Consider the following 72,089-nt stretch of genomic DNA (forward strand, 5'->3'; position numbering starts at 1 on the left):
GTTGCCTGCCTGCCAGCGTGTGTGCCAGACTCACTTGCCAACTAGTGCCACCACTCATATCTGTTGTAACAGTAGTGTAAAAATTTTTTAAAAAAACTTTTTTGACTGTGAAACATCAGTCTGCTAGTGTAATCTAATAGCAGTTGCCTGCCTGCCAGCGTGTGTGCCAGGCCCACTTGGTATCCAACCTTGTGCAAATGGGGAGTTTGTGGTTGTGCAAATGGACTGTTTGCAGTTGTTTTCGGTGCGTTAAACAGGGAGTTTGGTCTGTCACTGTGAAGCGGGCGTAACCCTTACACTACCTGAATGATACAACATCATACCTGATGTTTTAAAGCATGTTATTCCAAACAATTTAGGAATTTTAGGTGATTTATGCCCTTTATGGATTAAAAACAGACTCTGCATCAACTATGTAATTTTCCATGGGAGTTTTGCCATGGATCCCCCTCCGGCATGCCACAGTCCAGGTGTTAGTCCCCTTGAAACAACTTTTACATCACTTTTGTGGCCAGAAAGAGTCCCTGTGGGTTTTAAAATTCGCCTGCCTATTGAAGTCAATGGCAGTTCGCCCGGTTCGCTCCCTTCGCAAACTTTTGCTGAAGTTCGCGTTCGCTGTTCTCGAACGCAAAATTTTAGGTTCACGACATCACTAATTGGAATGTAAAATTTTCATAATTACTTTCGGCGCAGTTGGTCCTGAAGTTAGCGCCCGTGGCCCATCTGATTTTGGTCTGTGGTTCGTTGTACATTTTTACTTATGTTTGAATCTGTGCTGCCTATTTTGACCTTCTGTTTGTTAACCCTTCTGTACCCAATCGACCTGTCCTGACTCTTGGCTTGTCTTGCGTTTTGCCTGCTGTATTTGCCTACATTTGTATCATAAATTTATGCAAACAAACAAATAAGCACCATTATTGTGTGTATTCCACTAACTGAGCTTATTTTAGTTGAATCCTTAACCTTTTTTTCTGAGGATGAAGTATAAATAGCAATAAACAAAGTTGTCATTTTGTTCATGTGGGACACTCCCTCGTGTGTAAACTGAAGTACAGTTTCTGCTGGATTATTTAAACTACTAAATGTGTTTAGAGTTGTCTGACCTATAGCTCTACATTACACAATAGCTGAGGTGTTTATTAGAACAGAGATTGTGTTTATTGCAATGAGGTATAGAAACCTATTTCCTGATTTTGACCCTTAGTAATATTTTGTAGCCATATATAGTTGTTCCTTGTATTAAACATAACATTTATGTATAGACCTACACAGGTTGAAATATATGACTGAACATTATACTCCTGAAATATAAAACTTAAAATAAAAAAAAGAAAGAAAGAAATGTTTTGTATATGTATAGCTGAATAAAAGGTTTATGACTGTTCTCATTTTTTCCATTTTTATTTAGTCTTTGCTTTTTGATCTTGGCTCACCATCCAAAAACTGATACCTATAGCTTGGGCAATTTAGCCATTGCATTGAGCTCTCAAGACATCTACTCCAAAGGGGAGTGGGCATTTCAAATATTCCTTATGGGTGCCTCTCATAATTACAGAACCATGTACCTTTAAGCTCCCTTGTGTCAGCCGTATAGGATCAGCCCAGGATTTAACCCAACTGCCAGCGTGAAAAGTAAAACACATGCTAGCACACTGAGAAATAACCAGGACGTGACCCACTCAGGAAACAAAATAAGCAGGATACAATGTACTCACAAAAGAAGTAGAAACTCTGTATATTTTCTTGAGGTCTGGATTGCTACACAAGAGATAGCGGATGAACCCTTTTAGTAGGATAAACTTTCGGTACTTGGAAGGAAAAAATTATAAATGTCTCTTTAAGCAGATTTGCAATAAAAATGCATAAATGTCCCTTAAAGCAGGATTGCAACAAACAAATGATAAGCGTCCCTTTAAGCAGGTTTGTATCCAAGAAATTATATATGTCCCTTTAAGCAGGTTTGCAACAAATAAATGATAAATGTCCCTTTAAGCAGGTTTGCAGCAATCAAATTATAAATATCCCTTTAAGCAAGTTTGCAACAAACAAATGAAAAAATGTCCCTTTAAACAGTTTAGCAGCAAACAAAGAATATATGTTCTTTTTAGCAGATTTGCAGCAAACAAATTAAAAATGTCCCTTTAAACAGGTTAGCAGCATACAAATGATATATGTTCTTTTTAGCAGGATTACAGCAAACAAATGATAAATGTCCCTTTAAACAGGTTTGCTAGGATTGAGGCAAAAGCAAGGTCAGGCAGGCAATGGTCAGTATATCCAGGAGACGTTTTGAGGGTCTAGGCAAAAGCAAGGTCAGGCAGGCTATGGTCAAATACAGATACGGAATTAAGTACTCACAGCACCGGAGACAAGCTTACAACCGGGCCCCGAGTAAGATCTCCCGCCGTCATTTAAAGGCAGGGGAGAGGAGCCGTGACATCAGAGGGGAGTATCATAGAACGCGTCATGTTGCTAGGCAGACGTAATTGCAGGCAGAGGAGATCCGGGAGCCGCGGCGATGAACGGACATAATCGTGACAGCACCTCCCCCTCAAGGACCCCTCCGGGGGGACAGGACCAGGCCTAGTAGGGTGAGTCTCGTGGAAGGCCTTAATTAAGGCAGGGGCGTTCACCTGTTGGGCTGGCTCCCAGGATCGCTCCGTGACTAGATAACCTTTCCAATAGATGAGATAGTACAATTTGTTGCCACAAAGTTTGGAATCTAGAATGTGGCTGACTTCAAATTCAGGTTATCCATGAATCAAAAGAGGTGGAGGTTTGGACATAGGTTTAGAATACCTATTAGATAACATAGGTTTCAGAAGAGAAACGTGGAATACAGAATGAGCTTTGAGAGTTTTGGGAAGAGCAATTCGGTAAGCAGTTGAACAGACTTGACCCAGTATTCGGAAAGGACCCACATATCGTGGTCCCAATTTGGTTGAAGGTTGTTTGAGGCGAAGATGATGTGAAGAAATCCAAACCTTATCGACCAGGCTGATATTTGGGAGCCTTCTTCCGTCGAAGATCTGAAAAGAACTTATAACGATTAGAAGCTTTGGAAAGAAGAAGACGTATCCCCTGCCAATGACGAGTTAACCTTCGGGCAGATAGATCAGAAGCAGGATTTTCTGTGGAAGAAGTATGCAGAGGAAAAGTTCTGGGTTGATATCCATAGGCCGCATGAAAAGGAGAGGTCTGAAGAGAGGAATTGTATCGGGCGTTATGAGCCAATTCCGCTGGTGGGAGATAACAAGTCCAATTAGAATGATGATGGTCCACATAATGTCTAAGATAAGTTTCAAGGCACTGGTTTACCCTTTCGGTCTGACCATTAGATTGTGGATGATGTGAAGTAGACAAAGAGATTGTTGTTCCAAAGTGTTTACAGAGTGATCTCCAAAACCGGGAAACAAATTTTACCCCTCTATCCGAAACGATATCCAGAGGGAACCCATGTAATCTCACAATATGTTAAAGAAAAAGTTCAGAAAGTCTTTTGGTAGACGGTAAGCCAGGTAAAGGAATGAAATGAGCTGCTTTAGTGAACCTGTCGACTATCACCCAAATAGTGTTGTTTCCAGCTGAAAGAGGAAGGTCGGTAATAAAATCCATGAATAAATGGGTCCAAGGCTGATGAGGAATGGGTAACGGTTGGAGCAAACCAGAAGGAAGTTGACGAGGAGTCTTATTAGTAGCACATTGTGTGCATACTGAGACATAATCTTTAACATCTTGAGTGAGAGTAGGTCACCAGACATGTTGTTTGAGATTCCGAGCGGTGTTACTGATGCCTGAATGTCCAGAGAGAGGACTATCATGAGCCCAATGTAGGATCTTGGAACGAAGACGTTCAGGAACAAAGAGTAGACCATCAGGGGGTTTGCAAGACAAAGGAAGATCCTTATGAGCAGATTGTAAATCTTGTAACCAAGAAGTTGATAACTGGGCTATGACTTTATGAGGTTGAAGGATTGTACCAGACTCAGGAGTTGAAGTAGTTTGAAATTGTCTGGAAAGGGCGTCAGCTTTAATATTCTTAGAACCGGGTTTATAAGACAGATTGTAATGAAAACGTGAGAAGAATAAAGACCAACGTGCTGGCCTGGAATTCAGTCGTTTGGCAGTTTGGAGATATAGAAGGTTTTTATGATCTGTGAGTATGGAAAAGGGTAACGAAGTACCCTCCAGCCAATGCCTCCATTCGTCCAGGGCCATTTTAATGGCAAGCAACTCTTTATTGCCTACGTCATAGTTTAATTCAGAAGGAGTAAATTTCTTGGAGAAGAATCCTACAGGATGAATCTTTCCTGTGTCAGGTATTCGTTGGGAAAGAACAGCCCCAGCAGCAACAGAAGAAGCATCCACTTCTAGGATGAATTGAAAATCTGGATTTGGGTGGCGGAGGATAGGTGCAGAAGAAAAAGCTTCTTTGAGAGACTCAAAAGCCTTAAGAGCCTCAGGGGGCCCTTCTTTACAATTTTGCCCTTTTTTAGTGAGAGAAGTAAGAGGTGAAGTAATTGTTGCAAAACCTTTGATGAATTTTCTATAATAACTGGCGAAGCCTAGAAAATGTTATAGAGCTTTAAGAGAATCAGGTCTAGGCCAATCCAAAATGGCAGAAAGTTTAGTTGGATCCATTTTGAATCCAGATTCAGATATTACATAACCCAGGAAGGGTATGGATTTTTGATGAAATGAATATTTCTCCAGTTTAGCAAACAAATGATTGGCTCTTAAATGTTGAAGTACCTTCCTGACGTGGTGCACATGATCTTGGTAGTTTTGAGAAAAAATCAGGATATCGTCAAGGTATATGATGACAAAAATATTCAAAAAATCCAGACAAATCTCATTCACAAAGTGTTGAAAAACAGCAGGGGCATTACACAGCCCAAAAGGCATGACCAGATACTCGTAATGCCCAAATTGAGTGTTAAAGACTGTCTTCCATTCATCGCCCTTGCACATACGGATAAGATTGTATACACCACGAAGATCTAGTTTGGTAAATATTGTGGAACCTTGAAGATAGGTAAATAATTCAGGAATAAGGGGTAAAGGATAACTGTTCTTGATGGTAATTTGATTTAGACCTCTGTAATCTATACAAGGTCGCAGTCCGCCATCCTTCTTTCCCACAAAAAAGAATCCAGCCCCTACAGGAGAAGAGGAGGGTCGAATAAATCCTCTAGCTAAATTATCTTGAATATATTTTTCCAAAGCTACATTTTCAGGCCTTGAAAGTGGGTAAGTCTTGCCTCGAGGGTAAGGAGCCCCAGGAAGGAGATCAATGGGGCAATCAAACGGACGGTGAGGAGGAAGGTGTTCTGCTTCTTTCTTGGAAAAAACATCAACAAAGTCTTGATAAGGCATAGGCAAAGAGCCAGAGGTGTCGGTAGTGAGAGCGATAGTAAGTGGTATTTTAGTAAGTACTTGAAGACAATTAGTCTGACATGATGATACCCAGGAGGTGAGTTCACCATGTGTCCAAGAAAAGGTAGGGTTATGTAATTGGAGCCAGGGAAGACCCAAGATTATGGGAAATTGAGGAGTAGAAATAACGCCAAAACAAATTGTCTCAGAATGAAGTACTCCGACAGAAAAAAGTATGGGTTTAGTAGCAAACTGGATGAATCCGGAACCCGAAGGATCTCCACTAACAGTAGAGACAGAAACTGAATACTTTTTTCGTAGTAAGGGTATAGTGTGAGTAGACACAAATGTGGAGTCAATGAACACCCCTCCAGCACCAGAATCAATAAGAGCTTGGGTATGCTTAACTCAGTTCCCCAGACAGAAGTTAAGCCCTGGCTTTTACTGGCCTGGTAGGACAATCCCTTAATAAATGCCCTATAAGGCCACAGTACAAACACAGGCCATGAGAACGTCTTCTCAGGCGCGTTCAGTTTCTGTTAATTTTATGGTTCCCACTTCCATAGGTTCAGCCTGATCAGGAGAAGGAGAGGTAGGCGTTACTGGGTTAGAAAAACGAGGAGCCAGACGAAAAGGAGATCGAGTTGATGACCTCTGAGTTCTTTCTCTTTCTTGTTGACGTTCACAATATCTGGAATCGAGACTGATACAAAGATTAATCAAGGCTTCTAGGGATTCTGGAAGTTCCCGATACACCAATTCATCTTTGAGACGCTAAGAAAGTCCTTTACGAAAAGCTGCTCTAAGAGCTCCCTGATTCCAAGTAGTTTCAGACGCAAGAGTGCGGAACTCAATGGCATATTGAGACACTGGTTGGCCTCCCTGTCATAGGTCTAAGAGAGAAGCTTCAGCAGCGGAAGACCTTCCAGGTTTGTCAAATATGTTTGAAAATACAGAGAGAAAAGCATCCATATCCAAAAGTATAGGATCATTCTTTTCTAGCAAAGGTGATACCCAGGCCAAGGCTTTTCCTTTCATTAAGGAAATGAGGAATGTAATCCTAGAAGAGGGAGTAGCAAAAAGGGTAGGGCTGTTTCGAAAGTGAAGACGGCATTGATTCAGAAAACCCCTACAGTCTTCAGGATTCCCATAATATTTGTCCGGAAGAGGTATCCTAGGACTCAGTTGTCCTTGTGACTGGTTGTTAGGGATCGAAGGAGGTGATGCCTCCATAGGATTAGGATTGGGAGGTATAGGAGCAACCAAGCTTTGTAATAATGTAGTTATTTGATCTAGCTTTGAGTCCAAGGATTGCAAGTGGGTAGCATGAGATCCCAGTAATTGTCCATGGTGGGCCACGGCCATGGATAATTCAGTGGGGTCCATTTCTGGCCCATTTGTAATGTCAGCCGTATAGGATCAGCCCAGGATTTAACCCAACTGCTAGCATGAAAAGTAAAACACACGCTAGCACACTGAGAAATAACCAGGACGTGACCCACTCAGGAAACAAAATAAGCAGGATACAATGTACTCACAAAAGAAGTAGAAGCTCTGTATATTTTCTTGAGGTCTGGGTTGCTACACAATGATAAATGTCCCTTTAAGCAGGTTTGCAACAAATAAATGATAAATGTCCCTTTAAGCAGGTTTGCAGCAATCAAATGATAAATGTCCCTTTAAGCAAGTTTGCAACAAACAAATGAAAAAATGTCCCTTTAAACAGTTTAGCAGCAAACAAAGGATATATGTTCTTTTTAGCAGATTTGCAGCAAACAAATTAAAAATGTCCCTTTAAACAGGTTAGCAGCAAACAAATGATATATGTTCTTTTTAGCAGATGTACAGCAAACAAATAATAAATGTCCCTTTAAACAGGTTTGCTAGGATTGAGGCAAAAGCAAGGTCAGGCAGGCAATGGTCAGTATATCCAGGAGACAGTTTGAGGGTCTAGGCAAAAAGCAAGGTCAGGCAGGCAATGATCAGTATATCCCGGAGACAGTTTGAGGGTCTAGGCAAAAGCAAGGTCAGACAGGCAATGGTCGATATATCCAGGAGTCAGATTGAGGGTTTAGGCAAAAGCAAGGTCAGGCAGGCAATGGTCAAATACAGATACGGAATTAAGTACTCACAGCACCGGAGACAAGCTTACAAACGGGCCCCGAGTAAGATCTCCCGCCGTCATTTAAAGGCAGGGGAGAGGAGCCGTGACATCAGAGGGGAGTGTCAGAGAACGCGTCACATTGCTAGGCTACGTGACGTAATTGCAGGCAGAGGAGATATAAAAGCTGCAGACACTGATGTTAGAACACTGTCTTAGGGCTTGCAGTTCTACTTGGATACCATGGGACCTTGTTGAGGAATGCATTTTAGAGTTTCTCTGCTGCTCCATTTTCACAGTCTGGACTGGCTCATTACTGCAGTATAATCTCATCAAGGCCTACTTCATGTCTTCAAGAGCAAATAGGTTGAAGATTGAATCTTGGACTTTTTGAACAACTTGCCTATAAGTTGTCGGCCTTTCCAGGTTTGCCAACAGTTTGCTCCTTTTTGTCAGAGAAAACTGGCTTACACAGAACCTCTGAATAGTCCCTTTTATCCCTAAAGCGGAATCACTAACTTTTGCTTTTATGTAGCTGTGATTATCTCTTCCATTCATGACCTGCTGATAAGCTCTACAAATTCCTTTATCAAGTCTGTTTATCTGCTTCTTCCTTGTCTTCACCACACTATTTACGTTTCTTGGCAGTGGGAAGGCATCTTCATTCAAAAGTGCGACCAAGATATATTCTCTCCCATTAACTAAGCCTCAATGAACTGTTTCGGTATGCAGCTTTTGATTTAAAAAGTTCTACCATTTATTTTAAGTAGGGAAGCTTAGGAAATAGATCCTTGAGAACTTCAAAAAGGATACATTTAATAATTAATTTACCAATAATGGAAAATAGACTGTGGAAGAGAATGATTCTTTATAAAACCCTTGTACTGACTACTAGGAATGAGACTAGCTACAAATAATCAGTACTCTGTCCATTAACCCAGAAGGTGGGTTTTACCTGAGTTGACTTTCTAGTTTTCTCACCTATTGTGGGGGGTGGAATTCACTTTTGCTTCCTCTTCCACAAATTTTTCATCAGAGTAGAAAATTAATTTTTAAAGTGGAAGCTATTAAATTTCTCCCCAGCATGAGCATGGCCCTACAAAATAATTCCAAATTTCCTTTTGGCTAAAGTGCAAGACTCTTGAAGCAATGATATCAGGTAACATAATGCTACAAAAAAATGCACAATACCATACAGAATAAATAATTGGCACTTGTAATGACAGACATGAAGGCTAAGTCATAACACTTTAAAAATGCTTGGCATACTTAACCTTGACAACATACCTATATAGAAGCAGTACACAATAGTATTGCTTCAAACAACAGGTGGTTTTACCTGGAACTACTTAAATACATGTATAAGATTACAATTAAGCACACTGATTAAGAATGTTGTTTTGAAATTCTAAAACTAGATGGATTATTTTTTGTTGGCTGACTGATTTCACATTTTTTATGATGAAACAAGTAATAGTTATTTTATTGTATAAATAGTAATATACAAAAATCTTTAAAATGTATCATTGAAATTCTGATCTGCTAGTATATCATGGGTGCAGATTAGAACACTCCTGCACAAAATGTATTGGAGCCCTGGTCACCACATAATGCTAGGGCACACAAAACACTGAGGTATCCCTCAGCTTAGACAGCTGACTGCACAGGACAGGACACAGTGACAAAGAAGCTACATAATATAATATGAAATACCAAGCAGACTATGAGGCCCATTTATCAAGCTCCGAATGGAGCAGTTATGAACCAGCAGTCTAAAAACCGCTGCTCCATAACCCTGTCCGCCTGCTCTGATGAGGTGGACAGGAATCGCCACAATTCAACCCGATCGAGTACGATCGGGTTGATTGACACCTCCTTGCTGGCTGCCCATTGGCCGCGAGTCTGCAGGGGGCGGCGTTCCACCAGCAGCTCTTGTAAGCTGCTGGTGCAATGCTGAATACGGAGAGCTTATTGCCCTCCTCATTCAGCGATGTCTGTCGGATCTGATCGGCACTGTCGGATCAGGTCCGACAGACATTTGATAATTCAGCCTCTATTACTTTACTGCTAAACTGAACACAGCTCCATTCACAGTGAGTGATTTTGCTGAACGGGTACTTTACAGTGACAATGAGAAAATAAAAACAGATTTGATTCAAAGAGGCCTACTTATCAAGCCATCAACTTACTTGCATTCAACGGCACCAATACGCTCACCTGACATGGCCTAACATCGCCGCCGCGGACCTGAATACGCTCTCCATATTTAACAAAAAAGCTGTAAAAAAGCTGTGCACTAAGTACAGGGCGATGAGCAGCGGACTTTTGTTGACTAACAGTCATCGATCTCGCTGCTATTCGGCTTTTTCCCAGCTTTATTTATATACTGTCACTAAACACTGCCACTATACTAAACTGTTTAACCCCTATCTTGCCACTCCCGGACCACGCCGCAACTCTAATAAACTTATTAACCCCTATCCCGCTGCTCCCGGAGCCCACCGCAACTCTAATAAACTTATTAACCCCTATCCCGCTGCTCCCCGACACCGCTGCAACTAACTAAATGTATTAACCCCTATCCCTCCTCTCCCGGAGCCCACCGCAACTAAATAAATGTATTAACCCCTATCCCGCTGCTCCCCGACACTGCTGCAACTCTAATAAACTTATTAACCCCTATTCCGCCACTCCCGGACCCCGCCGCAACTAACTAAATGTATTAACCCCTAAACCTCTGGCCTCCCACATCACTAGCACTTACTAAACCTATTAAACCCTAAACCGCCAGCCCCCCACACCACCATAAACTAAATTAACCTATTAACCCCTAAACCTAACAGCCCACTAACTTTATATTAAATATTAACTCATACCTATCTTATAATAAATTAAAACTTAACTTTTGAATTAAATTAAACTATATTAAACTAATAATGAATTTACCCTAACTATTATACTAAAATTATATTAAACTATTAATTAATCTACCCTATTATACTAAAATTACATTAAACTATATTAAACTAATAATTAATCTACCCTAACTATTATACTAAAATGACATTAAACTATATTAAATTAATAATTAATCTACCCTAACTGTTATACTAAAATTACATTAAACTATATTAAAATATTAATTAATCTACCCTATTATACTAAAATTACGTTAAACTATATTAAATTAATAATTAATCTACCCTAACTATTATACTAAAATTACATTAAACTATATTAAATTAATAATTAATCTACCCTAACTGTTATACTAAAATTACATTAAACTACAAATTAAATTAACTATATTACATTTCTAAAAACCTAATCCTACTCAAATTATTTAAAACTACAATTAAAAATTACAAAGTTACAAAAAACTAACAACTAAGTTACAAAAAAATAAATAAACAGTTACACAAAATAAAAATAAATTATCGAATATTTAAACTAATTACACCTAATCTAAGAGCCCTATGAAAATAAAAATGCCCCCCCAAAATAAAAAAAACCCCTAGCCTACAATAAACTACCAATGGCCCTTAAAAGGGCCTTTTGCGGGGCATTGCCCCAAAGAAATCTGCTCTTTTACCTGTAAATAAAAAATACAAACACCCCCCAACAGTAAAACCCACCACCCACACAACCAAACCCCCCAAATAAAATCCTAACTAAAAAAACCTCCCCAAAAAGTTCCCCATTGCCCTGAAAAGGGCATTTGTATGGGCATTGCCCTTAAAAGGGCATTTAGCTTTTTTTCAAAAGCCCAAACCCTAATCTAAAATTAAAACCCACCCAATAAACCCTTAAAAAAGCCTAACACTAACCCGGGAAGATCCATATATCCAATCAGCCAATAGAATGCAAGCTCAATCCTATTGGCTGATTGGATCAGCCAATAGGATGAAAGCTCAATCCTATTGGCTGTTGCAAACAGCCAATAGGATTTTTTTCAACCTTAATTCAGATTGACTGATAGAATTCTATCAGCCAATCGGAATCTAAGGCACGCCATCTTGGATGACGTCATTTAAAGGAACCTTCATTCGGAAGAAGACGTCGTAAGAAGAGTATGTTCCGTGCCGGATGTCTTGAAGATGGAGCCACTCCACGCCGGATGGATGAAGATAGAAGATGCCGTCTGGATGAAGACTTCTGCGGGCTTGGATGAAGACTTCTGCCGGCTTTGATTAGGACTTCATCCGCTTCATTGAGGATGGATGTCGGCTCTTCAGAAACTGTAAGTGGATCTTCGGAGGTTAGTGTTAGGCTTTTTTAAGGATTAGTTGGGTGTGTTTTGATTTTAGATTAGGGTTTGAGCTTTTGAAAAAGAGCTAAATGCCCTTTTAAGGGCAATACAAATGCCCTTTTCAGGGCAATGGGGAGCTTAGTTTTTTTTAGTTAGGTTTTTATTGGGGGGGGGGGTTTGGTTGTGTGGGTGATGGGTTTTACTGTTGGGGGTGTTTGTATTTTTTATTTACAGGTAAAAGAGCTGATTTCTTTGGGGCAATGCCCCGCAAAAGGCCCTTTTCAGGGCCATTGGTAGTTTATTGTAGGCTAGGGTTTTATTTTTATTTTGGGGAGCTTTTTTATTTTCATAGGGCTCTTAGATTAGGTTTAATTAGTTTAAATATTTGATCATTTATTTTTTATTTTGTGTAACAGTGTTTATTTTTTTGTAACTTAGTGTTTGTTTTTTTTGTTACTTAGTTGTTAGTTTTTTGTAACTTTAAAATTTTTAATAGTAGATTTAAATTATTTGAGTAGGGTTAGGTTTTTAACTATATAATATATTTAATTTAATTTGTAGTTTAATGTAATTTTAGTATAACAGTTAAGGTAGATTAATTATTAGTTTAATATAGTTTAATGTAATTTTAGTATAATAGTTAAGGTAGATTAATTATTAATTTAATATAGTTTAATGTAATTTTAGTCTAATAGGGTAGTTTAATATAGTTTAATGTAATTTTAGTATAATAGTTAGGGTAGATTAATTAATAGTTTAATATAGTTTAATTTAAATCTAAAGGTAAGTTTAAATTTATTATACGATAGGGATGTTGTAATTTTAATGTAAAGTTAGCGGGTTGTTAGGTTTAGGGGTTAATAGGTCAATTTAGTTTATGGCGATGTGGGGGGCTGGCGGTTTAGGGGTTAAAGGGACAGTCTACACCAGAATTGTTATTGTTTTAAAAGATAGATAATCCCTTTATTACCCATATAACTAACACAGTTATATTAATATACTTTTAACCTCTGTGATTATCTTGTATCTAAGCCTCTGCAAACTGCCCCTTTATTTCAGTTCTTTTGACAGACTTGCAGTTTAGCCAATCAGTGCCTGCTCCCAGATAACTTCACGTGCACGAGCACAGTGTTATCTATATGAAATACATGAACTAACACCCTCTAGTGGTGAAAAACTGTTAAAATGCATTCTGAAAAGAGGTGGCCTTCAAGGTCTAAGAAATTAGCATATGAACCTCTTAGGTTATGCTTTCAACTAAGAATACCAAGAGAACAAAGCAAAATTGGTGATAAAAGTAAATTGGAAAATTGTTTACAATTATATGCTCTATCTGAATCATGAAAGTTTATTTTGGCCTAGACTGTCCCTTTAATAGGTTTAGTAAGTGGTAGTGATGTGGTAGGCCAGGGGTTTAGGGGTTAATACATTTATTTAGTTGCGGTGGGCTCCGGGAGCAGTGGAATAGGGGTTAATAACTTTATGTAGGTGGCGGTGGGGTCAGGGGTGGCAGATTAGGGGTTAATAAGTATAATGTAGGTGGCGGTGGTGTAGGGGCGACAGATTAGGGGTTAATAAGTATAATGTAGGTGGCGGCGATGTCAGGGGCGGCAGATTAGGGGTTAATAAGTATAATGTAGGTGGCGGCGGTGTCGGGGCGGCAGATTAGGGGTTAATAAATATAATGTAGGTGGCGGCGATCTCGGGGGCGGCGGATTAGGGGTGGGGTTATGTTAGGGTGTTAGGTGTATACATAACTTTTATTCTCCCATAGGAATCAATGGGATATCGGGCAGCAGCGAACATGAGCTTTCGCTGCTTTCAGACTCCCATTGATTCCTATGGCATCTGCCGCCTCCAGGGCGGCGGATTGAAAACTAGGTACGCTGGGCCGGAATAGTGGCGAGCGTACCTGTTAGAAATTTGTTAACTAGCAAAAGTAGTCAGATAGTGCAGAATTTGCATTCAGAACATCTGTAATGACGTAAGCATCGATCTTTGTCGGACTGAGCCTGGCGGATCGTATGTTACGTCACAAATTTCAAGTTTTGCCGGTCTGTAGGCTTTTATGAATAAGGGGAATCAGGCTCTCCACAATTACGCTGCGGAATTCCAGCATATTTGCGTTGACGGCTTGATAAATAGGCCTCAATGGAAAAATTCGTTAAAGCTTGCTTTTAATACTATGAGGTCTCTGATATATAATAAATATAAAATCCCATTATCATTTTTTAATGTAATACAGTGTTTGAAGTGAATAAAACTCTCATTTCATTGAAGGGACACTGAACCCACATTTTGTCTTTCATGATTCCGATATATCATGCAATTTTAAGCAACTTTCTAATTTACTCCTATTATCAAATTTTCTTCATTCTCTTGGTGTCGTTATTTGAAATGCAAGAATGTAAGTTTAGATGCCGGCCCATTTTTGGTGAACAACCTGGGTTGTTCTTGCTGATTGGTGGATAAATTCACCCACAAATAAACAAGTGCTGCCTGGTTCTGAACCAAACAATATCTTAGATGCCTTCTTTTTTAAATAAAGATAGCAAGAGAATGAAGAAAAATTGATAATAGGAGTAAAATAGAAAGTTGCTTAAAATTGCATGCTCTATCTGAATCACAGAAGAAAAAATGTGGGTTCAGTGTCCTTTTAAATACTATTTTTTACTAAGTATAATGAGAGTTTTGGTCAGCTTAGACCTCATAACTTATTTATGTATTTGTTTATATTAGTATTCTTACAGACACAACTATACATAAAGGAGTGCAAAACCTACCACTTGCAGAAGTGCACCAATATAACAAACTAAATTAGACTAAGGGGCCTTCAGGCTCGTCGGAAACAGAAGTTATGAAGCAGCGGTCTAAAGACAGCTGCTCCATAACCTGTCCGTCTGCACTGAGGCGGCAGACAGAAATCAACCCGATTGAATACGATCGGGTTGATTGACACCCATCTGCAGTGGGCGGCATTGCACCAGCAGTTCCCAAGAAATGCTGGTGCAATGATAAATCCTGACAGCGTATGCTGTCGGCATTTATCGATGTGCAGAGGACATGATCCGCTATATGGGATCATGTCCGCTAGCACTTACATAAATTGACCGCTAAACATTTAAACAAGTTGTAATTTACATTTGTAATGTAAGTGCATTTGCTGAATTTTAGCTTTGTCCCTTTAAATCTTTAGCCAAAACATTGCCAACTGGTGGTCTGTGGCTATAACAATATAAGAGTTCATGCATATCAATGAACATATTGACAGATCCTTATAACTGGCACTTTCATCCGAAACTCATTGGATCTTAGGGTAACTATGCTCTTAGCGGTTGACCTCTGCATTGGTTGGTTAACTGGATGGAGCCAAGCGAGGAGTTGTCATATTAGGAGTGTGGCTAGGCAGATCTCAGCAAACGTTCTGAGTAGCTGTTGGAGGGACAACACTGTCACATCTTGCAATATGTGGAACAGTTAAGAGCTCTGTTTAATCATTATTATGTCAGGGATGTCTGTGGTAGGGCAGAGATTCTTTACTATGATGTAATGCATATAATCACATTTATTGTTTTTTATTATATATTAATATATATATATGTAAATGTATCATCATTTATTTATATTTATATATTATGAGAATTACAGTTTAACCATATTCATTATTTTGTGTTTTCACATGAGATATTAGGGTCTATGCTGACCCAAGGTCCAAGCTTCATTGTGTTGTCAGGCCACGTGTCCAGTATAAAGACTCAGATGGCAGATGTTTTTTTTCTGGGAAAATAACAAGAGTGGCCAACCTTAATCCAAGAAAATTAATTTAAAGTGATATGAAATTCAAAAAATGTATTTTGTGATTTAGACAGTGCATACTATTTAAAAAATCTTTCCAATTTACTTCTATTATCAAATGTGCTTAGTTCCCATGATATTCTGTGTTGAAGAGATACCTAGGTAGGTATCTGGAGCACTACATGGCAGGAAATAGTGCAAAACTGCTGCCATACAGTGCTCCACTACTGACATGGGGCCGAATTATCATTGTGCGGGCTGTAGCGGATCATGACTGCCGCACATTCTAGTGAAATGCTTGTGCCCCATACACATTCTGGATGCTAGCAGGGGGTGTCAATCAACCCGATCGTATCCGATCGGGCTGATTGCTGTCCGCCAGTTCAGAGGTGGCAGACGAGTTGAGGAGCAGCGGTCTGAAGGCTTGCGCGGAATTAGCAACATTGACGGGTTGATAAATCGACCCTATGGACTGGTTCTTAAGCATACGTACCTGCTTTTCAACAAAAGTTACCAAGAGAATGAAGACTAATTGATAATATAAGTAAATTAGAAATGTAAAACAAGTGTGGTTTAAACACGGTACAACTGCTGTGTTAACCAAAAGAGTAACAGAGGTGCGCCAATATATATAATCACATATAATAATATTAATTTATGAGATGCCAATATCAACGTTATTATACTCTATAGGATACCATAGAAAGGATATTATTATGTTATAATGATATTCCCAACAAGATAAGAAGAGAAAGAAAGTCTTAAAAGCTTGGAATAAGTCCCTCTAGTAGATATTCAAACCAATATTTTTGTCAATGTAGATACAAAGTTCATCAATCCGATGATGAGCAGCTCTCTCCAAGTTGTAAGCAGAGATAATATATGTCCTAGAAGACAAAAGGAAAAAAGATTTCCAATTTGTGTAACAACCAAAAGTTTGTGAAATAGATAATATACTCACAAACAAATATGCACATGCAGTGCAGTAGTGGGCGGACCGAAACTTTAAAGCCGTTCGGCTGACTCCTCAATGGCGACTCTGCCAAGCGGTGCTGACACGCCAAATAGTGATTGCAGGGATCCGATTCATGAAAAAACCTCCGTGATGGGCTGAAGTACTCAGCTGAGATGAGCACGTAAAATCCACAGACTGCTATGGGTAATATCAATTTCACCAGAGCAAGGAAGAGTTGTAAAAAGTTCTGTTTTATTAAAACCACTTAAAAGTTGCTTTGCAACGCGTTTCTCGGCTAACAGTGCCGTTTCATCAGGCTACATAATTATTACACTCTACCTTGCTACCTTTAACTGTGCTCTAAACCAATCAGCAGTCCGTGTTACGGACAACACCCAAATCACTGCAGACGAATCAGAGGCTCTGTAAACCACACACCCCTAAAGATAGGATCAATGCTCTTTGAATGTCTTGAAATTTATAACGTGTGCGGAGAACAAAGTCTCTTACTTGGACTGAAGTGAGTTCTTTCTTAAAGGTGTAAATACAAATAAACAGATGCATATGCAAACCAAACAGATATATGTACAATATGCTAAATCCTTATTCTTTTAACCCTGCATACTGCAGATAATACTAAACGGCTTACCCTATATAAGTTTATCCACCAGTGCTATTGATAATAGTGAGCAACTTAGTGTATGTATTCGTAATCGAAAGACATCTAATATATACAATATATACGATAGTATAACTAGTTAATAAGTGAATGAACTTATTGTTATAAATATGGTATTAATATGTGATGCAAATTCTAACTGATTCCTATAATCCTGTGCAAGACGCTAAATGATTTTAATGCTAAATGATGTTGGTGCTAAGATATGATAATGGTCTGAATAGCCCCACATGTGAATGATAGGGTGTGAATGACGCTAAAATTATGCTGTACTAACATTAATGATAATATATGTGCCCACATTTAAAGTGACCTTAAAATAGATAGATAAACAATATAATATTATTATACGATAAAAAGTGAATAAATGTGTAGTGGTGATAAATAGTGGATCTGATATAGTGGTATACTCTTGCGATAATAATGGTATACTATTGCTATATAAATGAAGTGAAGGGAGATGGAGGGAGGGATAGTTATGCTAGTGATAGTGTATAGATACAGTAAATGAAAACCTATAAATAAGGGGACCAGACGGGGAAAGGGATAATTATGCTAGTGGTGGTTGTGAATTCAGTAAATATGGGGACGTGAGGTAACTGGGGGGGAGAAAGGGGGGGCGGGCTGATAATGCGAGTAACTAACAATTCTACTGATGATAAAGTGTTATGTGAGTGTGATAGGACTGATATGAAGATGGGTACCAACCTTTTGGATGTTACACAAATTGGAACTTGCTGCACCAAGAGCGCCTCTTTTTTCCTTTTGTCTTCTAGGACATATATTAAATTAGAAATGTGTTTAAAATGTCATGGTCTATCTGGGTCTATTGGGTTTCATATCCATTTAAATTATAGTGAATTCATAATAATATTGGTATATATTCTTCTAATGTGAAAAATTCAATAAACAAGTACATTTTAAAATTTATGGCACATGTAAAGTAAGAAGAAAAAAAGAATGGACTGGAGGGACAAAATAGGAGAGATAAGAGGTAGATCTGGACCAAAGTTTCGCAAGTAGAACCCTCATAATATACGCACCTCCTACATCACACTGACATTCCCACCACAGTTGTAGATGGAAAAAAGTTTTATAAGCATTTTTAACTTGGTAACAGGACAGAAGTGAACCAATTATATAGTAGCCTAGCATAAATATCTACAGCCTGTTTTTGTAGACCGCAAATAAAAATGGGTAGCAAAGTTTTTTTTTTCCTTTTGGATACAGGAATGGTATCAAGTCCTCTTTGTCCCAAAGGAAAAATAGCTTTGTCTGAAGTCATGCAGATGTGTCTGGCCTGCTTCCCTCCCACAGCTTCTTGGTGCCTGATTTTAAAAGAATGGCCTGAGCCATGTCCAACCAGATACACCCACTGTCTGTACACAACACCACTTTCCCAATGTAGCCTCTTCACTGTCCTCAATCATTGTTGGAAGAAATTGTTGGGAGTTATGGAATATACAACCAAGAAGAATAAGGTCAGCAGGAATTAATCATGCACCTAGTGACTTCTTCCATGTTACGTGAGCAACACACATACAGTTTCTATGATTCAGAAGATTCAGAAGTTCATGTAGACTTATGAGGTTCTCACATATTATTTTATTCTTCTTGTTTATTGCACAATAATTCCGATTATCCTAGCTTTGTGAAGGAATAATCTAGATTTTATTAAAGAGACAGAGACGAGTATTTTGCTATATATCTTTTCACTTTACTGCAGACAGCATTTTAACGGACAGTAAATTTAAGTAGAAAACAAAGACAACAATGAATATAACATAGAAACCAATGAAAATAAGGCTTGAGATGTTATGGATAAAAATGACCAATGAGAGAAGTCCAAGAATCCATAAAATGACCAGTAACTGTAAACTCCTCCTCTTTGATCTTTGATACGAAACATACTGAAGATAATGCCAGAAAAATAAAACAAAAGTCCCAGAAACATCAGGATGTATAAACACATAAGAACTGAAGAAAAACAAACTTGATTGAAGAATAAAAATCTTTTATAACTTGGAACAGATGAAAACTTGCTTGAAGTCGAATAAAGTCCTGGAGAGGTTGATTGAAGTACTAGTCTAGTAGGTTCAGAAGGTTCCCAGAAATCCTGAAGAAGAATTTTGCACTAGAACAAAACATGAAAAAATAATATTAGTAATTTTAATAAACACCTTTAATATAGGGAGGGTAAAATAATAATACAAACATAATAATATAAAATGTGGAGGGAAAATACTCGTCTCTGTCTCTTTAATAAAATCTAGATTATTCCTTCACAAAGCTAGGATAATCAGAATTTTATTACAAGGAGATAGACTTCTATTTTGCTAGTTGAAAGCAAAAAAACTTAAGAAACTAAATTAAAACGGATAGAATGAATAGGTTTAAAATGAAATTGTCTAAAAACTGAATCTGAATGTCTTGAAGGGAAGCAGATTTAGAAAATGCTTTAGGAGCAGAGGCTCCTCTAATAGAATGTGAAGAGAAATTATTGTCAACACCAGCTTGAGTCATAACCCATTTCACCCATCTACTGATAGTAGGAGAAGAAACAGGTAAGTGAGGAAGGAGCATAAGAAACAAGAAGTTAATTATGGGAAGACGATCTGAGAAGAGAAGTTCTTTGTTCATATTCTTTGAGACAAAGGACAACACAAAGTTTAGGATGTTCAGAAAAATAAGGATAAAAAATAGAAGAAGATAAAGTCTTAGTTCTACGAGAAATAGAAAAAATTACACCCTGAGGTGAAAAGACTTAGAATTGAAATCAATAGCCTTAACATCAGAAACTCTTTTACAAGATAAAAGACATAACAAAATAGTCAATTTGACAGTTAGTTGTTTAAGATTTAAGTTCTCATTATTGGGCCAAGAATTAAAGAGAGAGATAACTAAATCTACATCCCAAAATGAAAGAATATCTAGAAGAAGGAGGACGTTTCAGATGAATAGACTTTAAAAATCTATAAATAGTAGGATGTTGGCCTATAGGAATATTTTTAAGTAACTCATGTCCAGCAGAAATAGCTGATCTAGCTACATTAATGGATCTGTAAGCTAAACCAGACTGAAAAAGTGAAGATAGAAAATTGATAACCTGATTTAAAGGAGCTGAAATGGGATCCAGGTGTCTAAAATTGCACCAGCTAGACCATTTAAGCCAGGAGGATAAATAACATTTTTTGGTTCCAGTGGCCCAGGAATCTTGAAGGAGGAGTCTAGCTTCTTCCAATAATCCATCACCAGACCAGGATCCCCTGAAATCATCCAGGCGGTTAGATGAAGTTTGTCTTGAAGAACTTGAGGATGAAATTGACCTGAACGGTCTGATAGAAGATCTGATTTGGATGGAAGAAGAATTGGATGAAGGAAGGATAATTCCAGAAGAAGAGGGTACCAAACTTGAGTTTGCCAAAATGGAGTTATTATTAAAATAGAGATCTGCTGACGTTTGACAAAGAGCAGGGTCCAGAGTATCATCGGAAATGGGGGAAAGGCATATGCTCCCGAAATCGGCCATTGTTGAAGAAAGGCATCTATTGCTAGGGCCTAAGGATCTGGTCTCCAACTGAAATAAGGAAAAATCTGATGATTCAGATGAGAGGCAAAAAGATCGATTGAAAAAGGACCTCTCAGAGATTGAATAGTCTGAAAAATTAAAGAATTCAATTTACAATCGCTGAAGTCTGTAAGGTATCTGGATACCCAATCTGCCATCTGATTGTTTAACCTCAGAATATATTCTGCTTGAATAGATATATTTTGAGATAAACAGTCGTGAATAAAAAATTTTGTTAAATCTGATAACATTTTTGAAGCAGTGCCTCCTAAATGATTGATATAACGTACAGCGGAGACATTGTCCATGCGAAGAAGAATTGTTATAGGATGACTGCGTTTGACAAAACTCTGAACTGCAAAAGCTCCTGCCAGAAGTTCCAAACAATTGATGTGAAGATGTTTCTCCGAAGGAGACCATTTTCCTACTGTAACTAGAGGACCACATCTTGCACCCCAACCTGATTTCCTCACGTCTGACTCTATTATTTAGTCTGGAGAATTTCCGAAAATTGCTTTCTCATTCCATGCTTCTATATCTAAGAGCCACCAATTCAATTCTTCCGAAGATTCCTCGGATAAGTATATCTTGTGTTGATAAGAGAAACCTTGTCAAAGGTAATACATTTTAACCTTTGAAGAGCTCTGTAATGAAGAGGATCCGGAAAAATTGCTTGAATGGAAGAAGAAAGAAGTCCTATAATTCTGGCTAGTAAACGGATAGAAAAAAGGTCTTTTTTTAGAAGATAAAAAAATTATTTCTTGATTCTTTTGATCTTTTCCATAGGAAGTCTGAGAGAAGCTGAGACCGTGTACACGTTGAAGCCAAGAAAAATCAAGTTCTGGGAAGGAACCAAAACTGATTTTTTTAAATTTACAATAAAACCTAAATTCTGTAGGAGTTTCATTGTAAGAGATAACTGATCCTTCAGAACGATAGGGGATTGATGAATCAGAAGAATATCGTCTAAGTATATTATCAGGCAAATTCCCCGTTTTCTCAACCAAGCTGTAACTGGCTTTAGAATCTTTGTAAAGGCCCATGGTGCTGAAAAAAGGCCAAAAGGCAGACAAGAAAAATGCCATAAATGTTTTTCCAAAGGAATCTTAAAAATGTTCTGAAATTTGGATGAATGGGAACTGAAAGATAAGCATCCTTTAGATCTAGCCTTACAAGCCAATCTTTGTTGTAAAGACAATCCCTTAAAAGATGAATACTTTCCATCTTGAAGTGAATGAAGACAAGAAATTGGTTTAATTCTCTTAGGCCTAAATTTAGAGTTTGGCGTTAGCCGTGAAAACCAGCGTTAGAGGCTCCTAACGCTGGTTTTAGGCTAACTCCGGTATTTGGAGTCACTCAAAATAGGGTCTAACGCTCACTTTTCAGCCACGACTTTTCCATACCGCAGATCCCCTTACGTCAATTGCGTATCCTATCTTTTCAATGGGATCTTTCTAACTCCGGTATTTAGAGTCGTGTCTGAAGTGAGCGTTAGAAATCTAACGACAAAACTCCAGCCGCAGGAAAAAAGTCAGTAGTTAAGAGCTTTCTGGGCTAACGCCGGTTCATAAAGCTCTTAACTACTGTACTCTAAAGTACACTAACACCCATAAACTACCTATGTACCCCTAAACCGAGGTCCCCCCACATCGCCGCCACTCGATTTATTTTTTTTAACCCCTAATCTTCCGACCGCAAAGCGCCGCCAACTAAATTATCCCTATGTACCCCTAATCTGCTGCCCCTAACACCGCCGACCCCTGTATTATATTTATTAACCCCTAATCTGCCCCCCACAACGTCGCCGCCAGCTACTTACAATAAATAACCCCTAATCTGCCGACCGCAAAGCGCCGCCACCTACATTATAGCTATGTACCCCTAATCTGCTGCCCCTAACACCGCCGACCCCTATATTATATTTATTAACCCCTAATCTGCCGCCCTCAACGTCGCCTCCACCTGCCTACACTTATTAACCCCTAATCTGCCGACTGGACCGCACCACTATTATAATAAAGTTATTAACCCCTAATCCACCTCACTAACCCTATAATAAATAGTATTAACCCCTAATCTGCCATCCCTAACATCGCCGACACCTAACTTCAAACATTAACCCCTAATCTGCCGACCGGAGCTCACCGCTATTCTAATAAATGTATTAACCCCTAAAGCTAAGTCTAACCCTAACACTAACACCCCCCTAAATTAAATATAATTTTAATCTAACGAAATTAATTAACTCTTATTAAATAAATTATACCTATTTAAAGCTAAATACTTACCTGTAAAATAAATCCTAATATAGCTACAATATAAATTATAATTACATTGTAGCTATTTTAGGATTAAGATTTATTTTACAGGCAACTTTGTAATTATTTTAACCAGGTACAATAGCTATTAAATAGTTAAGAACTATTTAATAGTTACCTAGTTAAAATAATTACAAAATTACCTGTAAAATAAATCCTAACCTAAGTTACAATTAACTGGTGACCGGGTGACGTCAGACGCCGACACACTGGTGAGGGGAGAGGAGGCAGAGCGGCAGTAGTCGGCACCTTCAAATTGAAATATTGGAGTAGAGAAGCCGTGAAGAGCCGCTGGGAGCCAGCCTAGCAGCACTTTGTCCTTCCGAAAACGACAGAGGGAGATTGGACGATCCGGATAGTGATCGGAGAAGATAGGGTGTCACCGAGAGCGGTAAGATTCCTTTAGCTCACTACATAGTGTGCAACTTTTTTGGTATTTACTCTATCTCTGATATGGACTGAGCACACAAAGGGACACTAGAACACTTTTGGATTACAGTATTAATACGAATGTCACTTCTGAAGGTTGTAATAACATAGTGACAACTGTGGGATGAGCATTAATGTGAATAAGTGACAACTATAGTCACTTTAAAGTAATAAACTTTCTTCACTTCATTATTACTTCGTACCTGAACACCACAAGTTTTGATAATAGAGTAATAGTGTTAAAAGGTAATTTACAACATGGCTACCAGCAATTATTATTCACTCTTACCCTTAGAGGAATTGGAAAAAAGCAGACCCACATTAAAAGACATATTCAATCCTGATAATGAGGTTAAGGAAATTTCAGAGGTGTTCTTAAAAATGGAAAAAGCTCTGATGAAAGAGTATCAAACATGGTGGGATAAAAAATCACTAGAAAAATATATAGATCTAAATATGATACCTCGGGGCCTAAGGTTAAAGAAAAGGCCAACTTTCCTACAGGTGGATGATGCTTTTCTTAATGAGTGGAACGACATACTCACAGAGTGCTCAATAAGGCTTATGCACCTAATAATAAAACACAAAGAACAAAAACTGATGGAGGCAAGACATTCCATACAAGACATACAAAAAGATCTAAACAGCTTTGTGGGACATAACAGTTATGAGAAACTAGACAATCTACTTAAACAAACTGTAGACAATATGAAAAGAGACATTGATAAATTAAAGTTTCCTAAATTTACGAGGGATTCAGAGGATTATACCCATAATAGGGTCTATCTAAAGAATATACAACAGAACAAAAGAAACAGACGACAACGTAGGCAGTACAGAGGGAGTGACATAGAGCCCAAAGAGACACAAATGCAACAACAGCCTTCAAGTACCAAGAAACAAGTGACTTTTTCAGATACGGACCCTGAGTCTAATGATGAATATGAAGTACAAGAGTTTGTGGACTTTATGACAAGTGGGCCCTCATCAGATGAGGCCGAATTAACTAATGATATTGATGTGATAAATACATTAGACATACACCATAACCCACAGCCCCAACTTCCACAGGCAAAAGCAAATGAAGGCACACATAAACATAAGCAGGCTGGTAGAAATAGATATGGCAGAGTTCTTGAGAAAGATGGACACCCTAAACAAGGGGTAAACATAGAGCAGCCGCAGGTTTTTCACGAGGCCGCAGCCGGACAGGGAGGGGGCGGAAGGGGGAGAGGTGGGATACTCAGATCTCAAACGATGCAGGGAGGAGAGCAGCCCCAGGCTCAGAGGGAGAGGTACACATTAAGGAGAGGGAAGAAGAACAAATACAGAGTTTAAAAATAATAAACTTATCAAGTGTCACATTAGAAGAATCAGAGTTAGAAGTACTTAGGTTGGGTCTTAATTTTGTACCCTCAGTAGATTTTGACGTGTTCGAGACTTTGCTTGATGTGAACAGATTGGTTCACAAATTAACATTAAAAAAGTTTTTCAATACAGAATTGGTAGAGTCAGATGCTGCACAGACTAAAATCAATGTTGATAGACGGGAGGAGAATGATTACTTTCAGGTTAAGGATGCAGTGGATTTTTTATCTCTGTACCAGTTGGAAAAGGATAGTAACATACATGATAACATCAAAAACTCACACATAGGCTATAGACCCAAGTCTACATTTTACCCCACTAGAAATCGAGGGAATATATTAGAACAATTTCACAAGAGAGTGGAGGAAGACTTAGTGATATTGAAGTCACAGGGAAAAAGCCATAGAGAGAACCTTACAGCCAAACAGAAGGCCGGCCTAAAACTTCTGAAACAAAGGGTTGATGTGGTAATAAAAAATTCGGACAAGGGAGGCTCCATTGTAATTATGGATAGAAGCTCCTATATCCAAGAGGCGTTGAGACAACTCAATGATGAGGAGGTGTACCTTGTATTACGGGGGAACCCGGTTTTGTCCTTCCAAAAAGAGATGAGGAGTTTGCTGGATGACGGGCTGGAGCTTGGGATAATAGATCCGGATACCTTTGATTACTTAATGGTGGAGGAGCCGGTTACCCCGATCTTCCACCATTTGCCAAAGGTGCATAAGACATTGGAGGATGTCAAGGGACGTCCTATAGTGTCTGGTATAGGGTCCCTCTTTGAGAACCTGTCTAACTGGATAGAATCTCTGCTCCAGCCCGTCGTCTGGAAACTGCCATCATTTCTAAGAGATACCAAGCACCTGTTAAATTTAACAGAAGAATTGGTTTGGGAGCCAAATTATAACTGGCTCACCATAGACGTGGTGGGACTTTATTCAGCTATCCCCCACAAGGAGGGCCTTGAAGCTGTTAAATATATGTTAGACAGCTTCAGTGATTACGACACCAACCTTAAAAGTTATATTTTGCGAACGCTCCTATTTTTACTAACTCACAATTATTTTGAGTTTAACGGCTTGTATTACCTGCAGAGACGTGGGACAGCCATGGGGGCAAAATTTGCCCCGGCCTTTGCAAACATCTATATGGGCTGGTGGGAGCTGTCCCACGTCTATGCAGATGACAATCCCTTCAGAGACTCAATTGTAGCATACAAGCGCTACATTGACGATTTGATAATGGTTTGGTCAGGTACGGAAGCAGAGAGTGTATCCTTTATGGAATACCTAAACTGCAATAGAGCTGGTTTGCAGTTTACTTATGCCTTTGATGTCAAGAAAGTACCATACCTAGATGTGGAATTGGAAGGTGACAGAGCAGAGAGAGCAGTAATATCCACCCTGTATGTAAAACCAATTACGGCTAATGCATTTCTGCATGCAAAGAGCTGTCATCCACGCCATATGAATTATGGAGTGGCAAAGGGACAGTTCATAAGGCTGAAACGCAACTGCTCTAGAGAAACAGATTACCAAGTAGAAAGCAAGTTGTTATGGAAAAAACTTAAAGCCAGGGGTTACCCGGATGGGCCTTTGAGAAAGGCTTATTTTGATGTACAAAAAATCTCTAGGGAAGATCTACTAAAGCCAAAAGCATCAGGTGATTGTACAAAAAGACAAAGTGAGATTACATTTGTGACAAACTACTCAAATCAGTACAGGGAGGTTTGCGAGATTATTAGGAAAAATTTGCCAATCTTAAGGGCAGACGAAGCATTGAAAGGAGTGATAGATAAAGGTTGCCAATTTGTTTCAAAAAGAAACTTAACAATAGGCAACATTGTGTCACCCAGTGCCCTTAGGAAATTACAGAAGGAAAGTAGCTGGCTTAGCTGTAAGGGACACTATAAATGTGGTTCACATGGCTGCACTGCATGTGGATATACCACCAGTGGCAAGGTGTTTCAGTCATGCTATACGCAACGAGTTTTTGATTGTAACTATTGTACCAACTGTCGTTCTGAATTTGCAATTTATGCAATTACCTGTACATTCTGTCAGAAACAGTATATAGGGTGCACGACACGAGAGACACGTGAACGGATACGTGAACATTTGAATGACATTGAGAAAGGGAGGACAGCAACAGGGGCATCTAAGCATTTTATCTATGAACATGGAGGTAGTGTTAAAACATTTACCTGGATGATTATAGATATTATTAAAAACAAACCTAGAGGAGGCAATAGAGTAAAGGAGCTATATAAAAAGGAGGCTTTTTGGATTTTCAAATTGAACACACGAATGCCGAAAGGCCTAAATATCGAGACTGATCTCATTAATCACTGGCAATAATATATTGAAAATCTAATATACAGCAAAGATATTGTGTTCCATTTGTACTTTCCTAACTGCACCAAAACTATGCCCCAAAAGAATAGATAAAAGCATTTCTCTAAGGATAACATCATAATAAATATCACTGGTAATAACCAGGAGGGAATAGAATATGCCCCCACCTCTGATACCTGACTAGCAAATCTGTATGTTAAATCCACAATAATATTATCAACAATGGGGATCATGTGTGTATTAATACCAAGATACATACAAAAGATGTGTTTTGTCAAACTATGGAAATAGAAGTAATGAGAGTAGGAAGACATAATGCCGAAGATAGCAATGGTAATTACTAAAATAAAAGCAAATAATGTTAATTCTTTTAGAAATATTGACAACTACTGCAAAGGAATAGTGCATAAAAATTATCTTATCTAATATTGTGCATAAAAAAGGAATTGTGCATAAAAGTTATCTTATCTAACATTACTAAATAGAATATCAATCGGTTATTGTAATAATAAAATATTATTTAGGTGAGCACTAACAAGTAACCAGTATCCTCAGACAAAATAGGGAAAAGGAGCTAGAAACATTTAACACAGACAACCAATCAACACAAAGGGAGTGAAATAAAAGACACCAATTGGTTATGACAAGTAGAGTCTATGATTAAGGCTAATTAAAGCCGAAACATGTTAGACATGTCTATCAGGAGTGTGCTGTGTTTTTATTAATATGCCTTGTTTTAAGAAGAAGTAATAAAGTAATTTTTAAGTTTTACACCTGTGCCGTTTTCCTTTGGTAAGTTACAATTAAACCTAACACTATACTATCATTAAATTAATTAAATAAAATACCTACAATTACCTACAATTAAACCTAACACTACACTATTAATACATTAATTAAATACAATATCTACAAATAACTACAATGAAATAAACTAACTAAAGTACAAAAAATAAAAAAGAACTAAGTTACAAAAAATAAAAAATATTTACAAACATAAGAAAAATATTACAACAATTTTAAACTAATTACACCTACTCTAAGACCCCCAAAATAAAAAATGCCCTACCCTATTCTAAATTACTAAAGTTCAAAGCTCTTTTACCTTACCAGCCCTGAACAGGGCCCTTTGCGGGGCATGCCCCAAAAAGTTCAGCTCTTTTTCCTGTAAAAAAAAACATACAATACCCCCCCCCCAACATTACAACCCACCACCCACATACCCCTAATCTAACCCAAACCCCCCTTAAATAAACCTAACACTAAGCCCCTGAAGATCATCCTACCTTGTCTTCACCTCACCAGGTATCACCGATCCGTCCTGGCTCCAAAATCTTCATCCAACCCAAGCGGGGGCTAGACATCCATCATCCGGTGGCTGAAGAGGTCCAGAAGAGGCTCCAAAGTCTTCATCCTATCCGGGAAGAAGAGTAGATCCGGACCGGCAACCATCATCTTCCAAGCGGCATCTTCTATCTTCATCTGATGAGGACCGGCTCCATCCTGAAGACCTCCGACGCGGACCCATCTTCATCCGGCAACATCCAACTGAAGAATGACGGTTCCTTTAAGGGACGTCATCCAAGATGGCGTCCCTCGAATTCCAATTGGCTGATAGGATTCTATCAGCCAATCGGAATTAAGGTAGGAATATTCTGATTGGCTGATGGAATCAGCCAATCAGAATCAAGTTCAATCCGATTGGCTGATCCAATCAGCCAATCAGATTGAGCTCGCATTCTATTGGCTGATCGGAACAGCCAATAGAATGCGAGCTCAATCTGATTGGCTGATTGGATCAGCCAATCGGATTGAACTTGATTCTGATTGGCTGATTCCATCAGCCAATCAGAATATTCCTACCTTAATTCCGATTGGCTGATAGAATCCTATCAGCCAATCGGAATTCGAGGGACGCCATCTTGGATGACGTCATTTAAAGGAACCGTCATTCGTCGTTCAGTCGTCGGCCAGGATGGATGTTCCGCGTCGGAGGTCTTCAGGATGCTGCCGCTCCGCTCCAGATGGATGTCGATAGAAGATGCCGCCTGGATGAAGACTTCAATCGGATGGAAGACCTCTTCTGCTCCGCTTGGATGAAGACTTCAATCGGATGGAAGACCTCTTCTGCCCCGCTTGTATGAAGACTTCTACCGGATCATGGACATCTTCAGCCCCCCGCTTGGGCTTGGATCAGGACATCGGAGGAGCTCTTCAGGACGGATCGGTGAACCTGGTATGGTGAAGATAAGGTAGGAAGATCTTCAGGGGCTTAGTGTTAGGTTTATTTAAGGGGGGTTTGGGTTAGATTAGGGGTATGTGGGTGGTGGGTTGTAATGTTGGGGGGGGGTATTGTATGTTTTTTTACAGGCAAAAGAGCTGAACTTCTTGGGGCATGCCCCGCAAAGGGCCCTGTTCAGGGCTGGTAAGGTAAAAGAGCTTTGAACTTTAGTAATTTAGAATAGGGTAGGGCATTTTTTATTTTGGGGGTCTTTGTTATTTTATTAGGGGGCTTAGAGTAGGTGTAATTAGTTTAAAATTGTTGTAATATTTTTCTTATGTTTGTAAATATTTTTTTATTTTTTGTAACTTAGTTCTTTTTTATTTTTTGTACTTTAGTTAGTTTATTTCATTGTAGTTATTTGTAGATATTGTATTTAATTAATGTATTGATAGTGTAGTGTTAGGTTTAATTGTAGGTAATTGTAGGTATTTTATTTAATTAATTTAATGATAGTATAGTGTTAGGTTTAATTGTAACTTAGGTTAGGATTTATTTTACAGGTAATTTTGTAATTATTTTAACTAGGTAACTATTAAATAGTTCTTAACTATTTAATAGCTATTGTACCTGGTTAAAATAATTACAAAGTTGCCTGTAAAATAAATATTAATCCTAAAATAGCTATAATATAATTATAATTTATATTGTAGCTATATTAGGATTTATTTTACAGGTAAGTATTTAGCTTTAAAGAGGAATAATTTATTTAATAAGAGTTAATTAATTTCGTTAGATTAAAATTATATTTAATTTAGGGGGGTGTTAGTGTTAGGGTTAGACTTAGCTTTAGGGGTTAATACATTTATTAGAATAGCGGTGAGCTCCGGTCGGCAGATTAGGGGTTAATAATTGAAGTTAGGTGTCGGCGATGTTAGGGAGGGCAGATTAGGGGTTAATACTATTTATTATAGGGTTAGTGAGGCAGATTAGGGGTTAATAACTTTATTATAATAGCGGTGCGGTCCGCTCGGCAGATTAGGGGTTAATAAGTGTAGGCAGGTGGAGGCGACGTTGTGGGGAGCAGATTAGGGGTTAATAAATATAATATAGGGGTCGGTGGTGTTAGGGACAGCAGATTAGGGGTACATAAGGATAACGTAGGTGGCGGCGCTTTGCGGTCGGCAGATTAGGGGTTAATTATTGTAGGTAGCTGGCGGCGACGTTGTGGGGGGCAGATTAGGGGTTAATAAATATAGGGGTCGGCGATGTTAGGGCAGCAGATTAGGGGTACATAGGGATAATGTAAGTAGCGGCGGTTTACGGAGCGGCAGATTAGGGGTTAAAAATAAAATGCAGGTGTCAGCGATAGCGGGGGGCGGCAGATTAGGGGTTAATAAGTGTAAGGTTAGGGGTGTTTAGACTCGGGGTACATGTTAGGGTGTTAGGTGCAGACGTAGGAAGTGTTTCCCCATAGCAAACAATGGGGCTGCGTTAAGAGCTGAACGCGGCTTTTTTGCAGGTGTTAGGTTTTTTTTCAGCTCAAACAGCCCCATTGTTTCCTATGGGGGAATCGTGCACGAGCACGTTTTTGAGGCTGGCCGCTTGCGTAAGCAACTCTGGTATCGAGAGTTGAAGCTGCGTTAAAAATGCTCTACGCTCCTTTTTTGGAGCCTAACGCAGCGATTCTGTGGACTCTCAATACCAGAGTTATTTTTATGGTGCGGCCAGAAAAAAGCCGGCGTTAGATTTTCGGGTCGTTACCGACAAAACTCCAAATCTAGCTGTTAGATTTATGACAGGAAGGAATGAACCTTATTTCTTTTTTACAAAAAACATGTTGCTGATGAAAGAGCCTTCTGAAGAAGATGCAATTTCTATAGCATTCTTTTCTATAAGATCCAAAATCTCTGAATCTAAAAGGAATTAATCTTCGAGAGAAAATTTTATTGGAATAGGGCAAGAACTCTGAAAAGGAATTTGAATGAAATCCAATGGAAGGCCTGATACAGCCTGAAGGACCAATGGATCTGATGTAATTTTTTAAAAAAATACATAAGTCTGCCACCTATTTTTTGATAAGAAAAATTTGTGGAAATAAAGGTGGGAGAACTTACCTTGGAATGGTCTTCTAGGGTTTCTGAAGTTCCTGAAACCTCTGTTGAAGGAAATTCTGTTTCTTGATGGGAAGAAACTTGCATGGGAGGAAGTGGAGGGGCAAAATCTTGGAAGTGAGACCTGGATACATTTGAGTAACAGCTGGAAAAGTGGTCCCTGCCTTTACCAGCCCTGGGGAAAACCTTAGAAGGTTGTGATTGATAAAAAAATTTATAGTATTAGTCTTGATTTTATTGAGACTATTAAAAGTATTTACATATGAACTAAGTTGTTGCAAACCAGCGTCTCCAAATAAAAGGCCATCAGCCTTAGGACCCATTTCCATGGGGGCGAAATCTGAAATTTTTGGGTTGAGACATCTTAAAAGTAATCTCCTTCTTTGAGTGGATAGGGAAGTATTGGCATCCCCAAGTAAGTAAACTAATCTTTGAATCGATTCTCTAGAAACGTATGGATCCAACATGGAGTCAGTAGCAATTGCCTCTTCAGACAATTTGAAAAGCTTTGTGACAGGACCTAAAGTATCCTGACATGACTTTAAGAATCTGTCAGGACCTCTCCTCAAATTTGCATTTTTATTACCCAAGAATTTGAGTAAATTTACATCAATATTAGGGGTTAAATGGGTGTTGTGAGGGAGCTCTGGACGAGGGCATTCAGCTTTTAAAGTATTTTTTGCTTTTGAGGAAAGAGGCCTACGAATATAGAAATCTAAAAATTTTGAAACCCTTCTAGAAGGCCTCCATTGAGACGATCTAGGGTGTTCCAGTTCATTAGGGTCCGTGTAGGGATCCCCAAAATTATCAATAAGTTTTACTTTCTTAGATTTTGGCATGAGTCTGGATTTTTTTTTTTGGGAGACTCTTCTTCTTCAGAAGAAACATCATTAAAATTATCAAAAGAATCATAAGAAAAAAAATCTTTAGAAAGATCCTCAAAATCAGGATAATATTTCTCAATTTGCATATCTGAAACATCCAAATTATCAGATGAATCAGAAGAAATTAAAAAAAATATTTTCCTATTCAATCTCTTTTTAAAATTAATATTAGAATAACTTTCAGAGTCTGATGATACATATTTGTGCTGTGAAGCAGGCTGGGAAATGTCAGAGCGAAGCTGACGTGAATTAACTCTTTTATAAGAAACATGAGATTTATCATGAGATTTTGATTTAGTATTTTTTGGCAAATGCTTCTTTATAGCTGAAGCTTTTCTGGGAATATTATCTCTAACCTCATTATCAGAGTTAATTGCAGACTGAAATTGAATCATTTGCTGTTTAAAAGGCTCTAGAGAGCTATTATTTAAATCTCTAACAGATTTCTCAGAATACTGAGACTTATTATCATCAGACATCATAAATATATAAGCAATTAACTAATTAATTAAATGTAATTAGTGTTAAAAGTGATAAATAAGATTAAATATAAGAAATATTCCAACATAAAAAATATATATAAACTATAAACTAAAGTTCAAATATAAACTAAAGTTCAAAAGATTAAGGCAGGAATTAATACTACTAACAACTTTAAATGAAATGATTAAATGTAAGTTTGTGTAAAGAAACAATTTATGTGAGTAATAAGAAACAAATGTTGCCAATGCAGTTAAATGACTGTTCCGGACGAAGTCTAAGGTAAACTGAGAGCGGTGAGGGAAGAAACTTTGATTGACAGGTCTAAAGAGGCGGGAAATAGACGTCACGCAACGCAAGATGGAGGCGTGACAGAGGATAGAATCGAAAAACAAAATGGTGGCCGCAGCCGGACATCGTTGCGCAGCAGAGAAAACTATGTGAACAGTCAAGAAAAAGAAAAAGAAAGATAGGGCTATAATGTACACAGATAAACCGGAAAGGTAAGGAAAGGGACAAATGAAGAAAAAATGGAAAATTAACTAAAAAGAGGGGAGTTATAAAAAACGGAGCAAAATAAAAGCTGAAATAGAAAAGGAAAAAGGAAAACTATTATAGCTTTGAAATAATAAAAATATAACTAGAAATAAAAGATAAAATACAATAAAATAATACTATTGGAAAAACCCTAAAGGGTAAAATAAATAGAAAAAGACAATAGGAAAAATAATAGTGGAAAATAAAGTAAACAACTCATAAACAAACCTAAAAGAGGCAATAATAAAAGAAAAAACACTAAAAAATAAATATATATTTTATTATAGTACAGTAATACAGTATACTTATCTCTGTGAGCAGCAAAGAGAAAAGAGGAGGAGTTTACAGTTACTGGTCATTTTATGGATTCTTGGACTTCTCTCATTGGTCATTTTTATCCATAACATCTCAAGCCTTATTTCCATTGTGTCAAGGTATTTGAAATATTATTAGATGATATACACAGGTATACTTATTATCATTTAATAGATCTGTGGCTGTGTACATCAAATAATTAATTTAATTTCTAAAAACTTCAAATGGCACTGTGTGAAATTTAGCCCCACTGTTTTTGGTTACACAGGATGAGTCATAAAAGGTAATTTAAAAGTAGGATAGATTGTCAGATAAATGACCCCATACAGTGAGTGGGGACGGGGTGTCTGGGATCTGTCTTTGAGGCTAAATGAGATGCTCACAATTTCAAGGAAATGGAAATTAGTATGATGGAGCCTCAGGGGTGCATGCCCATATATGGGTTTCCTGTCAAACTAAGGAGCTGATCTGTCAAAGAAAAGGTTTGAAAACACAAACATTTTCAGGGATTGTAATTTTGACAACTATTTGTAAAGTGATCCCTGCTGTGAAATTGAAGCAATGAAGGTTGACCAGCAAAGACACATGTTATAGTGTAACTACTTGAATTGAATTTTTTTTATACAGCCTGAAAATTTAAATAACTATATAACAATCTATAATTTGCTGGATTTTGTATAATTTTGATCACTGCATAGAAATGAATGTGTGTATGTATATATATATATATATATATATATATATATATATATATATATATATATATATATATATTGGAAGCATAGAATGTTTTAGGATTTTAAAATGAGCATTCTGGCAATTGTCTCTTTCATTCCAGGCATCTAAGAAGTACATATCTAATTGATATTTTAAATGATATCCTTTGTATTTTATCCTCTCAAAGAGAGATATACAGATATGAAGTATTGGTCTGTGTGGAATAATAACCTCTGTGTCTCTGTATTTTTCAGACATATGACAGGATGTCCTATGAATGTGGACCATAGACAAGATTCATGCATTCAGGATTTGTTAGAAATATGGAATATAAAACATTCTGTATTTATATAAATATTTATATCAGGATTTTAAATGCTATTAATTTTAAGCTAATAATTAGCAGTACAATTGCTTTGATATAATCTAATGTTAAAAACATACTGTATTTAGTATTAGAATAATCAGAAAATTCACATGATGCTATCCTGTCTGGAATTCAGAGTGTAAGTAATTAATGCAAGAAATTATGATGATTTTAAATAGTCATTATATGGAAGATATTTAAATTGTAGCAAAGATGAATATTAAGAATGAATCTGTTTTGTTTGTCATGTTGCCCCCCAGTGTTGTGATGTGAGAATTACAGCCAGAAGGCCCTTTGGCTGTTCAAAATGAAATTTCCCAGGGCCAATCCGATAAGATATCCCAGATATCTAATCCATGCTCAGCTCCGTAAGGGCCAATAACAAAGCAGGTTTTCCGAAAGGGCCTCCCATATCCTCACCTATGATGGAAACATATATAAGCTTAATGCAATATAGGAGAAAAACAGATGCTGCTAAGCTGACTTGTAACTGGTTACTGGGCGTTTGAAATACTATTACTCTAGCAAAGCTGGCCTACCTTTTCTCATTAATTGCAAAATATACTTATTCGTATTCTGAGGTGAGATTGGACCTGTTGAGAAACATTGGAAACTGGATATCGATTTGTTTACTTGGTAAAGTATATATATATAAAGGTTATTAATTACATTAATATTTTAACACAAATATATGCATAGTCACTGCAGTTTAAAGTATAGTTGATAGATTAAAGAGAGCAATTTGTATTTTAACTTACATTCATAGTCTGTGTATTTTAAACTAATCCTACATTTTAAGTTGTTTATTTTTGCAATATATATATATATAAATAGAAATGAGGGTTAGGTAATAAGCGCTGTCTTAGAGTCTGAAGAGTTCCTGGGAGCTGCTAATTTCTAAGAGGGTATACTTGTAACCACTAACAAGTAGAGTAAGGTTAGATAAAAAGGAGGTGTATAGAAATAGCGCTGAAGGATCTCTAGAAGTGAGTGTGATCATATGTATAAAAATAAAAATAAATGTATGAGGTACCACTTTATATGTAACCCCAAATTTGCTTAAAAAATATATAATTTATATATTATAATTGATAAAATATTTGTCTTTTTATTAAAAAGACTGTGGGCTCAGTTAACATTAACTGCAGTCACTTTTTTCTGATTGCAGTGCTTCTGTGCTGAGTCCTAATTGCTAAAAACAATTTTTATTGGGTATGTATAAAAAACACAGTGGTAAAAACAAAGTCAAATGTGAACAGCACAAAAAATAAACATACACAAAACAAAGTTAATGCAGTATTTTCTCTGGGTCCAGCTAGCTGACTGAAACTAACTCGTAGAAAGTATGTAACAGTCAGGTGCTGGATCTGTATGATAGCAAAATGAAAAATATATATTACAAATTGAAACTGAGATGTGTTATAAAAAATGATATGAAAATTGATGAGGAAAAAAACTTTTGGATAAAAAATATTTTAAGATGTGTGTTGTAGGAATTATAAAATTATCATGTACAGGTATGGGATTTAATGGAATATAAAATTAATTTGGGGGATCAAGCATAAAAATTCATCTATCTTGATTAGAAACCTAGAAGCATATTAAAGCATACATGAGTTGTTAAAAATAAAACTGTTTAGCTGCGATCGTCAAAAAAAGGAGAGCGAACAGAACTAATGGTAGTGCGCACTACAAAAATATAAAAATGACCGTAAAAAATATATATATATCCGTTAAAAAAGTATATGTCCGTAACAGTAGAAAAATAAATATATCCTTTAAGGTGCAGGTATATATAAGTAAAATAGGTAAATAGATATAGGACTTATCTCCTGAATTTGAAATGTTCGTTGGTGTATAGTGGAAAGAGACAAACAGTTTCTCCGGCGTTGCTTGTTTTCGGGAAACCGGAAGTGGATCTGTGGTACGAGTGGAAGTGACGTCACTGTAATCTCGCGTGCTTATGCGTTTCGTGGGTCCTATGCCCACTTCCTTAGAGTAGAATCCACTCCCATCCTGGACAAGTACACATATTAAAGCATATATCTACTCCATATTTCTAGCCCCCATGGTTTATAAATTATATATCATATAATGAGTGTGTGTATATATATATATATATATATATATATATATATTTTATATGTTTTATATTTGTATATTATATATTTATTTATTATTTTTTATTATTATATATATTCATAATATTAGATGTTCTATGTATTGAATTAATTTATTTATTTCATTTTATCATATTTATCAATTCATAAATTAAATTTTAAACTAACACAAACAGAGTTTTTAATTTATTTATTGGATACATTTTTTCATATAATTCAAAACTAAATTGAACCAATTATTAGTGCTTGATGAACTAAATTTTCATAAAATAGGCAAATCGATTTTAATTCAAATAAGAAGTAGCAACATGGCCTATTAAATTAACACCCATTAAAACAATTCAAGAGTTTTTATATAAAATGGCCATCCTGAATATAAGGAAAATATGCAGATAACAATAAAGAGTCATATCCATTTTCTAAATATAAATAGGAGTCCAGGATGGGAGTGGATTCTACTCTGAGGAAGTGGGCATAGGACCCACGAAATGCATAAGCACGCGAGATTACAGTGACGTCACTTCTGCTCGTACCACAGATCCACTTCCGGTTTCCCGAAAACAAGCAACGCCAGAGAAACTGTTTGTCTCTTTACACTATACACCAACAAACATTTCAATTTCAGGAGATAAGTCCTATATCTATTTACCTATTTTACTTATATATACCTGCACCTTAAAGGATATATTTATTTTTCTACTGTTACGGACATATACTTTTTTAACGGATATATATATTTTTTACGGTCAATTTTATATTTTTGTAGTGCGCACTACCATTAGTTCTGTTCTCTCTCCTATTTTTGACGATCGCAGCTAAACAGTTTTATTTTTAACAACCCATGTATGCTTTAGTATGCTTCTAGGTTTCTAATCAAGATAGATGAATTTTCATGCTTGATACCCCAAATTAATTTTATATTCCATTAAATCCCATACCTGTACATGATAATTTTATAATTCCTACAACACATATTTTTATCCAAAAGTTTTTTTCCTCATCAATTTTCATATCATTTTTTATAACACTTAAATGCTACATCTCAGTTTCAATTTGTAATATATATTTTTCATTTTGCTATCATACAGATCCAGCACCTGACTGTTACATACTTTCTACGAGTTAGTTTCAGTCAGCTAGCTGGACCCAGATAAAATACTGCATTAACTTTGTTTTGTGTATGTTTATTTTTTGTGCTGTTTTTTTATACATACCCAATAAACATTGTTTTTAGCTATTAGGACTCAGCACAGAAGCACTGCAGTCAGAAAAAAGTGACTGCAGTTAGTGTTAACTGAGCCCACAGTCTTTTTAATAAAAAGACAAATATTTTATCAATTATAATATAAATTATATATTTTTTAAGCAAAATTGGGGTTACATATAAAGTGGTACCTCATACATTTATTTTTATTTTTATACATATGATCACACTCACTTCTAGAGATCCTTCAGCGCTATTTCTATAACCTCCTTTATATATATATATATATATATATATATATCTTAGAATTGGTTTAATTATAAGTAAGTAAGAATTTATTTCAGCTAGATTAGGACATTTAAAGTGACTGTTAACATTAAGAATATATGTACTTTTAGTGTCCTAATTAGAATTGTATTAGAACAAATTGTATCTATATAGCTGATTGTACTGTTGAAATTCCAAGATTTTAGCTACTAACATTCAACAGTTGAATGTTAGTAGCTAAAATCTTGGAATCTCATTGTGTTAATTGAACGAAAGGGTATTGCGAATAAGGCTAGTTAAAAAGTTACAATTTGGGTTGCTTTGTAAAGAGTATAGCATATTTAATAATTCATATACATGTATAGTATTGATTCATATTCTTGTTCCTACAAATATATTTCAATGTGTATATAGATATTAACTAATAATAAAGAATTCAGGAATTGATATTAATTTTATGGTTTCTAGTATATGCATATTTTATTGGGGTTTAATTTAAAGAAAGATTGTTAAATATATTGTGTTATAACCCTGCCATATACTGACAATTGGTTTCTATGTTATATTCATTGTTGTCTTTGTTTTCTACTTAAATTTACTGTCCGTTAAAATGCTGTCTGCAGTAAAGTGAAAAGATATAGCAAAATAGGAGTCTCTGTCCTCATGATATATTCTTATGCTTGTTTTGTGAGTAATCATATTTTTGCTTCAGTATTGTTTTACTGACTATATTTCTCATTATTGACTTTCTATGGTGATTAAATTTGCCTGATCATTTAACCACTTGACACCGTTAGGACATTTCATGCCATCCAAAAAGCAATGGGCTTATACGCATTTAGGATGGCATGGAACATCCTAACTTTTGTGGCATCCTGCTCCATTTTGAAAACAAACGGTGACTGATCCGACTGGGGGACATGCCTAGCAATGCTTAATTTTCCTTTTTTTTATTGGGTCCATCCCGAAGGGGTTAAAGCAGGGGTATCAAGCTCATTGTATCCGGGGGGGCCATTGGCCACGTGTTCTTCTCCCGTGGGGGCCACTTGAACAGAGTGAGTGCTCTGGAACTGGATATACTAGAAACTGGAAGTGACTTTTACCCAAGTAGTAGTGCATGGTTGAAGTTTTAGTCTACAAAAGACATACAGAGTGCATATTTATCTTGTGAGTGCCAAGTGAAGTGATCATTCTGGAACTGAATAAAAAGTGATATTTATCTAAGCAATGCATAATGGGAGTTTTACTGGATAATGCATGCTTGTCTTTATATTTATCTTGTGAGTACCTATATAGAACATCAACTTGTTACACCTCTTAAAACCCTAAAAAAATTGATGGGGCCAAATTAATAATTTACCTACGGCTAGATTTAGAGTTTTGTCGGTAAGGACCCGCGTATCTAACGCTGGCTTTTTTCTGGCCACACCTTTAAAATAACTCTGGTATTGAGAGTCCACAGAATGGCTGCGTTAGGCTCCAAAAAAGGAGCGTAGAGCATATTTAACGCCACTGCAACTCTCGATACCAGAGTTGCTTACGGACGCGGCCAGCCTCAAAAACGTGCTCGTGCACGATTCCCCCATAGGAAACAATGGGGCTGTTTGAGCTAAAAAAAAACCTAACACCTGCAAAAAAGCCGCGTTCAGCTCCTAACGCAGCACCATTGTTTCCTATGGGGAAACACTTCCTACGTCTGCACCTAACACTCTAACATGTACGCCGAGTCTAAACACCCCTAACCTTACACTTATTAACCCCTATTCTGCTGCCCCCGCTATTGCTGACCCCTGTATATTATTTTTAACCCCTAATCTGCCGCTCCGTAAACCGCCGCTACTTACATTATCCCTATGTACCCCTAATCTGCTGCCCTAACATCGCCGACCCCTATATTATATTTATTAACCCCTAATCTGCCCCCACAACGTCGCCTCCACCTGCATACACTTTTTTTTTTTTTTTTTATAATTCTTTTATTTCTTTTATTCATCAAAAGTAAAGACAATACAATTCTTCAGATAACACAACAGAAATGTATCAGACACATATTCAATCTGTATCAATAATAAAAAACAAACCTTTACATTATAAGTCTTCAGTGTAATTGATTAAACATACTAAACGTAAAATAACAAAAAAGGGAGAAGGGGAAAAAAAAAAAAAAAAAAAAGAAAAAAGGGAAAACCCCCCTGACTCCCCAGCCCCCCTCCCCGCCCCTTCAACAAAATAATACCTTACCGCTACCTTCACGTCCAAAACACAACTACCGATAGATGCCGAATTACACAACCGTGTTTATCCAGGATACCGGAAATACCCCTAATACAACAAATTCAGCAAAGCAGACCGTAGATCGGACAGGGGCAAGAATCTGCTTTTGAATCTGGAGGGGATATGACAAAATGATTGGTAACCAACCCTGTAAAAACTCCTTGGTTCTCTTCTCAGAAGCCTCCGAGAGATGATATGACTCAAATACAATTTGGCCTTGGATTTCTTTACAAGACCTCTCAAGGCTCGGTGCTCTCTTAGCTTTCCAATTTAACAGGACAAGATGACGTACTGCTAGAATAATCGTATTCAACGTATATATCATTGCTGCCGAGTTTCTATGTGCTTCTGTAATAAGTAAAACCACATCTTGAAGTGTAAGAACAAAATTTGCCCCGTATAATGTGTTAAACCAATGAACCACTTTATGCCATAACTGGTTGATTTTGGGACAGAACCAAAACATATGGAATAGATCAGCCCTGGAGTTTGAGCATCTGGGACATTTATTTGATCCAGTGTCAGAAATTTTTTGTAATTTAAGCGGATGCAAATAAAAATTATTCAGGAGCTTCAAATGCGATTCCTTCCAGGACACCGAAACCCTACACTTATGAACCATATTGCAACTCTGAATGATCTTCTCCTCTGTGATATCGGTAATAACCGGAAGCAACCAAGTACTTATGCTGAGCAAATGCTTATCGCTTTGTATAGAAAGCATAATATCATATATTAAGGAGATAGAGGAACTTCCCATACTGAATTTCTTAATTAAGATTCTAATAACAGACCATTCCGGTGACATACTATTCTCCCAATTTTGCTCACGCATGAAATGGCGAATCTGGAAATACGCAAACAAGTCAGACCTAGGAAGATCATAAATTTGAAACAGAGACTCAGCAGACTGAACCAAATTATCAGCCCCCAATAATTGCTTGACAAACAACAGCCCCTTGTTCCCCCATGATTTAAACACCTTATGATAAATACCCGGGATAAAATTTGGGTTTCCCTGAATAGGAAGATATTCTGAAACAGAGGGATCCACTCCTAGACAAATACAGAACTTCTGCCACGCAACCACAACATTTTTAAAGGATACCAATTTACTGATGTTGGATGGCAGCTGTTTTGTATTACAATGTAACAGCGCACCAAGTGCGAATGGACGAGTATAAAAGGCTTCCTCATGACTAACTGCTAACCTGTTAGTTTCCGCCACCCAATCCACGGCAAATTTCACCAATGCAGCCGTATTATAGAACCTGACATCAGGCAGAGCCAACCCGGCACGGTTTGTCTTTTGCATGAGCTTAGCTAGTGCAATCCTAGGTCTCTTATCTTTCCAGATAAATTTAGAAAAATCACTGTATAACTTTCTAATATCTGAACTGGAAATAAAGAGAGGAAGATTCTGTAGCACATAGAGAAGACGAGGGAAAACAATCGTTTTTATTAGCTTTACCTTTGCCGAGATTGACAGCGGAAATGAAGCCCATAACTGCAGATCTATTTTAATTTTTTTCAGTAAGGGAACAAAATTCGCAGCATACCATAATTTCGGATTTTTATGCAACTCGAGTCCCAAATAACTAATTGCATTGACAACCTTAAATGGGAATTTTTCCAAACCGGACGAGTTATTGCCCATATACATGAGTTCACTCTTTTCTAAATTCACCAAGTAACCGGAGAAAGAGCTAAACTGAGAGAGGAGTTGAAGAATAACTGGAATCGATTGAAAGGGCTTATCTACAAAAATCAGCATATCATCAGCATAGAGAAGGGTTTTTAAACGGTGAGAGCCCAATGAAATTCCTGTCAATACATCGCGAAATCTGACCGCTAAGGGTTCTAGAGCCACATTAAACAGGAGGGGAGATAATGGACACCCCTGCCTAGTACCTCGATGTAAAACAATCCCCTGTGAGCGAATCCCATTAACCAGGAGAAAAGAAATTGGTTTACAATAAATTTTATGAATAAAGAGAATAAAGTTGCCAGAAAAGCCAAATTTCTGTAATGAAGAAAATAAATGCTCCCAGACAATGGAATCAAAAACTATATCTTATATCTTATAAATCTTATATTTAAGATTCAATCTTGCTTCTTCCTCCAACGATTTCTGCTTTATATAGATCTCTCTTTCCTTCCTAGCCTCAAGATACACTGCCCAGTTTAATGGGGAGGGATCCGACTGAATGTCCCTGTAGGCGGCTCTGGTTCTTGCAACAAGGGAACTCCCCTGTTCCTTAATTTTTTTTGCGCGCAAGCTCATATAAGCTATTATTTTACCTCGAATCACAGCTTTAGCCGCCTCCTAATAAACCTCTGTCTTATGACTGAAATTCGAGTTAAATAAAACATACTCATGCCAGGTAGTCTTAATCCATGATGAAAAACTTGGGTTAGTATATAAAAAACGAGAGAAGCCAAAGACCCGTGTTTGTGAACGTGCCTCATAAGTATCAAGAATCGATAAAGAGATTATAGCGTGATCTGATACCAAAAATTCCCCAATTCCCGTTTTAAGCTGGAAGACTGTCAGTGCTTCCGCGATTAAAAAGAGATCAATCCGCGAGAATGTCCTGAACGACTTGGATTCGCATGTGTAGGTTCTGATTAAAGGATTTTGCAAACGCCAAATATCAGTCAATGTTAATTTAATACAAAATTTTTTAAAGTAATTGGCGTGATACTTATATTTAGCGTCATTCTTTCTTGAAAAACGGTCTAGTTCTGGACTCATAGTAGCATTAAAGTCCCCACAGATAATTAAATTCTCCCTTATAAAGGGAAAAATTATGTTTTGGATCCGGTCCCAAAATTTTACTGAAAATTTATTGGGGGCATAAATATTACAAAATATATATTTAACGGATTTTATCAATACCTGTAACAACATATAACGGGCCGAAGAATCAAACTCAACTTTCGTAACTTTATAATCCAAATCTTTATGAAAAAGAACCGCAACTCCTCGCTTTTTAGTTGGAGAAGATGAGGCCAGTACCTCGCCAACCCATCTCATTTTAAGCTTAGCCGCTTATAATGCATCTAAATGAGTCTCTTGCAGAAAAAACACATCTGGCTTTTCTACAGCCAATGTTTTAATAACCAATTTGCGCTTAGCGGGAGAGGATATCCCCCCCACATTCCACGAAAGAATTCTACAGCCCACTGATATTATTCTCCATTCTCATTAACACGCCAAGCCCTGGAAAGGATACGCAACTGGCAATAACATCCGAGGGGTGGGGGAAGGACGAAGAAGAGGGGGCGAGAAGGAGAGGGAGAAAACAAAAAAAAAAAAGAAAAGAAAAAAAAATGGGGGAAAGAAACAACCCAAAATATTTGTCAGTGATCTCGCTTTCAGCAATTTTTGAAAGACAAATTTTAACATATGCATATTTCTCGTACAATAACAAAATATCCGTAGTACACATTGCAGAAATAAAAACAGCAGATAAAAATCACAAGATAAACCAAAGCCTGAAAAATCACAAAATAAACCAAGACCTGAACAATCACACCTTCTAAGGAAAATATATAGACCTAGGCTGGCCTAAAAAAAGGAAAAAAAAAAAGAAACCCTGACTTGATAATGGATCTAACTTTAGGACTCTAAGGTTCTCAGGAACTCTTTAACCTCCAGGACTTCGTTAAAAATAAATTTGGCTCCCTTATTTTCCCCTATAATTTTAGCAGGATAAAATAGACTAGCTTTAATACCCTTAGAGATCAGCTGTGAACAATACGGTGCCATAAGTCTTCTGCGAGCGGAAGTTTCCGCCGAGAAGTCCTGGAACAGCAAAATCTTGCTGTTCCCGAATTCTAATGAACCAGCTTTCTTCGCTAACTTCAGGATCTCTAGCTTATCCTGAAATTTTAACAACTTAAAAATACACATCCTGGGTTTACCCAAGCCACCAGCTGAGTCCCTTCTGGGACCCACTCTGTGGGCTCTCTCGATTGCTAGGGGGAGGAGCTGAGATGGAAACCCGATAGCAAGGGGGAGAGTGGAGGAAGTAAATTTAACCAAATCCTCAAATTCTAGTGTTTCAGGTAAACCTATAACCCTAATGTTGTTGCGCCTGGAGCGATCTTCAAGATCCTCCAGGCGCGACTGCATACTATTAAGTTTAACTTCCTGGGCCTGAATAATAGCATCTTGGGCTGTCAGCCTATCTTCTGCGGCAGAAATTCTATTTTCTGCTTCCCCAATTCTCTGTGAAAACTGTTTGACTTCTGTTGAAAGTGTAATTAATTCAGCAGAAATACCTCCCAGGTCTTTTTTAATACCCTCAAACTGGGGAGAGAAAATTGCTGTTAGTTGAGTGATCAGAACCTGGGTATCAATTACTGTAGATACACCTTCTGAGGATATGTCTACACTCGTGTCGCCACATTTGGTATTTTTTTTATCCCTGGGTTTAACAGGCATTTTGGGTGAAATATTGTTAGCGTGCGTTATAAATTTTTCCATGGATAGTGAAAAACACAAAATAATAACATAAATAAATACTGTGCAGAATAAATAAGAAATTGGTCCCCGTTATGGGGAAAAAACAATAGTGAAACCACAATTAGTGAAGTAAAAATCAGCCACACAAAAATATGTTTAACTCTGTTTTTTTTTTTGTTTTTTTTTCTTCCTCTCCCTACTTCCTACCCTTTACTCCCTACTCTCTCCTTTACCTTCTTACTCTTTTAAGTGTACACTGACAATAGTGCTCATGCGTGAATATGGTGTATATAATATCATTCAAAGGAAAATAACACAAAAAGAACCATAGTACATAGACTTTTTACACTAAAGCCTGAAAAAGAAAAGAAAAAATACAGTGATTGTGTATTCTGTGAAAGTGAAGTGACTTGGGCAAAAGCCCATAGACAAATGCCTGCGTTTTTATACTTTGAGCAACCAAGAAATGATCAGAATTTGGGGACAAAATCCAAAACAACCCATTATAATGGTATGCAGACAGCAAAACAAACATATAAGTAGATGAACATTGTCCTGCTACATCCTCCAGGAAGGCACACAGGGTAAAGAATGTTGAGTTGAACCAAGAGTCTAGCAGACTAACCCCACTCCGGATGAACCCCAAGCTGAGTCCCTTAACAGTTCAAAGAGCCCTTTGAAATTAGCGGCCTTATATCACTCGCTCCTAATTCCGCAGCTTCATTTCTAGGGTTCTTAGAAAGCACAGCTAGGGGAAATACTAGGTCTGGTAGAATCCGCTCTGTGCTCCTTAAATCCAAAGGACTAAATAGCATAAAAAAAAGTCTAAGTCCTGCGTTACTTACAGTGTGTCCAAGAATGTCGGCTGCGCCTGGAGGAGACTGTCAACCGACCAGGGGCACTCCTACCCGGAGGAGCGATGCAGCCAGACCACAGGAAGATTGAATTGTGGGACCCCGGTACCAAATAACTGATCCGACAGATAGCCAGACGCTGCCGCTAAGCCGGTTATCACTGCGGCCTCCCCTCAAGTAACCATGGGCGATGCACACTCTGCGGACTCTCGCTCATTCCATTGCGGCGCAACCGCAACCGGTAAAGAGCCCACCTCTACGTCCGGCACTACTTCCTCTGCCGTGGGGCGGGCTCTCCTGGGATATCCCTCTGGGACTGGCTACGGGCAGGGCCGATTCACCTGTCACTCACGGAGCCCCATTTCGCCTCCTCTCACCTTCTGCTCCGCCACTCGCGAACCCCACCGAGGGGCCGCGGGTCCGGCAACTCGCTCTGCCACAGCCAAGGAAGGCAGGTGAGAATAATCTCCTCGGGAGTTCAGGGATTCGTAGATAAAAAAAAGAATGCGGATTTACCGCTGCAAGTACTGCAACAGAAGTTTCCCCTTAGCTTGCGATGATAAGTCAAGCTGTAAGCCCAAGCCCAGGCAGGTACAACGGGCATAAAGTGAAGGCTGTGTTAGCTACTGTCGGCCAGAACGCCGAGTAGGAGCACCTGTCTTGTCGCTCCGCCTTCTCACCGGAAACTCCCGCATACACTTATTAACCCCTAATCTGCCGAGCGGACCGCACCGCTATTATTATAAAGTTATTAACCCCTAATCCGCCTCACTAACCCTATAATAAATAGTATTAACCCCTAATCTGCCCTCCCTAACATCGCCGACACCTAACTTCAAACATTAACCCCTAATCTGCCGACTGGAGCTCACCGCTATTCTAATAAATGTATTAACCCCTAAAGCTAAGTCTAACCCTAACACTAACACCCCCCTAAATTAAATATAATTTTAATCTACCGAAATTAATTAACTCTTATTAAATAAATTATTCCTATTTAAAGCTAAATACTTACCTGTAAAATAAATCCTAATATAGCTACAATATAAATTATAATGATATTATAACTATTTTAGGATTAATATTTATTTTACAGGTAACTTTGTATTTATTTTAACCAGGTACAATAGCTATTAAATAGTTAAGAACTATTTAATAGCTAAAATAGTTAAAATAATTACAAAATGACCTGTAAAATAAATCCTAACCTAAGTTACAATTAAACCTAACACTACACTATCAATAAATTAATTAAATAAAATACCTATAATTATCTACAATTAAACCTAACACTACACTATCAATAAATAAATTAAATACAATTCCTACAAATAAATACAATGAAATCAACTAACTAAAGTACAAAAAATAAAAAAGAACTAAGTTACAAAAAATAAAAAAATATTTACAAACATTAGAAATATATTACAACAATTTTAAACTAATTACACCTACTCTAAGCCCCCTAATAAAATAACAAAGCCCCCCAAAATAAAAAAATGCCCTACCCTATTCTAAATTACTAAAGTTCAAAGCTCTTTTACTTTACCAGCCCTGAACAGGGCCCTTTGCGGGGCATGCCCCAAGAAGTTCAGCTCTTTTGCCTGTAAAAAAAAACATACAATACCCCCCCCAATATTACAACCCACCACCCACATACCCCTAATCTAACCCAAACCCCCCTTAAATAAACCTAACACTAAGCCCCTGAAGATCTCCCTACCTTGAGTCCTCTTCACCCAGCCGAGCCAAATTCTTCATCCAAGCGGAGCAAGAAGAGGTCCTCCATCCGGTAGAAGTCTTCATCCAAGCGGGGCAGAAGAGGTCTTCCATCCGATTGAAGTCTTCATCCAAGCGGGATCTTCTATCGTCATCCATCCGGAGCAGAGCGGCAGCATCCTGAAGACCTCCGATGCGGAACATCCATCCTGGCCGACGACTGAACGACGAATGACGGTTCCTTTAAATGACGTCATCCAAGATGGCGTCCCTCGAATTCCGATTGGCTGATAGGATTCTATCAGCCAATCGGAATTAAGGTAGGAATATTCTGATTGGCTGATGGAGTCAGCCAATCAGAATCAAGTTCAATCCGATTGGCTGATCCAATCAGCCAATCAGATTGAGCTCGCATTCTATTGGCTGATCGGAACAGAATATTCCTACCTTAATTCCGATTGGCTGATAGAATCCTATCAGCCAATCGGAATTCGAGGGACGCCATCTTGGATGACATCATTTAAAGGAACCGTCATTCGTCGTCTAGTCGTCGGAGAAGAAGGATGGATCCGCGATGGATCAAGATGGAACCGGTCCTCATCGGATGAAGATAGAAGATGCCGCTTGGAAGATGATGGTTGCCGGTCCAGATCTACTCTTCTTCCCGGATAGGATGAAGACTTTGGAGCCTCTTCTGGACTTCTTCAGCCGTCGGATGATGGATATCTAGCCCCCGCTTGGGCTTAGATGAAGATTTTGGAGCCAGGACCGATCGGTGATACCCGGTGAGGTGAAGATAAGGTAGGAAGATCTTCAGGGGCTTAGTGTTAGGTTTATTTAAGGGGGGTTTGGGTTAGATTAGGGGTATGTGGGTGGTGGGTTGTAATGTTGGGGGGGGGGTATTGTATTTTTTTTTTTTACAGGCAAAAGAGCTAAATTATTTGGGGCATGCCCCGCAAAGGGCCCTGTTCAGGGCTGGTAAGGTAAAAGAGCTTTGAACTGTTGTAATTTAGAATAGGGTAGGGCATTTTTTATTTTGGGGGGCTTTGTTATTTTATTAGGGTGCTTAGAGTAGGTGTAATTAGTTTAAAATTGTTGTAATATTTTTCTTATGTTTGTAAATATTTTTTTATTTTTTGTAACTTAGTTCTTTTTTATTTTTTGTACTTTAGTTAGTTTATTTCATTGTAGTTATTTGTAGGTATTGTATTTAATTAATTTATTGACAGTGTAGTGTTAGGTTTAATTGTAACTTAGGTTAGGATTTATTTTACAGGTCATTTTGTAATTATTTTAACTATTTTAGCTATTAAATAGTTCTTAACTATTTAATAGCTATTGTACCTGGTTAAAATAAATACAAAGTTACCTGTAAAATAAATATAAATCCTAAAATAGCTATAATATCATTATAATTTATATTGTAGCTATATTAGGATTTATTTTACAGGTAAGTATTTAGCTTTAAATAGGAATAATTTATTTAATAAGAGTTAATTAATTTCGTTAGATTTAAATTATATTTAACTTAGGGCGTGTTAGTGTTAGGGTTAGACTTAGCTTTAGGGGTTAATACATTTATTAGAATAGCGGCGAGATTCGGTCGGCAGATTAGGGGTTAATAATTGAAGTTAGGTGTCGGCGATGTTAGGGAGGGCAGATTAGGGGTTAATAAATATAATATAGGGGTCGGCGGTGTTAGGGGCAGCAGATTAGGGGTACATAGCTATAATGTAGCTGGCGGCGGCGTGCGGACGGCAGATTAGGGGTTAATAAGTGTAGGTAGCTGGCTGCGACGTTGTGGGGGCAGGTTAGGGGTTAATAAATATAATATAGGGGTCGGAGGTGTTGGGGCAGCAGATTAGGGGTACATAAGTATAACGTAGGTGGCGGTCGGCAGATTAGGGGTTAAAAAAATTTAATCGAGTGGCGGCGATGTGGGGGGACCTCGGTTTAGGGGTACATAGGTAGTTTATGGGTGTTAGTGTACTTTAGAGTACAGTAGTTAAGAGCTTTATGAACCGGCGTTAGCCCAGAAAGCTCTTAACTCCTGGCTTTTTTCTGCGGCTGGAGTTTTGTCGTTAGAATTCTAACGCTCACTTCAGACACGACTCTAAATACCGGAGTTAGAAAGATCCCATTGAAAAGATAGGATACGCAAATAACGTAAGGGGATCTGCGGTATGGAAAAGTCGCGGCTGAAAAGTGAGCGTTAGACCCTTTTTTGAGTGACTCCAAATACCGGCGGTAGCCTAAAACCAGCGTTAGGAGCCTACCGCCAAACTCCAAATCTAGGCCCTAATAAACAAGGGAGGGCCAGATTAAACTATCTTGAGGGCCACATATGTCCCCAGGGCCTGTACTTTGAGATCACTGGGTTAAAGCATTACACAATAAACATTTGCTTTACATGGACAGGATTTTATTGCATGTGGTCTCTAATGCTGCTTTTTACAAAAGAGCTTGGTGTCTCCAGAGTGCTATGATATATGTTTATCCCGAACCATTACACGTTGTCTCTTTTGTGACATTGTTATAATTACAGTTAGCACAGCCGATGCCCATCCATGAGATTGTGGGGGAACGATAATCCCATTGTGCTGTGTCATCCTGCTTATCTATATTTTACTAGTATAGAAACTTATTCTAGCATAGCATTTGCTGATGCTGATGTAGTACTATAAAATTATGGTGAAACGTGTCAACATCCATTTTATAATCACATTGTTTTAATATACCTGAATGTTTAAAATACTTTTTTTCAGAATGTCCAAACATTGCAATCATGAGCAGACATTACAATGTTAATATATAATGCTTGAACATGAACTGTAGTATATAAGTGTAATTTGTTATCTATTTTGACATTTCAATAAAACCAGGACGTGATCATGTTTCCTAAAATATAAACTATGTAATTATGAGATTAGCAGACAAAAAGACTTATATGAAAAGCCTAGATGTGCCATGCTAAAATGTTCAAAATGGATTTTTAACAGGATAAAGGTCTTAAAGGGACAGTCTACTCCAAAATGTTTATTGTTTAAAAAGATAGATCTCTTTATTACCCATTCCCCAGTTGTGCACATTGTTATATTAATATATTTTTTACCTCTGTGATTACCTCTTCTGACAGCCCCCTTATCATATGCCAATCTAACTATTGACTTGCATTTTAGCCAATTAGTGTTGTGTCCTGCACAACTCCATGGGAGTGAGCACAATGTTATCTATAAGGTTCACATGAATTAGCAGTCTCTTGTTGAGAAAAGATAATAAAAAAGCATGTGATAAGAGGCTGTCTGTAGTGGCTTAGAAACAGGTAGACATTTAGAGGTTTAACTGTTATAAAGTATATTAATATAACAATGTTGGTTGTGCAAAGCTGAAGAATGGGTAGTAAAGGCATTATCTATCTTTTTAAACAATAACAATTTTGGTGTAGACTGTCCCTTTAACACATTTTTTTCAGAATTTATGTGTTGAAAGTGATGTGAAATGTGTTTCTCTATGTATAGAAAAATTCTTTATGTTTGTTAATGTCCGGGGGTAGGAGTTTCCGGTGATCATTATCTGATGAGTTAAATACAGTATATGTGTATAATCAACAGGTGCATAATAAAAAAATAAAAAAATAAAAAAAATGCAATAGCACTTAGTCTGAATTTCAAATTTGTAGTAGAATTTTTTTCTGACAAATTTCTATGTTAATTCAATTTCCCTTCCCCCTGTATAATGTGACAGTCATAATCCAATCATAAAATGCATATACGTATATACTGTGAATACTTTCACATGCAAAGTAGGAGCTTGTGCCTCAGAAAGTGTGCATATAAAACAATATATTTTGATATTGGAATTTTTTTTAAATAGTATGCTCTGTCTGAATCTTGAAAGTTTAATTTGTTCATCAAATGAATTAGAATGGCTCTACATAACTGCTTTGCTACACAGTTCAGGAAGTGATAGTATTCAGGTGTTTGCAGTGCGAAATCAGATAACGAATCCACAAAGTACTTTAGGGAAGCACCTCTATAATTTATATAGGAGGATATCTGAAAACACAAATGCTAGATGGTTAGGGAGTTTAGAAACATTGACGCCATTTAAGCTCAAACAGAGATGAAATAAATGCACTTCCAATAATGCTTTTAGTGATGGAAAAATAGCACCAGTCACTATCATCACTATCTTTTGCTGCAGCATGTAGGTGAGTGATCATCTATCGGAACAAAATAAAAAAAGTCTATATCACATACAAAGCAGTGCTTTGAATACAGACTTTACTGTTTTTTTAGGGTTTATGCTGCCCTAGGCACTGGCAAATCTGCACCCTAACCCCCACCCATCCCCATTGACCACAACCAGAAACCAGAAATTCATGAATCATCCATGCACCCAAACTAGACAATCTAGTGACCATTGATATGTATTAAATTCATCAGGAGTCAAGTCCTACAAAAAAAAGTGTGGGAACTCACCAAGACTTCCTCCCCCCTCACAATTATTATTGCAGGTCATTGATGGATCTTAGTGGGCAGGCTGGAGTATACTTGTTGATTAGAGAGGATAGGTATTTGGGAGCGGCATTGGTGAAAGCTTTGTATGAAAGGGTGAGAATTTTGAATTTAATTCTGCTGTGAATGGGGAGCCAATGAAGGGACTCGCAGAGAGGTGCAGCAGATACAGAGCCAAGGGTAACGGTGTATTAGCCTTGCAGAGGCATTTAGGATGGATTGAAGAGGGGAGAGGTGGGAGAGAGGAAGGCCAGTAAGTAGGTTATTGCAGTAGTCAAGCCAGGAAATAACAAGGGGGTGGATTATTTTCTTTGTGGTGTTAGCGCTCAGAAAAGGGCAAATCTACCTTTATGAAGACTCTGGAGGATGCATTAATCCACTCCACAGGTGTGGCCTATGTTGATGGTCCCCAAGTAGGCCCTATTTCTTTGCAACATGGGAGTGCTGGTGCTTCAGGGGCCCGGCATCTACTACTTACCCCATTGCACTGTCATCAAGACCCAAGAATGGACCAATCGGCATAAAGAAATGAGGAATTTATGCTAGAGAAGGCCCACCCAGAATACGAAGAAGGGGTTACAGTTTGCAGGTTAGTCTGAGAGGCGAGCATTGAGCTCAAGCAGAGTCACAGAGATCTGAGCCCTGTTGATGCCTTCATGGAGTTTGCAATAGCTGGCTATCTCTTAGAAGCTGTATTTGCACAGATCTAGGTACTACAGTGTTCTCCCAAGGTGGATTACGGCTTAGGTGGCGATATTGTGGCCCTAGAAAATTTGATGATGGCTGAAACTGTTTGTCTGAGGGATAATGTAATGAGCCCTAAGTAAACAGCGGTGCCTACAGTGCTTCACCCAGTGAAGCTGTGATCTGTAAAAGGTAATCAATGTCTACCTATCCTACCATTCTCTTGCTGCAGAGAGGACTTAAAGTGTTGTGTTATTTTGACCTTTATAGATTTTGTAAATAATTTGTAAGTTTCAAGACCATGTACAGCTTATATCGGCAATTGCGATATTTGAAGTGAGATGCAATGCGAACGCAGCCTCGAGAGTGCGCTTCCATAGGCTCCAATGAGATCCTCGTTCTCATGCTGTCAGACACAGCATGAGAACTTGCGCACCGAAGGGGGTAAGTTGCACAGTGATGGGTAGCAAATATAAATATATATGTATAAAAGCATATACATATATATTTACTGGGAACACACAGTCCCCATAGACAGCAATGTAAAGGCACTTTTAAGTGCTGTTTTTTCTCAAACACTCCATACCAGCACACTTTAGCCCCAAAATACTGCCCAGTGCTACTTTTTTTTCTTCAAAAAGGCACTACATACTTGATTTTGGGGGCATTTGGGCGACATTTAAAAAATTAACCAGAGGTCTGACCTCTGGTTATGTTTTTGAACGCTAATTGCTTCCGCAAGCTCATGGGAGTAATAACCAGCCACTTGTAATGGTTGGTTATTTATTGTGCACCCACAAACGGGCAAATTTGCCCATTTGCGGATGCACAATAAATTAGCACTCCACTTGTAATCAAGCCCATAGTGTTCCCGTCTGTTTTACATGTATCTTCTAAAACACTTTTATTCATGGGGACATGTATATGGTCAGCTGTGGGAGGTTCTTAAAGTGTATTTCTTTTTTTTTCTTCTTTTTTTTAAATGAATATTTGCACACTATATAAAGTCATCTGAGCTAGCCGGTAGCTTATCTGGCAGATCTCTGATCGTTGCATTGTAACTTTTGTCTCTGTTTATGTGATTTTTTTGTCTTTGACATTTATGTGACATGAGGATAATATACCATTGCTGTCTCTTCATCAGCGTACCTGAATGAAGGTTACTGCTCCTCTTAAAGCAGATGTTGGTGGATATTAATAGTGTCATCACAAGGATCAAATGTATCAAAAAGTCTGGAAGAATCTAATTAATTTGTGACTATACACAGTGAAAGAATAGATCTAGCCTTGACAATTGTGCAACGTTCCCAGACATTTTATTTGATTCACTTTGGTGTCAGATATCAAAAAGCATATTCTCTGTTGACTTCAGCTCTGGGCTTGCATTGTCTAGGAAAGTGCCTTTTGATTTATTAAATTCTGACATGTGTTTAGCCTGAAGATGTTTGCCTCTTAAGATGGAATATTAAATAGCCCATAAAACAGAAACTATAATGCAGTTTTTTGCATTAATCCAGCCACTAACAGATATCTTTCAGCATCTTGAAGTTCAGCAATTATAATTAATATTTTGCTTCCAAATTGACCTGCTTTGTAAGTTATTTGCATCTCTAGATTATGCATATCTGTCCACTGCAACATTTCCAAATTAAATGTACTCACTCTCTGCATTTTCTATGAAATTTGCAGTTTAACATATTAAATTGTAAAGGGACATTAAAGAACAATTCTTCCGAAAGCTTTACTTAGCGCAGGAGCGCACTAAATTTAGGTAAATGGTCCAATCATCACTCTGTGATTAGACAGCGAGTCTGTGACTCAGTTATAAAAAAAACCTCTATGTCGATAAGGACACCTGCACTTGCAAGGAAAGGACTTTTAGCTCACTAATGCTACATTTTCATATATTTTTTAAAATCAAAAGGCTATATTCACTATGTTTCAAATTTTTTAAACAATGTTGACTCTCCCTTTAAAGTCAATTCTGGAGTGCACAGCTAATCTTGAGCTGAACACAGTATCTGACAGGCAGCTACACAAATATTTTTAAACTTTACTGGTCCAGAGCTGAATTTAGTTATCTGTTTACCTTTTTTTTGTGTGAGGGAAGTTAAACACAATTTTGATATCGCAGGGTGCACTGGACTGTTCAAAGATTAGCTCACAATTTATATATACAAGTCCATGGTAAAATAACCAGAGAATGTAGATACAATATATAAAAGAGTAGGCCCAGCACTCACCAACCAGACAAGAGGTGCACGCTCCAGGGGTTCATGCACAAACCCCAATCAAATATAATGAAAAAAAGGGTTGAAGCAGCACCAAATTTGAAGTATTCTCAATTTCTTTTATTCATCAGATACATAAAAAACCAACAACGTTTCGGTCAGCACCTGACCTTAATCATGTTGTACAACATGATTAAGGTCAGGTGCTGACCGAAACGTCGTTGGTTTTTTATGTATCTGATGAATAAAAGAAATGTAGATCCAATACACAGAAATGGACTGCACTCTCAAACCGGATTGGGTACACATCCCATGACCCTGCAAAACTCACAGCCCTGGGTGCTCACCAGCACTCACAGACAGCTGCTCAGCTTTTAGTGACTCAGGTAATTAACCCCAGACAAGCCTGGGTGCCAATCCCATAGGAAAAATTACAAAACAAAATTATTAACACAACAGATTGAAAGTCTGGCACTCTCTTGCTAACACACAGCTAGATTAAAAGTAAAATAGAAGAGTTAGTTATAGCATTTGGCCAAATAGTGTTTAGCCCAGGACCACATCAAGGTCTCTTCCTCCCAGGGGCCCTAACCTACAGCCACACAATGGACTCCAAACAGGAGTTATGAATATTTTACATTTCAATGTTCTTCACTTACAGAAGAATGTTATATTTATTGTAAATACATATTTCTATATGTATCTGTATATACCTACAGTATAGCTGTATATCTATTCCTTTAGATATATAGGTATATATTTTACATTAACATTATTATATATATATATATACATATATATATATATATATATATATATATATATATATACTGTTTTTAATTATACAAATATATAGGAATATAAAATATGTGTAACACGTTTCATGTTTTGCACAGGTATAACGCTTATAAGGTTAGGGCACTTGAAGAATTACTAATCTCAAAGAGCATTTATGAAAGATTAAATATCAAATATAAAAAAATATTAATAATAATTAACAATTATAATGCATACTTTATGATGGAATATTTTTATTAACATATAATAGTCCACATATACAATGATGGTACATGAAATACATACTTTAATATATATATATATATATATATATATATATATATACAGGGAGTGCAGAATTATTAGGCAAGTTGTATTTTTGAGGATTAATTTTATTATTGAACAACAACCATGTTCTCAATGAACCCAAAAAACTCATTAATATCAAAGCTGAATATTTTTGGAAGTAGTTTTTAGTTTGTTTTTAGTTTTAGCTATTTTAGGGGGATATCTGTGTGTGCAGGTGACTATTACTGTGCATAATTATTAGGCAACTTAACAAAAAACAAATATATAACCCATTTCAATTATTTATTTTTACCAGTGAAACCAATATAACATCTCAACATTCACAAATATACATTTCTGACATTCAAAAACAAAACAAAAACAAATCAGTGACCATTATAGCCACCTTTCTTTGCAAGGACACTCAAAAGCCTGCCATCCATGGATTCTGTCAGTGTTTTGATCTGTTCACCATCAACATTGCGTGCAGCAGCAACCACAGCCTCCCAGACACTGTTCAGAGAGGTGTACTGTTTTCCCTCCTTGTAAATCTCACATTTGATGATGGACCACAGGTTCTCAATGGGGTTCAGATCAGGTGAACAAGGAGGCCATGTCATTAGATTTTCTTCTTTTATACTCTTTCTTGCCAGCCACGCTGTGGAGTACTTGGACGCGTGTGATGGAGCATTGTCCTGCATGAAAATCATGTTTTTTCTTGAAGGATGCAGACTTCTTCCTGTACCACTGCTTGAAGAAGGTGGTCTTCCAGAAACTGGCAGTAGGACTGGGAGTTGAGCTTGACTCCATCCTCAACCCGAAAAGGCCCCACAAGCTCATCTTTGATGATACCAGCCCAAACCAGTACTCCACCTCCACCTTGCTGGCGTCTGAGTCGGACTGGAGCTCTCTGCCCCTTTACCAATCCAGCCACGGGCCCATCCATCTGGCCCATCAAGACTCACTCTCATTTCATCAGTCCATAAAACCTTAGAAAAATCAGTCTTGAGATATTTCTTGGCCAGTCTTGACGTTTCAGCTTGTGTGTCTTGTTCAGTGGTGGTCGTCTTTCAGCCTTTCTTACCTTGGCCATGTCTCTGAGTATTGCACACCTTGTGCTTTTGGGCACTCCAGTGATGTTGCAGCTCTGAAATATGGCCAAACTGGTGGCAAGTGGCATCTTGGCAGCTGCACGCTTGACTTTTCTCAGTTCATGGGCAGTTATTTTGCGCCTTGGTTTTTCCACACACTTCTTGCGACCCTGTTGACTATTTTGAATGAAACGCTTGATTGTTCGATGATCACGCTTCAGAAGCTTTGCAATTTTAAGAGTGCTGCATCCCTCTGCAAGATATCTCACTATTTTTTACTTTTCTGAGCCTGTCAAGTCCTTCTTTTGACCCATTTTGCCAAAGGAAAGGAAGTTGCCTAATAATTATGCACACCTGATATAGGGTGTTGATGTCATTAGACCACACCCCTTCTCATTACAGAGATGCACATCACCTAATATGCTTAATTGGCAGTAGGCTTTCGAGCCTATACAGCTTGGAGTAAGACAACATGCATAAAGAGGATGATGTGGTCAAAATACTAATTTGCCTAATAATTCTGCACTCCCTGTATATATATATATATATATATATATATATAAATAAATATATATATATATATATATATATATATATATATATATATACAGTATATATACAACCCCAATTCAGAATAAGTTGGGATAGTATATTTTATATATAGCTATTTTAGTAGCACAAATAGCTACTAAAGTGGATGGCCGCATCTTTACTGAGCTCCCGGCTCTGAATATAAAAAAGATGGACTTATACACTCTATTTTATGGTCCAAAGTTACTTAGAGACAACGCCCAATTATACGAAACTATCAAGCACGAGTCTGGGAGCATATAACAGCCTTTCACCATCTGATTATAAGACAAACCACATAGCGAGCTAGTCATTTGAGAACTCCAAGATGGCGCTGGCCTTGTGGGAAAAGGAAGCCATAGCGCTAACAGATAGCCACTTCTCCAACTTACTAAATGTACTTGCAGGGGCATTTGAGCAGGTGCCAATGACCGGCGTATATTTAGACCACTCAGAGATGTTACAGGGCCCGTGTGAGGATGCTCTCTGCGGCTCCCCTGGGCCTTTCCTGTCTGCGATCGGCTGCGAAAGTTTCACACAGGATAAAAAGGTCTTCTCTATGCAAAGTACCCAGCTATCAAATTCTGCAGCTACCACTTCAAGTATTTCTTCGTCCAAATATGCACAGAGGTTTACCCAATCGCTGTTACCTACCGGACTCACACCAGACCCTGGCCCAAACCTGCAACACGGAAACTTTCTCTCTTCTCCTAACTTCTCCCTGGTATGGGACTTGTGCAACATTGTGGTTACTGGCAAAGACCTTCCCAATAACTGGAGGCATATCAGCAATCGGTGGCATATTGAGACCAACAAATGGGTATGGCAGCATAAATACCTGGAACTTTATGACCTATATAGGGTTCCATGGGCCTTGAGACTCGTAGTTGGTTAAAGAAAAGATCTGGGTCTAAGACTCCCCTTAAAAGATGGGTGACTGAGAGAAAATTTGGCAAGTTGCTAGTAACATTTGAATATATGAATAATGGAGTTATATAGCTCTGCTCCTTTTGAATTTCCTATTCTACAGTGAGACTTTAATATCTAATAAACTTTGCAGATCAGTTTTACTTCGGAGACTAAAAACCATGCTTTCTCATGTCCAGCTTTCAACCTAAAGGCAGCAGCTATGTTCTAGTCTGTTATTAGCTATGCTCGATTATAGTAAATAATATTTCCTACTGGTTGCCTGTTGTTTTCTCTCCTGGGACTAGAGGGACACCTGTTATCTCAGCAACCCAGAATGGGGTAAAAAAAACTATAATGAAGCACCATCCATGCAGAGTTAGCACCTATTTCTTGAAGTGAGAGCTGTTGAGGAGTATCCCCAATTTAATTTTTTTGTTATCTGAACCATCTTGTGCACAGAATGCAGAATGAAGCTCTTTGATAATATGACCATTGGTATGCCCATATGCTGAGTACTGCTATAATAATATAATTAAGGTTTTTACTATTTCTACAGCAGCCAAAAGAAGGTCCTTCTGAGTGATAATATTTATAAAGTTTTAGACTGTGACTGTCGGATTACTTAACATTGCTAACGTATTTTACTCCTAGTTCAGCTTTGTTAGATACAGCATACAGGTTTACCACCCACACAGAACCACACAGTATATGTTATTGACTTAGTTATTATGTGGGGATTATGTTTTAATGTTAGAAATATGTCTCAATTTGCTGATAACAGTGGCTTTGCTTTATACATCATGTAGTGCAGCACAGTGTATTCTGCTTTTATTCCACTTTGGAGGTTTATGTGCTTGTTAGCTTTTATACTGTGTGGTATTTAAATATCTTCAGCTATATCTCATTAGGATTACATTCTACACATAAACTTAATTTCTACTGCTGTTGTCTTGAGAACATATAGCTACCACGTTGGATTGTTTCATATATTATTATTTTTTTGTGCCAATAGTTACACATTCATATTTGTTTATTATGTATTATGTCTAAGATGGCTCAGGGACTGGGTTCATGCACAAAGCTCACATAATAGCTGAATAATGTTTTACAGCATTGCTGTATGATTATGTTAATCATAATTTAATCTAAAGGTTAGCTTTAAAGGTTAGTCACTTATCTTTTTCCTACATTTTTTTCTGTGTCTGCCCAACTTTATTTTTTGATGTTGGGCAAGCATTGCTATTATACTAGAGTAGGTGACCCTGATGTGGACATTGTTGAGAAAGTTAACCAGATTGCATGAATGTTTTAGTTAAATACTTCCATAAGTTGCAAATGTATGTGGCCATATCCTAGCTAATCACTTTTGGGAACACATATTGACCAACCCTGTTTATAAAGATCACACAGCTGCTTAGTTATGAAGAGCATTTATTATTAAGTTTATAAAGCCCTGGTTGCTGAGATTACTGTATTATTGTATGTGATACAGTACGAACCTCCTTTATTGATAAACGTGTTGTCAGTGGCCGAGACAGTGGGGTACATTCAATTATCTTTCCAACTAGATGATAAGGGAGATATTAGTCTGAGGACCAGTAGTTTCGCAGACATTAGGATAACCAAACATGACTTGTATCTACACTCACATATGCATTTGATCGCCACAGTAATTATGGTCACTCTTATTCTCCTAAAATACTATCTGAATATCCAAATAACTGCATGGTTTACTGATATATTAGTTCCAATACCTTTTCACTCCTTTTACCCCAACTTGGTATTATTATTGATCTAAAAGTGGCTTTATAACGTTTAGGTACCAGCTTGCCACTTCCCCATGATTTACATATGAGTCTTGAGGTTTAACAATGACCCAAAGGATAGTATAGGGGACATTTAGTCTTGCCATCTATTAGATATACTATAACTGGGGGTTTAGTCTGATAAATAAATAGCTCCCTTACTTCATTCTTAATATAAATACAGACCCAAAAACAGTCTGCTGTGTTAGTGGCCAGGCTGGCTTCATGTTTCTCCCCCCCCCCCACCCAGATCTTAACCTGTCCAGAGACCCATTTTGCGGTTTATCTCGTTCATACCGCTATAGTAATCTTGCTCCTTCCTATTTTCTTGCATTTTTTTAAAACTATTTCATCCACTGCAAGCATTTTCTTGTGGCAGCAACAGTTGTTATGTTATCACTTTATTGTTGAAGCATATTATACAAATTATCTATAGCATCTGCTATTGTTCTTTCGAGTTCACTTTTGTAAGTAAATACATAGCTACAGGGTAGCAGATTTTTATTGAGTTACATGCATATTCTGCTTACAAGTACCCTAAACAGGTCTATCTTTTATATATATTTGTATTCAATTTTGTTCTAATGTTAACAGTTTTGTTCTCCCACTGACCATAAGTGACCTCCTAAGATCCGGGAAGGACAATTCCATCTCTCCAAGAAAAAATAGAAAATGTGAGGTTTAATTTTAGCATGTTTAGTAAAACCGTCATGTAACGGATATGATTATATATTTTGGTCAAAGTGCCTGATGTGTTCTTTTCTCTCCATTTTTGTATGACACTTGAAATTTCACCTGTCTGTTATATTGCATATTTAACCTCAATAAAAATTATTTTCAAAAAATAAAAATAAAAAACAAACAAACAAAAAGAGTCATTTGAAAATACAATTCACCCTGTAATATATTGAGAACACATTCAGCTAGATTACGAGTTCGGCGTTATGAGTGAAAAAGCAGCGTTATGCTTCATAACGATACTTTTTTACCTAACGCTGCTATTACAAGTCTTGTCAGAATAGATGTACCACACACCTTTTTGGCCATCACGCAACATCAGTACCGCACTTCGGTATACCCTATACTGACAAGATTCGTACCACCATCTAAAGTCAGTAGTTACGAGTTTTACGTTATAAAGCTGTACCATAAAACTCATAACTAAAGTGTTAAAAAGTACACTAAGACCCATAAACTACCTATTAACCCCTAAACCGAGACTCTCCCACATCGCAAATACTAAAATAAAAATATTAACCCCTAATCTGCCACTCCGGACATCGCTGCCACTTAAACAATTTATTAACCCCTATTCCGCCGCTCCCCGACATCGTCGCCATTATAATAAACCTATTAACCCCTAACACTATTTAAATATTATTAACCCCTAATCTGCTGTCCGCCAACACCGCCGCTATAATAAACCTATTAACCACTAAACCTCAAGCCCCCACAACGAAATATAATAAAATAAACTATTAACCCCTAAACCTCTGGCCTCCCAAATCACTACATAAATATATTAACCCCTAAACCTAACCCTAATGTAACCCTAAGCCTAAGTCTAACCCTAACCCCCCCTCACTTAAATATAATTAAAATAAATCTAAATTAAACTTACAATTATTACCTAAATAATTCCTATTTAAAACTAAATACTTACCTGTAAAATAAAACCTAAGCTAGCTACAATATAACTAATAGTTACACTGTAGCTATCTTAGGTTTTATTTTTATTTCACAGGTAAGTTTGTATTTATTTTAACTAGGTATACTAGTTAGTAAATAGTTATTTACTATTTACTAACTACCTAGTTAAAATAAATACAAAGTTACCTGTAAAATAAAACCTAACCTGTATAAAACTAAAACCTAACATTACAAAAAAATAAAATAACTTAAATTATCAAAAATAAAAACTAATTACTCCTAATCTAATAGCCCTATCATAATAAAAAAGCCCACCCAAAATAAAAAAAAAAACCTAGCCTACACTAAACTGCCAATGGCCCTTAAAAGGGCCTTTTGCGGGGCATTGCCCCAAAGAAATCTGCTCTTTTACCTGTAAAAAAAAATACAAACACCCCCCAACAGTAAAACCCACCACCCACCCAACCAAACCCCCCAAATAAAAACCTATCTGAATAAACCTAAGCTAACCATTGCCATGAAAAGGGCATTTGGATGAGCATTGCCCTTAAGAGGGCATTTAGCTCTTTTACATTGCTCAAACCCTAAGCTAAAAATAAAACCCACTTAATAAATACTTAAAAAAACTCTAAACACTAACCCCCTAAGATCCACTTACAGTTTTCGAAGACCGGACATCCATTCTCATCCAGGCGGCAGAAGTCTTCATCCAAGCGGGCAGAAGTCCTCATCCAAGCTGGCAGAAGTCTTCATCCAAGCGGGCAGAAGTCTTCATCTAGACAGCATCTTCTATCTTCATCCATCCGGCACGGAGCGGGTCCATCTTCAAGACATCCGGTGCGGAGCATCCTCTTCTTCCGATCGCTGCTGTAGAATGAAGTTTCCCTTTAATTGACGTCATCCAAGATGGCGTCCTTTACATTCCAATTGGCTGATAGAATTCTATCAGCCAATAGGAATTAAAGATGAAAAAATCAGATTTTGCCACCTTTAATTCCTATTAATTAGGTAGCTAGTAAATAGTTAATAAGTAAGTATTTAGTTTTAAATAGAAATTATTCAGGTAATAATTGCAAGTTTAATTTAGATTTATTTTAATTATATTTAAGTTAGGGGGGGTTAGGGTTAGATTTAGGCTTAGGGTTACATTAAGGTTATGCCTAGGGTTGGGGTTACGTTAGGGTTAGGTTTAGGGGTTAATATATTTATTTAGTGTTAGTGATGTGGGAGGCCAGAGGTTTTATGGGTTAATAATTTTAGTATAGTGGCAGCGACATTGAGGGTGGCAGATTAGGGGTTAATAACTGTAATGTAGGTGGCGACGATATCGGGAGCGGCAGATTAGGGGTTAATAGTTTTATTTAGGTGGTGGCGATGTTAGGGGTGGCAGATTAGGGGTTAATAACTGTAATGTAGGTGGCGGTGATGTTAGGGGCAGCAGATTAGTGGTGTTTAGACGTGTTTTTTATGTTAGGGTGTTAGGTTTAAAAGTAACTTTTTCTTTCCCCATAGACATCAATGGGGCTGCGTTATAGAGCTTTTGTTTCCGAGATCACAGGTGTTAGGAAGGGGCAGTGGTCAGGGTGGGTAGGCCAAGCCACATTGTTATAGACGAACAAGTTGCTGGGCCCAGTGGGACAAGGCAGGAGCGCAGAGAGGGAGCAATACAGTCCAGAGAACAGAGGCTCACATCACAGAGGGAGGAGAGGTATACCAGGGAGGAGAAGGAGGCCCTTATAATGGCCTATATGGAGGGGGCTAGGAGGCTATAGGCACCGAAGGCCACCCCTGCAACGAAGAAAAGTTTGTGGGAGGAGATCAGGGATGCTGTCAACACAGTGGGGGAGTTAAGGAGGGACTTGAAATCTATACAGCACCGCTACCGGGACTGCAAAAGCGAGCTCAAGAAAAAAATGTTGAGGGAGAGGCAAGCGACTACTGGGACCAGTTGCAGCCCGGAGCAGAGATTTGTCTACAGCCGCTGGGAGGAAATGCTGCGTCCCAACATCTCCGAGGGGGCCCTAGTCAGGATCGAAGGAGGGATCGATACCGGGAATCTGCACTTCTCATCTTCTGGTAAGGACATTTACTAATCTCTTTTCATCCACCTCATAACTTATTTACACTCAAAATAAATTATGGATATGACAAATGCAATTCTGCTTTTTTAAACATTATTCCGAAAATGCATTTAGAATTACCTTGAGAAAGTTGTATTTGAAGAAAAGCTATCACATTAGTATCTAGTCTCCAGATTATGGGGCATATTTATCAATGTGCGAGTGGACATGATATGAAGTAGCGTATCATGTCCGCTGCTCATCGATAAATGCCGACAGCAAATGCTGTCGGCATTTATCATTGCACCAGCAGTTCTGGTGAACTGCTGGTGCAATACCGCCGTCTGCAGATTGGCCACTAGCAGGGGGTGTCAATCAACCTGATCGTATTCGATCGGGTTGATTTCTGTCTGCCGCCTCAGAGCAGGTGGACAAGTTATGGAGCAGCGGACTTTAGACTGCTGCTTCATAACTTCTGTTTCCAGTGAGCCTTCAACAAGGGGCATCAAGCTCCATATGGAGCTTGATAAATATGCCCCTATGTGTGCATTTAAACATATTTAAGATGCACACAAAAATACATTGATATTGACAATCTATATATCCGAAAGAAGGGTTTTCAAATATGTAAATCGTATTGATTTCTTTTGGATATAATTTAATTACTATCGGCTAGATTTGGAGTTTGGCGGCAGATGGGCTGCTAACGCTACGCGTGGTTTATGTATAACGGCATTGTTTGACTCCGGTATTTAGAGTTCAAAAAAGAGCATCTAACGATGCTCCTAACGCGTGTATTTCACACGCGAAATCCTGCCCGCGTTAGACAGTCTCCCATAGAGATCAATGGAAAAGCAAAATAAATAGCTTTTTTTACCTAACACTCGATCTCGCGAGAAATACGCACAGCTCGGTCATATGACGCATACCACATCATGCACAACAATAACACGCCGCAAATGTCACAACAACAATCAATCAACAAAGCACACAAGCATTACACATTCACAAGCGGGGGGATTTTTATTAAAATTTAATACAGGGAATACGCATATACTTTAAGATGCGGAAATACGCAAAATAACAACAAGGAATAAAAAATATATACATACCCTAGCAAAATAATCGCATTCAATATCACTATATATTAGGACAAACATACATATACAACACTTCACTAATAACACACCATCGCAAATTCACATTTAAACATAATACTATTGGACAATGTTATAGAAAACGAGCACTATGACATCATCGCATTCTACACATTCCACAAATACTAACTCAAAATGAGCATGCGCAAATTCACACAACTAATACACATTGCACTAATATTAATTGCTAATAAAGAACACCTGAACACAATTTACAACGGAAATTGGTACATCATTAAACATTTACACAGGGTATATAAGCACCACACAAGCATGGCTTCTTTGACTGTGTTGCTGGTGGGTCTTTGGAGATTGGAGGTTTAAGATTAGAGAGTTTGTGCATTATTGTGAGTGAGTTAGTGTTAGTGTGAGAGAGTCAGTTGTTAGTGTTATCGTGAGTGAGTTAGTGGGAGTGGGAGTTAGTGGGAGTGGGAGAGAGTCAGTTAGTGGGAGCGTGAGTGAGTTAATGGTAGTGGGAGTTGTTAGTGAGAGTTAGTGGTAGTGTGAGAGAGTCAGTTAGTGGGAGCGTGAGTTAGTGGTAGTGTGAGTTATTGAGAGTTAGTGGGAGTGTGAGTTAGTGAGAATTAGTAGTAGTGTGAGTTAGTGAGAAATAGTAGTAATGTGAGTTAGCGAGCGAGTGATTTTTCTGTACACTTAACACATTTACACGCAAACACATTCAATACATACATACACTTATCAATAACACTACATACACTCCATACCCCATACCCCTTCATACTACACTCCATACCCCATTCCCTGTAGTCCCATTCCCTTTCATCCCATTTACTCTTATCCCATACCCCATACCCATCCCATACCCATCCCCTAGTTACATTTAGTTTACATATCCTCCTTTTAGTCTTCTTCTTCTTTTTGTTTATTTAAACCCTCCTTACCCTCTTTGTTTTTTTTTAGATCCCTCTCACACTTTCAGCACTTATTTTGTCTTTTTAGTTCTTTATTTTGACCCCCTTTCATTTCATCACACTCACTTTTTGTTTGATTATTTGGGGTTTAGTTTAGGGAACAGATGGAGGGCAGGCAGGGGAGAGGTAGAGGGGGAGGAGAGGAAGGGGGGAGAGGAACAGGGCAGGAAGGGGGGCAGGAAGGGGGGCAGGAAGCGGGGGTGGAAGCGGTGGGTGGACCCAGCCACTTGGTTCAAGATGAACAAGTGGCTGGGCCCAGTGGCGGACAGAGTAGGGCTTCACAGTCCGGGAAACAGAGGGCATCGTCACAGGGGAAGGCCAAGGCGACTAGGGAGGCGAGGTTTTCGATGGAGGAGAAGGAGGCCCTCGTAGAGGCCTATATGGCCAGGTATAGGAGGCTGCAGCACCAGAAGACCACCCCGACTGAGAAGAGGAAGCTTTGGCATGAGATAAGGAATGCAGTCAATGCAGTGGGTGGCCAGAACAGAGATATGGACTCTATAAAACATCGCTACCGGGACTGTAAGATGGATCTCAAGAAAAAGTTAAGCCTGGAGGCCCGACATTCCGCAGGAACCGGTGGCGGCCCTGCCCTGGAAATCGAGTACTGCCGATGGGAGGAAATGTTGCGGCCCAGCATCTCCGAGGTGGATGTAGTCGGTATCGGAGGAATTGATACCGGGAACCTGACATTCTCATCTGACGGTAAGCTCATTTAAGAATAAATTCACATACGAATGTATTTCAAGGGACACTATACGCAAACCTTTACTTTCATGATTAAGGTAGCAAATACAATTTGAAAAAACATTCAAATGTACTTATATTACCTAATTTGAATCATTCTTGAGATATATTTTAATGAAGAAATAGCCATGCACACGGTGAACCAATCACAGGAGGCAGCTATATTCAGCTAACAATCAGCATCTTCTAAGCATATTTAGATATGCTTTTCAGCAAAGAATATCCAGAGAATGAAGCTAATTAGATAAGAAAAGTACATTAGAAAGTTGATTATAAATGTATGCTTCTAAATCATGAAAGATAAAACATTGGGTTTCATGTCCCTTTAAGGATCAGATTAATGCTATAACGTTCTTTACACGCATTCACAATTACTTTGCGGTTACATCAGTATCTAGGCTATAGGTTAGGTGTGCATTTAAACAGACTGAAAACAAACGCTAAAACATTCAGATTGACCAGAGATATCACAAACACGGTTTAGAAAATGCGGAAATCGTATTGATTGTTAGATTTCAAAGTGGATTAATGATTCTGCATTTGTAATTGTATCGTAAGCTAAGTCATTTAAAGCTTGATTTGGAAATATGCTAATATATACATTTTTTATTTTTTAAAATATACAGAGTCTGGGGAGGAGGCAGCACAACAAATACAGCCTCCTCCATCTCCCCGGGATGAGAGTGGTGGGGAGGAATTTCCACTTCGGAGGGAAGAGGCCCCCCGTGACGAAGAGGGCACGGAAGCAGATGAAGAGGCCCCGGAAGCAGAGGAGGAGGCCGCGGAACCAGAGGCCCCTCAAGGACCCGCACCCCGCCGTGCACGGGCACCCCTCTGTGCACGGGTACCCCGCCAAGCACAACAACAGGAAATAGCGGAGGTACGGGTTCTACTAGACTACATAGACCAGATGCGTAACTCCCGGATACAAAATATAGAAGGCCGAACTCGAATTCTTGAAGGACAAAACCAAATAATTGAAGGCCAAAACCAAATAATAAACATACTTAATAGAATAGAAGAAGGGCAAAACAGAATCATTAATCTACACCAAGAGATGTTTAATTTTTTCCGGGAGGCGCATGCTGGTCTGCCTCCTGGTCCGCCTTCTGCTGCTGGGCCTCCTGCTGCTGGGCCTCCTGCTGCTGGGCCTCCTGCTGCTGGGCCATCTTCTCCTGCCAGGCCATCTTCTCCTGCCGGGCCATCTTCTCCTGCCGGGACATCTCCTCCTGCCGAGCCATCTCCTCCTCCTCAGCCATCTTCTCCTCCTCAGCCATCTTCTCCTCCTCACCTTGGTCGTCCCAGTACTCTTCCTTCCACTCTTCCCACAACATCTCCAAGGAGAATTCGTCATAGTCGGCAGTTGCCCCTCCCAGAGCCTCAGCCCCATGGGAAGAGGGGAAGGAAGAGGAAGTAAGTATTTGTTTTCATGTTTAATGGTTTTTTTATTTAATGTGTAATGGATAGGTATGTGATGATGTGGTTTTCATACACTTGTGGACCACACTCTGTATATAATCTACTTCTATGGGACCGGGTCCATGGAGGCAGATTGTTTGCAGAGTGTGGGTTATAAGTGTGTGAAAACCACATCATCACATACCTATCCTTGTTCATGATATTGATTGGTTTCTGTGATGTGATGTCCAAACTGTTTCCCGAATCGCAAACAAAATTACCATTACAATTATCCATGATGGCATATTACTGTTTGAATGCCAATAACACAGCTTAAAGGGACAGTCAGAAAATTATTGATTACAAAGAAAACACTGTATTACGCATTATCAAGTTGGAAACAACAAAACATGGAGAAATACGTGTGACTTATGTGCTTACCCTTGTATCTATGACTATGAAAAATGACCACTTATTTGTTGTTCTGACATAACAACATTTTAGATATCAATGATCAATACATGGTAAATAATATGCTGTATGAGCACAAGGTTTTACATATACAAATGCTATCCAAATGCCCTCTAGTGGTCAAATTGTATAATGATTACATGCACTCTTCAAGCTCTAAGAAATGAGCACACGAACCTCATAGGTTTAGCTAGCAAATTAAAATAAACACAGACAAATGATTAATTGGTGAGAAACCTTTGATATCATTGATATTACAAAATTGACTTTTAGAATAATGCAAAACATTATTTGTTTTCTAAACTGTCCCTTTAACAAAATTACATATGCTAACATATATTTGAAGATTGTTGGTATATCTACATGTACTTGTTCAAACAATAAATATTGAAATCAGATTTATATTGACGTGTTAAATAAAGTCTATTTTCTTAAAGAGACATTATTGTGTTAATTTATTTTTAGAAATACATTTGTTTTAACAATGAATATGGTTTAAAGTCCTTTTAGGAGTGGGGGGTGAAAATATGCTAACAATAATATATTTGGAGATTAACCAATGTGGAACTCATACATGATACAAAAATAAACATTTGCATTAAAGGGACAGTATACTATATTTTTAACAGAACTGTATGTAATAGACACTACTAGAAACAACAAGATTAACATATACTGATATCAATATTACAAAGCTTTAAACACTTTCAAAGAAAATCGGGTTATCTCTATTGAAAATATAGATGAACCCCCATTACAACCGTAAAACAAGACAATACCCCATCATTAACATGTGAAAAGACCCTTTACACAAACAGGAGAAAGCTGGAGATGGTACTCACATGAAACTCAGAGGCTTGGCGAGGAGTCTGAAAATTACTTACATTTTCTTTGAACAGAAGCAAAATGAAACGTGTATTTGTTAAACAATGGACTATCTAACTAGAGACAAAATAAAAAGTTTTGATTTATAATGTGTGTCTAATGAACCTTTTATAAAATATACGACGAAATTACATTTAGAAGAAGTCGGCATCATATATTTAGCATATGATAAAGATAAATGCATATTGATTACTTTATTCTAACACAATAGCGCATATTTATGAATTAGATATCTTTAACATTAAACACAACAGTCATTTTTCATAAAAAGGAACATATTGTTGACAAACATATTAAACAACATGGACTATAGAGATTTGCACTTGCCTCGAAATATCTTATGCATGAAAACATTTTGCTTTTGTTCGTTTATTCATCCAGACATCCAGCAAAAGAGAATGTGGTGGTCTTTATCAGCTATGGTTCAACAATGTAACATGATGCAAACAATCCATATTCGCAATGTTTTTAAACTTGGCTTCATTCACAAACGTGTTTAACGTGCACAAACAAATATTGCGGGACTACGTAATACAATCAGACGTTTTTTTACCTTTGCATGTGACGTCTTAATTAACATGGCGCTTCCTTGATCACGTAAGAACGCAATCCAATAAAAGGCACATTCCTGATCACGTAAGAACGCAAACAAAAAAAAGGCGCATCCTTGATCGCGTAAAAACGCCATCCAATAAAAGGTGCATCCTTGATCGCGTAAAAACGTCAGTCAATACAAGGAATCATTGGACAGCCTGGCAGGTGACGTCTTAAGCAACATGGCGCATCCCCGATCGCAGAAAAACCGCAGCCAATACAAGGACTCAGTTGACAGCTTGGCATATCACTAAGAAACGTATTTATATTTTTGAAACTAGTATGTGTCTAGATTGATATCTAGGAATGTCACGAAATCATGATTCATCTTTTCGGACTTGACTGTCCCTTTAACTATAGCTATGGTGTATATCTTTAACATTTAAAAGATACACATGAGAAATACATATGCCATTGATGTTTTAAGATATGTTTAGATTGTTTGGGAATAACAATAATGACACATGTATTGATCAAACGGGTCATTTATTCAAGTTGAAATATGGTCAGACTACCTATAGCCATATATGGGAGGAGAAGTATTTTTTAACAATATTTTGAAAAACTAAAATATGCGCATTACACACAGAGATTGATTTGGTTACACTTTTACAATAAGATAGAATAGAAAATGAAATACATGTGCTGTCAACATTACAATAAGATTGTTTATTAGTAAGATTATATGTCCTTGTTCATGTAAAAAGGACAAAAACGCTTTAGAAATGGAAATACATTCATTAACAATTGTGCTCACCATCACTTAAAGGGACATGATTTTTATTTATAAAAAGAGGATACACAGAGACAATACTATTTCAAGAAAATGAACACTTTACAGGGATTATATCATTGTATCAATCCTCAGATCATTTGTTAAAGGTGCATCAATTCATGCAGAGTTTATAAATACACACATGGATGTGAAATTTGAAATATACATATATAACAATCTTTATATACATATATAAAACAATTACTATGCTAATCATAATCATGCAATGATAAAGATTTTAGATAACAATATAAAGACAAAAATAAAAATTACATTGGAGATGTTAATCTTAAAGTCATTTACAATTGTATTACATATATGATTCAGGAAACAACATTATTTTGGGTATGCCCCTTTAAGGATCAACCAGATAAAATAGAGATTTCAATCAATGACATGAATAAGGAGGACAAAGAATCGTGCAATGACATGTCTTTTATTAGTATGTCAGAAAACAACAACGTTTATAAATAATATGGTAAAGATCTGGAAAATGGAGCCATATGACAAGGTAACAGAGTGCATCACAGTCCATGAAGAGAGTTGCCAAGGGCCACCATAGCCCCATTGTAGATATATGACAAGGTAACAGAGTGCATCACAGTCCATGAAGAGAGTTGCCAAGGGCCAGCATAGCCCCATTGTAGATATATGACAAGGTAACAGAGTGCATCACAGTCCATGAAGAGAGTTGCCAAGGGCCACCATAGCCCCATTGTAGATATATGACAAGGTAACAGAGTGCATCACAGTCCATGAAGAGAGTTGTCAAGGGCCACCATAGCCCCATTGTAGATATATGACAAGGTAAC

The sequence above is a fragment of the Bombina bombina genome, chromosome 1 (genome assembly GCF_027579735.1).
Source record: "Bombina bombina isolate aBomBom1 chromosome 1, aBomBom1.pri, whole genome shotgun sequence".
Lineage (NCBI taxonomy): Eukaryota > Metazoa > Chordata > Amphibia > Anura > Bombinatoridae > Bombina > Bombina bombina.